Below are 69043 nucleotides of genomic sequence, written 5' to 3'. Positions count from 1 at the left end.
TACATCTAGCCCAACCTTGGTAGATATTCTTCCAAGTCCTGGAGGCATTAGTGTGATAAACCATGCCATCCTGGCTATATTTACTTTTCAGGACCTTGACCCAAAGACTACCAGGCTGTGTCATGGCTCTTAAGGCTAGACTCATTAGGAGGGAATCATTTTTTATAGAGGCTCTTTGGATGCCAAGACCACCCTCACCCTTTGGAAGAGACACAATTTTCCAGGAGATCATGTGAATTTTTCTCTTCTCAGTAGTGGACCCCCATATAAAGCTTCTTTAGATTCTGTCAATATAATTCAAGATTTGTTTGGGGATGAAGATGGACTGTATGATATGGTTGAAGATACTGTTGAGGGAAGCTTTTGCAAGAATGGTTCTACCAGCCATATTTAGAAGTTTGATTTTTCAACCTCTAAGTTTGGTATTGAGAGAGTCTATGATGAAGTGGAAATTCCTATTCCTGGGTTTGGAGTGCAAAATGGGAAAGCTCAGGTATCTGCCCAGTTTTTCCTTAGCCTTAATTTGGAGAATGTTGGCCAACTGGATCTTCAACTAGTTGTGGCAGTTATTGAAGAAATAACTTTGGATTTGAAGCTATTAACTTTTTGATCAGAATGGTGGGATAAGCTATTTAGGGTGGCAGTGATAGTCTCATAATTTTTCTCATCAACTTTGGCTATAAGGATTAGGTCATCAGCAAAAAAAGGGGAGAGAGATCTTGAGGCCTTTTCTACTGATGAAAATTAGGTCCCAATTTAGGAGGTTCACTTCATGGTCAATTCTTCTAGACATGATTTTCATGCAGAGGATGAAAATATAGGAAGAGATGGGATCCCCCGTTCTGATTCCTCTGGAGGGTTTGAAGAAAGTTGTCTTACCCTCATTTATGAGAATGGATATAGAGGAGGTAGAAATGCATGACATGATAAGCTTGATGAAGTTGTCTGGAAAGTTGAAGAAGTGCAAGGCTTGTCTTACGAAAGACCATTCAATTCTGTCAAAGGCTTTCTCAAGATCAATTTTGAGCATCATGTTGGCATTCTTTCCTCTCGTTTTGGAGAAATGGGCGATGTACTCCTGAACAATTATGGGATTGTCAGAAGCCCTTCTATTGGTGAGAAAGCTTGCTTGGGATTAGCTGATGAGGTCCCCTAAGTGGAGCCCCCTAAGTGGAGTTTTATTCTGTTGGCAATAATTTTGTACTGGGTGTTGCAAAGGCCAATGGGTTTAAAGTTTCTGAGGTTAGTAGTATTTTTGCACTTGGGAATTAGATAGAGGTAGGTTGAATTAACCTTCTCATTTATAGTACAAAATATGAAAGTTTTTTTACAGAATTATACTATAGAGGCCTCGAAGATTCCCCAATACTTCTTGTAGAAGAGGGGGTGGATGCCATCTGGCCCAAGGGCCTTATTGGGCTGAAAGGAGAAAACAACCCTTTTGATCTCCTCCTGGCTGGGGATGGCTTCTAAGATAAAGTGGACATCAGGGCTTAAGGATCCCCTGGAGGAGGGGTTCTTTTGGAAGCTGAGGGTAGAGTAGGATTGTTCACAAGAGTATAGGTGGTGGTAAAATTTGAGGATGGTGGTAGAAATGTCCTCATGAGTGTACTGCCAATTGCCAAAATCATCCTTAATGGAATTAATCCTATTGTTTCTTGTCCTATTGATGGTATAGGTGTGGAAAAACTTAATATTCTGATCTCCATCAGTGAGCCAATTTATTCTGCACTTGAGCTTTCAGAATTCCTACTCTTGTCTAAGAATATTATTATACTCCTTTGTGAGGTGTAATTCAAGGTTATACAGGAAGGAGTTATAGGGATAATTCGCGGACCTCTAGATGCCCTCAAGTCTTGCAAAGATTTTCTTCTTTTTATGGAAGAGATTTCCAAAGATCTCTCTATTCCAAGAGGTGATGATAGGCTGGAAGTTGGCAGTGACTTGAGTGAGGTCAAGGTTTCCCTGAAAACAGCTTTTGACTATGTCAGGGAAAGTAGGATGGGAACACCAGATGGTTTCCATTCTAAAAGGTTTAAAAGAAATCATATGGTGTTTAGAGATAGTGACCAACATGGGGGAATGGTCAAAATGAGTTCTTGGAAGGTGAGTTACAGAGGCCCCAGGGAAAATATTTATCCAGGAATCATTAGATAAGCACCTATCCATCCTTTCCATAATTAGGGAATCCCTGTTCCTGAATCTTTTGTTAGACCAGATGAATTTGCTGCCTTTAAAACCCAGGTCTATAAGGTTACTATGATTTATGCATTCCCAGAAAAGAATAGATTTGTTGTGATTGATGCAGTTCCCCTAAAATTTCTCTGAGGATTTAAGAATTTCATTACAGTCCCCTCCCACCAGCCAAGCATTATTGGGAGAGTCCCTTATGGAATCAGCAAAGGTCGTCAGTTATTCCCAAAGGTTCTTTCTCTCCTCAAAAGAGTTGCTAGCATAGATTGCACTAAAAATTAAGAAGAAGGGGGTTGGCTAACCTGAACAGTAACATGGATACCCTAAGAAGAGATATTGATATCATTGATGGTGATGTTGTCATCATTCCACATGGTGGCTATGCCACCTGAGTATCTAACTGCTGGGTACTAGATTTTCTTAGCAAATCAGCAAGATGATTATAGTCACCCATACGATCTTCCAAGAGAGCTAGGATGAGAGGTTTATGGAGGTCTACTATAGCTTTGCAGTGCCTTTTGAAGTCTGCACTGTTAGCTCCCTTAGTGCTCCATATTATGCAATTCATCATGAATGATTGGGGGGTTGTGGGATCCTGCAGGATCTTCTTGCCCTTTTCTTGGACTGGATTCCCCTCCTCTGGATATTTTTTCTTTTTTGATATAGGGGATATCTTTGTCTTGTAAAAGTTCCCAGTCATGAGGGATGGGGGAACAACTTCCAGGTCGAGGTTTCTTAGGTTTTGTGGTATAAGGATTATTGTCATTACGCTTATGACATCCTCGGAGGTGAGGTGAACTGTCTTTCTTAGAGGTTTTACCTCTATTCTTGGGGCTCGCAGAGATGCCAAGATGTTCTCCATTTCTAGATTGTTCTCCCTTAAGGCCTCTAATGTTAGCTCCCTTTATCTTATCTCCTAAGGAGTGGCTGGTGTCGACAGGAATTGAGAGTTCTGAAGTAGTTCCTCCTGATTTGGAGGGGCCCCAGGTACTAGCACAAAAGGAGGGCCCCTCTCCAACATTAGTGGAATTTTGGTAGGGAGGAACGAAAGAGGTTTACCTGTGAGGGTCATTTTGCATTCAACAACTTCTGGGATAGTGGAGCTACTTGGGCTTGGTTGGATAGCCTCATGAGGTTTGTCAGCCATATGTTTTGCCTGAAGTTTTGGAGGCCCTGGTTTAGCCTCTTCATCACTACTTGGGCTAAGAGCATGGGTCCTGAATTATTATTCTGAACTTGATCCCTTTCCATTCCAGATGTAGGGGGATTATTTGGTTCGCTAGGCCTATCTCGAGCCAAGATATTGGTAGATGGCTCGTTGGGAGTGGAGCTGTTGTGAAGGTGAGAGCTTTGGGGGGGCGTCTATGATTAGAAGTATTTAAGAGAATTTTAGGATGGTCGAAGTAGTGAGTAGAGGAGCATTCAATGACAGTCTTAGAAATGGAAAGGTTAGGGTGGTTTAAAGTTTGTTCCCATATTTCAGTCATATCAGAGTCAGTGATTTGACTCGCAGCCACAGTGGGGGGTAGTGGTTGTCTAGGGATGAAACAAATTTTGAGGTTATGTTGCCTCAAAAGTCTTTGACAAGATAGTTAAGACTTCTTGTGTCTCATTCCCAAAGAAGGAATATTTTGGACCTTACCTGGGGGGTTGTTGGGCCTGAGAACATCTTTTTATTATTCTTATTAAATTCCAGTTTAATAAAGCCCGATTTGCTCTCATTAGGAGAGTTTGAGTCCTTATTTGGCCTAGGAGGACTTGGGTCGATGTCGCTGTGTGGATTGAGTCCACTTGGGGAAGTATGGTAATGGGCCCTGGATATCAAAGGCCCAATTTGTCTGCCTTGGGGTAGGGTTTTGGCGCTAATTGCCTTACCTTTCTCGGCGGCGCCATTGTGGAGGGTAGGAAACTTACCTGATCTGGCTTCACTCACCTTTGCATGAGTGTTCTCCTTGGATAAGGATCTTCTTCTGGTTCTTTTGAAGCTCACTGTAGTCCATTGATTTTTTGATTCTATTTTTCCCTTATCGATTTGATGGTTGTCACCCATTTATTGCTTTGTGTTCGTCTTCGATGGTGGACAAGTACTTCTAGTGTGTCCAAACTTACCACAAGAATTGCAGAGAAAACCATCACCTTCGTAGTGAAGGGTTTGCTGGTGATTCCCTATGTTAATTGAATGTTTGACCTGGGTGTCCATCAGAATCTGCATGCATATCCTTACGTAACGACCCCGCAGAGCTGCGGATGTACATGCATCAACTTTAACTAGGGAGCCAATCTTTCGCCCAACCTTCTCTTGGATGATTCAATCGTAGAACTCAGTTGGTAGTTCTGATAACCTGACCCAAATTATCGTAGTTAGCACTTTGAAATCACTGGGGTCGAAGTTGGGAACCCAGCTTCGAACTGATAAGTGGGCACCAGCTACAAACCATGGTCCTTGTTGGAGCACCTTCCTTTGAAGATCTTCCTTGTTAAATTTTGCGGTATAGAAATCCTTGCCTAGATCTATTAGCGGGAAGGGATCATTTATTTTCCATAGATCAGCTATTTTCTTGCGTAGGTAGTGATGGTTGAACCTCTTTTCCACCGCTTTTAGGATGACAAAGTGACACCACGGGTTGTAAATCCTTTCCTTCTCCTCCGCCGTTAGAGGTATTGTGTCGCCTAAATCAGTTGATTCTACCATAGGGGTTTCCTCTTGGAGTGCTATTGGCAAGCTTGTGGCAGTGATGCTTTGGGCCATAAGGATTTCACTGTAGGTTGTCGAAATGAGGTTCTCAGTAGCATCGCGAGAAGCTCTTTTGTCTGGGGGTTCCGGTGGTATGTGAGTCTCCGAGTGCTGTTCCACCATGGTTTCATCCATGAGAGATAAATCGTTTCTTGAATAAATCATTTCTTGAATTGATCCCAACCAGTGATACTTATTACTCGTAGGTACATAACTCAAATAACTTATGTAATTTTCTTTTATTAGGGGAATAAAAATACATTTATATTGTTAATATATGAATGAGGAATTTTGTCTTTAAATAGTGCTCCTAAATTAAAAAAAGGTAAGAATAAGAAGCTCTTTTATACTGAAAGAAAAATCATATTACATAATATATATATATTTTTAAGGATAATTTCAAATATATACGATAAGATAATTGAAGAATTTAGATAGATTCAGTATCTCTAACTCATTGAACAAGAGCAATCAACCATAAAAGAGAAAAATAAGTAGTAGAGGAGAAGATCATAGAGTAAAATGAGAGAGTATTATTTTCAACTTTATTATATATATAAGAAAGGATCTTGATTTTGGTAGTCCTCACAAGGACTTTTTTGGTATTTCAATTTTTTGTGAAAGAAAATTATTACACATGGCTATTAATAGTATCTTTTTATTACATATTTTCATTTTCATCCTTATTCTTTTTGTTAAAACTATTCCACTTGAATTTTTATAATTGGCTTTTTCTTGCCACTTGTTAGATGATTATTTTAAATCAACAATCATTTTAACTCAAAAAATTACTTGTTAAACCTCCCTTCATCACTTGTTAGATGATTAGTTTAACCTCCCTTTTATTTTAAAACAACATCACTTTAACTCAAAAAATATTCAAGCTAACTTTTAATCCAAAATAAAAATTTGCAATGATTTTCAACAACAACCTCATACATAGTTCTTTTTGATATTATTCAGTTCTCAAAATATATAATTAAAATAGGACAAATAGAGTACTCTTGTAAGGGGCATGAAAAAAATAAACATGATAAGTTAATGAATCGTATTGAGTAATCTATTAATGCAGTTTAATTATCATTTAATATTCTTATAGATCATTTTTTAGTTGATTTATATAAAAGCTCTAAATTAAGGTTATAATTATTATAGTATAAACTTGAAATCATTAATTTTTTTAGATGATTTTATCAATGAAAAAATTATTTTGTAAAAATTATTGCCACTAAAATTATGAAAGAAGTTAAAACTCAATAAAAATCAAAATAAATTTATTTTTATCTATAACTAAGAAATTAAATACTAGCAAATTTATAAAAGTATCAATATTTTTTCTATTTATGATCTTCATCGAGCGTAATTATTAAATATTTTAAATCATGTCATTATATAAATATCGAGTTACTTGTAACCTTTTGATATATTCTAATTCTCTGGTAATACTTTCTTCCTCACAAATAATATTTTATTTAAAATTATGCAATTATGTGATTAACATCTTTAATAATTATGAAAACTTATCAATATGACTTATTTAACAAAGTAAAAAATGTATGTAATATAAATTATAGTTTTAAATTAAAATTATTTTTATACTTTGAGTTTAGGCCCCGGCTTAGCACGGGCCTCGTGAAACTAGTGTTTCAATAATGGAGAATACATCAAGTATATATAGTGATCGTATCTTGGTCTAAGTAACTAATTACTAGTGGGTTAAATAGTTGGTTAGGGGTGAGCTGTACAGTTAGTTATAACTAACTGTTTTACTGTTTCATTGCCTAATGACTATTAGGATTAACAATCACAATTTAGCTTTTTTAATCACCTTGATCAACACTCCCCCTCAAACTTGGAGTGGTGAAGATGTTAAGAACCCCAAGTTTTGACACAAGGTATTCGTGTTGAACTCTGTTTAGACTCTTGGTTAGAGAATCTGCTGGTTGATCAATGGTATGGATATAGTTTGTCTTGATAAGTCCTTGCTGAATTTTTTTCTTTTACAAAATGGCAGTCAATCTCTATATGTTTTATTCTTTTATAGTAGACAGGGTTGGCTGCCATTTTTAGAGCTTCTTTGTTATCACTCAACACTATAACTGGTAGTTAAAGTTGAACACCAAGATCTTTAGGTAATCTAATTAGCTAGGTTAGTTCTGCCACTGTAAAAGCTAAGCTTCTATATTCAACTTTTGCTGAGCTCCCCGAGACTATAAATTGTTTTTTGGACTTCCGGGAGATTAAGGAATCATCAAGCTTGATTGTAAAACCCGTCACTGATTTCCTTGTAACACTGTATGCAGCCTAGTCTGCATCACAGTAAGTAGTTAGAACATTTTATCTTTTTCTTGATAGTAGCAATCTTGTCTGGACATCCTTTGATATATCTGATCACTCTCAAGGTAGCATTTAAATGTGACTGCATTGGTTGTTGCATATATTGGCTCAAGTTCTGCACACTATAAGAGATATCAGGTCTAGTAACAGTAAGATAGAGTAATTTACCTATTAATCTTTGATATGAGCTAGGATGAGTAAGTAGATCATCATGAGTATTAGCTGAAGTTCTGAAGTGTTCATTATATTCCTTGGTTGTAAGCTTGGTGGTAGTATCCATATGAGTAGTAGCTGGTTTTGCAGCACTTAAATCTGTTTTAGATATGAGTTCTGAAGCATATTTTCTTTGATGCATAACAATACCTTTTTTTGATCTAGCAAATTCAATTCCTAGAAAATATTTCAATTCTCCTAAATCTTTCATTTTGGAGGCTTTATGTAGAGCAGTTTTGATTGCTATAATCTCATCTAGATTATTACCTGTAACTATAATATCATCAACATACACTAGAACCACAATTAATTCAGAGTCTATTTTTGTAAGAAATAATGAATGATTATATTCACTTTGTTTGAACTCATACCTAGTAAGAGCCTTAACCAATTTAGCATTCCATTGTCTGGGAGCTTTTTTTAGTCCATACAAAAATTTTGAGAGTCTGCACACTTGCTTACACTCCCCTTGATTCTTAAAACCATGAGAAAGATCTATGTATATTTCATCATGCAAATCACTCTGTAGAAATGCATTATAAACATTCATTTGATGGATGTACCATTTTCTAGAGGCTACTATAGCTAACATGGTTCTGAGAGTTCCCATTTTAACCATAGGACTGAAGGTTTTCTGGTAATCAACTCCTCCAGTTTGACTATAGCCTTTGGCTACTAGTCTTGCTTTACCTCTCAATGTCATACGAAGCCTTGCACTTTATTTTGTTGATCCATTTGCATCCAATGTGTTTTTCTTAAGATAGTAAAACTATTTACCATGTCTAATTACTTTCCAAAGCATCTATTTCTAACTGCATGGCCTCTACCTACCGTGGATCCTTGAGTATATCTGCATAAGTACTAGGTTCGACAATATTTTAAAAAGTAGCAAGATAAGCTTGATAAGTAGAAGAAAGAAAGTCATAGGACATATGTTTAAACAACGCAATGGAATATTATGTACATTAAGAGACATAAAGTCTTTATCCAACTTGGATGGTGTTTTGCTCTAGTGGACTTTCTTTGAGTTTGTGCTTCAATAGTATTATCAGCAGTAATATTATTAGTATTGATAGTGAGATTGTTCTCAGTATTTGAGAGAACAGATTGTTGAAATTCAGGTGACAAATCTTCCAATATAACTTGAGATAGTGCAGGAGATATAGAGAAGGATTCCTTAGAACTTTTGAAGGTAAAAATATCTTCTTTGAAACTGACATCCCTATTAATAAAGAACACCTTATTAGCATTGTCATATAAAATATAATATTTTTGAGTTTCAGAATATCCTATGTGGATTGCTTGTCTAGACCTAGGCATGAGTTTATCATTCTCATCAACAATTTTAGCATGACATGGACATCCTAATACTCTTAAGTGATTAAGAGAAGGTTTGTGAGAAAAAAGTTTTTCATATGAAGTCGAACCATTCAAAACAGTAGAGGAAACTCTATTAATAAGATACGCTGCAGATTTTACACAATGACCCTTAAGTTTTAAAGGGATATGACCTTGAAACCTAACAGCTCTAGTGATTTTTAAACTATACATGTGCTTCTTCTCAGCAATGTTATTTTTCTAAGAAGTATAAGCACAAGACTTTTGATGAATAATACCAAGGTCATTAAATAAGTCATAGCATTGTTATACTCAGTCTCATTGTCAATCCTAATCACTTTTATACTAGTATTAAACTAAGTTTTTACATAAGCGGTAAAGCATTTGATTACCAGTATAACATCATACTTTAGTTTTAATAAGAAATCCCATGTATGTCTAGAAAAACAACAACTACAGTTAAAAAAAAATTAACCATCAAATATGGAGACCTTGTATGGTCCCCAGAGATCCATGAAGTAAGTCAAGGGCATTCGAAGTAGTAGAAGAACTTATCGAAAAAGGTAATCTTGGTTGTCTAGCAAAAGGCCATATAGTACATTCATGCGTAGAATCAGTAATTTGACTTCTTTGTCCAGAAAATAAGATATGTAGAGCATTATAAAGTACATTGCCAAGTCTCATATGCCAAAGGGCGATACTAGAAGTATTCTGAGCAACTAAACTAGCTAGACTGTTATTAATGATGCATAATTCATTTTTGTTAACTCCTGATAGCTTTTTTGAGTAAGAAGGATAAGCCATATTTTTATTTACCAATCTCCTTCACTTTCCCATTATAGAGATCTTGAAACACATAAAAGTCAAGAGAAAAGGTGGCAGAATATTTTAACGGTTTAGTTGTCTGTAAAACTAATAACAAATTGAATTATAACTGAGGAACATGAAACACATTTTGATTAGAAATGTTGCTAGTGCCAGTATGTGTAACATATAAGACATCATCATTTGGAAATACCATTTTTCTAGAATGATCAGACTTAACCACTGCAAAACTATTCAGTAACTTTAAATCTGAAGGCATGTGGTTAGTAACCCCTGTATCAATGATCCATTTTTGTGGCTCTGTAGATACTAATAGGGCACTACATTTACCTGACAAGTTTACTGCATTAGTTGATGAGGAGGATCCTTGATTTGGCTCCAGCATCCTGCAGATTTGATCATACTATTTTTGTAAATTTTAAAAGGCATCACAATTGACTAATCCTGAGATCCTGCAGAATTCTGACTCAAGAATCCTTGAGAATGTGTCATCTTGGATTCAGAAGTAATTTGAACACCTTGACCTTTCAAATTCTGATCTTTCTGCTCATTCCAGTTATTCATGATAGCATTATATTCACTATTGTATGAACTGTTGTAACCACTAGAACCAACCATTTTTTGTTTTCCTTTTTTCACTTATGACATTAGTAGTTGATCCATACCCTTGATCAAGACTTCTTTTCTCATTGTGTTTAGGATGTCCTGCGGGATAACCAATCAATCTTTAACAATCTCTCATGTAATGTCCTGTGAGTTTGCAGTGAACATACACAACATTTGGATTATGTTTCTTTCTTTTTTGCATCCCACCCCCTGAGTACATGGTAATTGCATCAGACATACCAGAGGTGGCTCCAAGAAAACCAGCACCACTAAGAGACTGAGAAACTGTTTTTTGATTCTCATCACTTATGATCATTACATAAGCTTGATTTACCAAGGGTAAGGGAGGAATTAACAAGATCTGACTTCTTGCTTGACTATGGTATAATATAACCCCATCAAAAATTGGTATAATTTTAACCTTTACAAATATAGAACAAAGTCCCTAGACTTTCACATAACATGCCAGGGATGGTGCCACTGACTCAAAGTCATCCCATAATGCTTTTAACTTTGAAAAATACATAGCCACAGATTGTACTCCTTGAGTAATGGAAGCAATTTCTTGATGTAGACTGTAGGTTCTTGAACCATCAATCTTATTTAATATTTCTCTTAAATCTGTCCATACCTCACTAGCAGTTGATGTATATACAACTCCAGCCACTACACTATTTGAGACTGAATTAATGAGCTAAGATAAGACTATATCATTTACCCTCTCCCACTGATTATGCAATTCAATTGGAAAAGTATGTTTATTCAGACCACTATCTACAAATCCCAATTTGTTTCTTGCTAAGAGAGCAATTCTCATAGATTTACTCTATACCAAGTAATTTTCACTATCAGTTAATTGAGTATAGATAATAGAAGTACCACTTACATCACTAGCTGTTAGATATAGAGGATGATTGAGATCACTAGAATGTTGTGTACTAGTATTCGCTGATGAACCACTAAAGGTATGAGGAGCTATGCATTCTGCAGATCGATTGGTGTTATTGTTATTTGCAGACATTGTTGTTGAATTTTTTCAGAATTTTCAAGAACGCAACTGTCCAAATAAATCAGAAAATTTAGAGAAATCAAAGAGATGAGAATTGAATAACTGCCAATTTTACAGATAGAATCAAGAGGAGAAGATGACTGTGTAATCACGAGCTTCTAGATGATACCATGACGAATTTAGATAGATTCAGTATCTTTGAATTATTGAACAAAAGCAATCAACCATAGAAGAGAAGAAGAAGTAGTAGAGAAGAAGATCATAGAGTAAAATGAGAGAGTATTATTTTTAACTTATTTTAGTAATGAAGAATACATCAAGTATATATAGTGATCCTATCTTGGTCTAAGTAACTAATTGCTAGTGGGTTAAATAATTGGTTAGCTGTGAGTTGTCAGTTAGTTATAACTAACTATTTTACTGTTTCATTGCCTAATGATCGTTAGAATTAGTAATCACAATTTAGCTTCTTTAATCACCTTGATCAATAATAATTAGTTTTCAAAAAAATATATAGCCATATTTTTTCTTTGAAAAAAATCAAAAAATATACTAGCTACAAAAAGATATTACAAAAGAAATGTCAGGATAATGTAGTGTATAATGTGTCGATATTGTATAAAAGTTATATAATGTATTAATATTATATAAATAGTGTAAAAATGTGTATACATATTGTATAAATGATGTATATATGTGCATCTGTATTCTATAAATGGTATATAAATATGTATTGATATTATCTAAATAGTTCTATGATATATATTCAATATATCGATATTGCGTAAATTATGTATAAACATGTACATATAGGGGTGCTAGGAGCGATACAAGACAGTATTCCATAATTATTCCTATATATTTTCCAACCTGTTACATTCTTTCTCTTTTCTTTCATGTTCTTGTTATTCTTTTTCCCATTTTATTACATTTTCAAATTCAAACCGATTTCTTTGGTGACAGTTCTGTTGAGGATGAGTTTTTCTCCTTTAAGTCATTGTTGGAGAAGCAACTTATGGGTATCTGCGATTTGATGAAATGGATGTAAAGGCTTGCGTTTCACTATTGAGGTGTTGCTATTTGATTCGCCATTCTAGATTTGAAAGATCAAAAGCTGTACTCATTTTTAGAACACTTTATGAGAGATAGGGAGCAATATAAATTTGTAGTCACTATTGTTCTTTGAAATTTGCTTGATAATCAAGTTCCTAAATATCAAAAATTTATCTCAAAAAATAGAGACGGGGACTATCAATTCTCTGTCTCAATGTCTTCAACCAAAACAATTACATTCTCCATTTCAATGTGACATTACACGATATACTTTCTGCGTTGCACTGTTACTTTCAATTCTCTATTTTTATCTCAAAAAGTTATCTTGGGTCATTGATATTTTTGATGAAATTCTTCATTTTCCAGTCTCAAATTTTAGATATGATTCTCCTCTGGATGTTTCGAATCATTTGATATATAATTCGCTCAACACAATTTACGTTTGCATATTTGCAGTACGTCAAATTTTCAAATCAATCTTTGAAGCTTTAATAGTTGATCGATCATGGAAGAAGAATGAAGCAAGACTGAAAACAGTAAAGAAAGACGGAAGAAGAAGAAGCCATTAATAGCTGCATCGTAGAACAAAGAAGTTATCGGCCATTTTTTTTTATTTTTTTTTTGTAATTTTCATAAAATTAAGCTAATTTCTTTGTAAATAATATAGCCGGGTGGCTATATTTCACAATTATTCCTTTCTTTTCTATACATCTTTTGTAAACTAGAGAGATACAAAATCTAAAGCTAAATGTCTCGCATACAATCTATAAAAGACATACCCCTATATATGTTATACAAATATTATTTATGCAACATTAAATAGATTGTGTACGCATAATAAAAAAGAAATTAGTGAAGTTGCACAAATATTATGAATGCAATAATTAGACATTGTTGACGCTTATAGATGCTTCTTCAGCTAGCCCACCATCAATACGAATCAAACTCTGATACTGTTGATTTAGTTTTGAATTCCAATTATAAAAGTATAAACAACATAAATACCAACTCTTTTGGAAGTAATTACACTCTCTCATTTTTTTAATTATTTTACTCTCTCCCTATTAATATATATAACATAGCCGACATATACATAACATTCTGTGTATATGTTAGAATTTTTGTAATATGTTGAGAAAGTAGGAATTTTTTATGATATTGAAAACATAAGTTGTATATTAGTGTAATTTTTAAATTATAAAATATGTTAATTCTGATGATTGATTTGGTCTTTATTTCGAAACGAGCAAAAACGAACAGTTTGGTTCAGTTCAAAGGAAAGGTAAGCATTTAATTTAAATAGATTAGTCATTCGTTCATTCTTTACGGCGGAAGGAAAACTTAAAGCAACAATAACATTGTCCCTTATGATCATATAGGTCACGGATTCTAGTGTCAGAATCACATCCCGAACAGAAGAACCATGTGTGAACAAGTGAAGTGATACTTTATGCACGGGGCTACCCCATCCTTCGTTACTGCTGGATATTCTAACAAAATGTTAATCCATTCCTGGACTACCATCTACCAACTAACATCACAGTTCCAAAACCATAAAAGTACATGTCTAAATGAAGCTAGCTATCAGTGAAACTTGACTACCACACAAGAAATATCATCGCAACTCCCACTCTCAAGTGCTTCAGTGATCAACTCTTCTGCTGCTGTCTTCCCATTCTCTATCCCTCTTATGCATTCTGTCACTTGCTCATTCGACATCACCTGCATTATAAAGATGTCATTCTTCTCGAAACAGACTAAAAATGAAGAACGAAAAGAACTCATGTAAAATGAAACAAAAACAAAGTGTATCAATTTTTGTCTGGCCGTGGTCAAGTTATCCAACATCTAACCGAGGAAAAATATGTGCCGCCATGATTTTTACCAGATTCATCATGTTTTGAAAAAGTACTACTTGCACTGTAAATTACCTTCCACAAGCCATCACTTGCCAATATTATGCAATCAGTGTCTCTGTCTATTTTCTCAATTGTCACACTAGGTTCCACAGTGATATGGTCTTTCACTCTTGCATCTCCAAATGCCCTTGTCATTGCTAGTCGGCCATCCACCCACGGAACATTCCCTGCAGTTCAGAAAACGTTGAGGAAATAGATTATTAGTCCAAAAACAGATTTAGGCAAAAGAATATCATCTCACATACGTTTTTCTACCCGAGCTGAAGATAGATAAGCAGGTTGTTGGGTAGGCCCCCTTACGCAAGGATCAAATGGCAAAGTACAAGGAAAAATAAAACACATATCACAGAAATCTGCTGGAAATAAGTGAAGTTATACTTGGCATCTTAATGACAAAACCTCCTTTGCTCTCGACTTGGTCTTTTTCTTCCTCCTTTTCTGGTTCATGATCAACTGTTATTTGTTTGACCTTCCCTCTCCGAATTAGTACTGCACGTGAATTGCCTACATTGGCCACAACCAGATATTTCTGATCGATCAATATTGCTGTCACTGCTGTTGAGCCACCTCGTGCACCGACCACATTCTCCAAAATGTGGTCATTTGTAGATCTATATGTCATCTTAAATGCAGTGACAGGCTTCCTCCAAAATTCAGGTTCAGGATAAAGACGATTACAACTCTACAAGCTTGTTGAGACATACAAACTAGAATTAACTCGAGTGTATATTCTCCGAAGCTTTTAGATGAGATAATCGCACAATTCAACATACCTCACTCGGTATATTATCGAAAAGATGGCTTTGCAAATATTCTGCAACCTCATGCCCTGAATGACCATCAAATATTGCGTAGAGCCCAAGATTATGTCCATCCATTTTCCTATTTTCTGCCACCACAGTCTTCCATCCCATGTTTCATCTTGCCTTCAACTAAATGAAATCCATGGCTGACACATCTCTGCTGCTTCTTCTCTGCATCACTGACTTCAACATCCCCACCATCTTCTTCAGGTTCATCAACAACTTCGCCACCATCCTCACCTTCGCCTCCATGATCATCATGATCATCATTATTGTAGTTTTTGTTATCTGCATCAGCCTCATCTCGTTTTCCGGTGCTATCAACTTCTCTATCCGCACCATGCACACCATGACCCTCTCTCTCCTGAGAAGGATCACAAAATTAGAAATTTACTAACATCGCTAATGCTTATCAAAATCCACATTTCCAGATACCGAGTTATTACAGCAATTCCTAATATCTTCCCCAGGAAATACAGCAAAGTGGTTGATAGCCTAAACACCAAAAAAGCAAGTGATATTCCGAAGCCAGCGTAACCAAGGTCACGGGAATCCGAAAAATGAGTTTTTCAACTCTTGGCACCAATGTCCATTTGCTACATAAACATCAGTCCTGCTACTCGGTTCTTATAGATTTAAGTTGGGAAAAAAATTGGTTGATTAAAAGAGAGTCTGATATGCGAAAGGGGTGTACTGCTTCACTTTATCAATAGGAACAGAAGTACTAACATTTTTAACTACTCTAAATTTATGATGTGGAGGACCTTTCAAGTTACGGTAGAAAATCAGGTAACACACAGAAGGTTTTACATAGTAAAATGTCGAGGAGAAAGCCAAGTAATAGTAGAAGGTTTTATCCATTGGTAATTAACATGGACAAGCCTTGATTAGCCCAACATTGCAGAATCAAAAAGAGAGTGGTCAATTGATCACCAACAGGGAGTGTAAGAGTTACATTTTGCGTATGGTTATTAAATTTTACTCGCCATAAAACTACTTTTTTTCCCACACTAAAGTAATTGAACTTCACCACTATAACAAGTAAAGACACAATTTTAACCATTACATCACCTTGATGGACACGGTATGAAAAAAATATAATCCCTTGCAAACAAACAGCCGAAACTATAGACAGATCTAGAAAAGAAAAGAATAGAAAATTTCCAACCTTCAAAAGAACAGAAGCAACATCATCCAGGGTTGATGTCCTCTGCGAATAAAATGAAAATAATGTTAAACAATTAAGCAAAAAATAGTGTAACCTGGCTGATGCAGGATTTGATCTCTACTTTTGCAACAATTCAATCACTAAATACCACGCTCGATGATTTTACTAACTGAAATTGAACTACAAACGAAAGAAGGTATACCTTTATCTTAATGATGCCTGAATCACCTGATTTTCCCCTATGCGAGAAAGAGACGAATCTTCAACAGAGATATATGAAAAAAAATCTTCGATATTCTTGTAGAATTCAAAAAGCTACGTGTAATGCACACACTGGTGGAGCTAGAAGCCGAGGTAAACATCATTAGTGCTAATTGATAACGGAACGAAAACAAAAAGTTTTGCAACATAGGACTACATGGTCACAAGCTATAAGTTCTTTCCCAGTAACTATTGCAATTATTTAGCATTTAGTAGGATTTCATTACATCATATACTCTCTATTAATGTTCTAATTATCTATAGTTCATCAGGTAACTTGTAAAATTTTGCAGTTCTGGAGTTGAAGAGCCTTTAAGATATCATCGCCCAAGCCATCAACTTTAGTTAAATATGCACAAAAATTAAATTCAGAACCTAATTACTAAAATGATGTTGCTATCCTAAAATTTAGAAACTCAAATTCAGGTACTAAAAATTTAAACCCATAAAGTTCAATCATAGCTCCTTGTACACATATACATACATGTATCAGCATCTGAACGCACACACATATAATAGGCTCCGGGGCGGACCTACGTGGGTGTGGGGGTTCACCCAGACCCCTCGGCAACAAATTACATTGTATATAGAGGGTAGAAAATCTATATTTCGATGCATATATTAATTTTAAACCATCTGAACCAAAAATATGAGACAACTCAGTGGTACTGGGCTGCGCCGCTGCGCTACTTGGGTCGCAGGCACCACCAGTCCCACTTCGCAAGTTTGATTCTCACTGAGGTGAGCAGGCTGCCTAATTTTTGTTTTTAATTCATTTTTAAAACCCTGAGAAAAAATTCTGAATCCGCCACTGTATAGGCTTGATGCATTGACACCCCTCAAAAAAAAATTTAGTTTAGAAACTTCAACTATACGACTTGTTCTTCAATTGAGTACCTCAATTGATCTCAACTCATAATAAAGTGTTCCTACTAAACATTTATGATACAAATTTTAAAAATTCTACGCGTGATCTTAAATACACATTGCATGAATAAGTTAACTCTTTAAATATAGGCGCCTTAAATATATAATCTCCTTTAATTATACACATCATCCTCAATTAGAATATATTTGAGATTTTAAGCTTATTGAGATTAATTCGCATAATTAAAAAAACAACAAATAATGGTTAATGACAAAATATATCTAATAACAATACTTTATCCCGACTCATGCAATACTTTATCATGTGTCCATATGTTCAACTGAAATAAATTATAATTCAAATGTCTAAATGAAATTTACTTACAAGAATAAGAGATTGTTAGATGTATTAAGCCTATATTATATGCAAGAGAAGAACTGGTCTGTTTCTTCCTCTATATTCAGAAATATACTACTAAATGTTCTGATATTGGTCGAGTATATTTCATGTTTGATTAGGATTTGGGAGTACAGATGTACAGTCACATAAGCAGATTGTAAAACATAAAATTAGTAAGTACTCCTACAGAAGATAACAAAGCTAGCCAGGTAAAGCATTGAATTAATTAAGCTGCAATTAATAGAACTACTAAGACGGACTATTGGAATAAGTTTTACCATTAATTAATCCCTTACTTAACTCTAACAACATCGGTTCCTTCCATTTTTTTGCAATATAATATAAGCAATCAATTTTTCTTTATTTTCTTACTACTACTATTTTGCTACGTATAAAAGTTCGAATTATTATACCAGTGATAGAAAACCGGTGAATGTACGCGTGGCGTCGCCTGAGAAATCGATAGTTTCGGCCGTTTGCTGCCGTGTCTTGCCACCGTTATTGTCACAGCCAATCGTTAGCTTGCTGCCGCCTCCAGCCGTTATTGTCACAGCCAATCGTTAGCTTACTGCCGCCTCTTCTCTATTTGCCTTTTCTTTTCTTTCAACACATTTCGTGCACCGCCGAAAGTTTAAGTTTTGTGTACGGATATTCTACGTAAACTTGACCTGCTGTGCATATTATCCAATATTTTCTTTCCTTTTAAAAACGAATGATCAATTTTAATTTAACATAAAGGTTAAAGAAATAAAATAAATTTTTAAATTTTATAGTTTTAAATTAAAATTGTGTCAAATATATCAAAATATTTTTTAATCTTATGGCCCTAAATATATCATGTGAAAAGTTGAAATTAAAATATTATAAAAAAAATGAATCATTCTATTTTAAACGTGCTAAAAAGAAAAGTAGGTCATTTTTTTTTTAAACGGAGGAGTACATAAAAATTAAAAAAGAAAAGATTAGGTACTTGTAATAGCAAACTAAATTGATCTAATAGTGTAAATATTTTATACACTAACAATACACAAAATTTAAATTCAATTTATGTTTCATTTTCGCTTATTGAAATTAAAATAGTTTAAGTTTGATTGTAAATTTGAATACGAAATTTTTAAGTTTTTCTAAAAATAAAATTTATGTATCTAAAAAGTATTATAAGTCACAATTATTGAAAATTTAAATTTTTAAAAGTATATAAAAAAAGTAGTATAAAAAATAAGCTTATTGAATCTCAAAATTTAAAAAATAACACATAAATTGAGATGAGGAAAGAATAATAGAAACCAGATAAAATATATAAGTTCTATTAATTATGTAAGAAATATGTATATCTTTTTTATTTATATATTTTTTTCTATTATATGGAAGACATGGTTTTGATATGTCGCTTCACCGGGTTGCTTGCTCCATGATTTTGCTATACCACTCTTAATTAGTTACTATAAGTTTTTTATATATTAAAAAAATTAATAATATTTAATTAAAAATAAAATAGACATTTATGATATATCTGTTTCAGCTGCTTCAACCATAAGTTTTATTATATCATTCCTAATTTTTTATTATAATTCATTTATGTATTAAAAAATTAATAATTCATGATTTTAATCACCCTTGATTAGTGTTATAAGTCATTCATGTATTAAAAAATTAATAATATTTAATTAAAAAAGTAAAATAAACATTTATGAAATGTCTACTCCAACTGCTTCAACCGTGATTTTATTATAGCATCCCTAATTAATTATTATAAGTCATTTATATTCTAAAAAATTAATAATATTAATTAAAAAATAAATTAGACATTTATGACATGTCTACTTCGATTGCATCAATCATAGTTTTATTAAATACTACTCCTAATTAATTAGTATATTAAGTATTACAAAATTAATAATATTTAATAAAAATGTAAAATAGATATAAAAATGATAAATTAACTCCTGATATTTTAAATTAACTCAACATCTTATATAAGGTTCACTTAATTTTTTGTAAAATTTACATAAATCCCAACGTGTTTACCCATATTTATATCGGCAAAATGACCTTCTGAACCCTTGTACTATGTCAGTTTTGTAAGTTGGACACTTCTACTTACATATTTGTCATCTGGACCCTTGAACCCATCAAAAAAAATATTTTGCACCTTTTGACCGTTGACCTTGCATGTGGCAAGGTCATGGTGACTAGGACAAAGAGAGTGTAGCCACTCGCCTGGAGGTGCGAGTGGGGGTCAATTTTTGACCAATTTTATATTAAAATAATTTAAAAAATAATAAAATTTAAAAATAAAATAAAAAGGGTCTTTTTTTTCCTCCATCTTTTTAAATTTAAAATGTTTTTAAAAATTTAAAAATAATTTGAAAATATTTTTAAAAATTTAAAAATAATTTAAAAATTTTTTAAAAATAAAAAAGGTCCTTTTTTCCCCTCCATCTTTTTTAATTTAAAAATAATTTTAAAATATTTTTAAAAATTTTTAAAAAATAAAAATATATTTTTCCCTCCCCACCCCAGCCCGTCCCCACCCCCACACCCCACCCAGCCCCGTCCCACCCCACCCCCAATCTCCCCACCACACCCCAACACCCGTCCAGCCCTTCCCCACGCCCACCCTAGCCCGTCCCCATCCCTCACACCCTACCCAGCCCTATCCCACCCCACCCAGCCCCGTCCCCACCCCCTCACACCTCACTAGCCCCGTCCAGCCCCTCCCCACCCTCCCCCCCCCCCACACGTTCACTTTTTATTTTTTATTTTAATATTTCCTCTCAATTCAATTATTTTTATTTTTTTAATTAAAATTTAAATTTGAAATATTTTTATTTTTTTGGGGATTAAAATTAAAATTTACATTGAAAATGAGTGATAGTGAATATTGAAAAAATTAGTGAATTTCGCTTGAAAAAAATTAAACTTTTTGTGAATTTGTTAAAAATATTCAAATTTTTAAATAAAAAATTTATTATGTTTGTATATATGAATTTGTAGTTAAAAATTTAAATTAGTTGGAGAAAAATTTTAATTATTTGGAATGAATTTGATGTTTAATTTGTGAGAAAAAATAAAAACATGATTATTCAAATTTTTCTACAATTTATAATTTTTTCATATTTAATTAAATTAATTTTAATAGTTAATTTGTTATGTAGCATTTTAAAAATGACTTGGAATTCAATGTAATATTTTTTTATTTTATTTTTTTATTTTTTAAAATGACGTGGCAGACGTGTGGCAGCTGACATGACAGCTGATGTGGGGGAGAGTGTGTTACACTCACCCAAAAAGGGTTTAAAATGTTGCTTTTTAGTGGGTTCAGAGGTCCATATGACAAACATGTAAGTAGAAGTGTCCAACTTACAAAACCGACATAATACAGGGGTCAAGAAAGTCATTTTGCCTTTTACATTTTATCTCGAGTTTTTTCAAAATTTCATAAAATTCCTCTTTTTGTGATTTCAGATACATATTAAATAAACGAGATACATGTTAATGATACATCTTAATATTTAACTGATTAGCATAAATCAAGGAATATAACGGATAGTAAATCATTAAATGAGCAATTAACTCAGCTAATCATCTACATAACTAAAAAAAATCTCATAAAAAATAGTATTTTGTTATTGATTTCAATTTTGAACAAATTCACTTCCATAATCATTTTGCAGATGTTTTCTGCTTTTTTTTCGTGGTTCATGATTCATTTTTTCAATTATTTTCAATGAATATTTTTGTCACTCTCCATGTCGAGAAAAGTCCAAGTACAGCAAATTGAATAACGATCAAAAGTCTGAATGTACACTTTCAGAGGGACTTGAGGTTGATGGGGCATTGTGGAGTATCTTTTACAGAAGCATCACTCAGGTTTCGAACTCATGGAATGGGGGGAGGACGACGACGACGATGATGATGAAGAAATGGATGATGTGGGATTTTTATAACTTAACATTATGATTTTTTTTTTTACAAGTGATTGATGCATCTTTGTTTGTATTTTTTATAGTCCTTAATTAAGTAGTTTTACTGCAGTTCTTTGTGTAGAAGTTTGAGAGTTGCATAATACCTTGTGGATATGGTAATATTCTGTAAAGGATTTGTTGTTGATAGTTATACTGTTTTGATAGTATAGGTGCATAAATGTGTTAATAAGAGATATATAACAAGTTTGAGTAGAAAAAAAAATTATCTTTTATAAGTTAGGGCATCGTGACCTTATGTGTACTCTAACAATTAAGAGATACATATTAATATGAAAGATACATGTATCTATAACAAGAGATGCATACTACATTGTAACAATCTTATATGTATCTCTTACTGTACTAACATGCATGCCTCTTATACATGTCACATGAAGTTATCTAATGAGAGATACATAAATTAGATGTGTAATGTACATGTAGATACAAGATGACAAAACACATATGATGTACTGGAAGATATATTTGACATCTTTGGACTTGACATTTAACAATCATATAACAAGAGATACATTTTTTTAAAGTATGTAAAAGATACATAATACATTATAATAATAATAATCTTATATGTATCTCTTACATTCAGACTAATATGCATGACTCATATACATGTTACACTGAGTAATCTAACAAGAGATATATAAAGTGGATGTGAAATGTGTATGGAAATACAAGATGGCAAAACATATCTGATGTATTAAAATATGTATTTGAGACATGCGTATATTTGCAATCAACTTATATCTGATAGATATAACTATATTCTTGTACAACACTTCAATTGGAATACTTCTTATAGATAATCAATATGTACAACACTTGTAATACTTCTTAACAGAACACTTGAAATATTCAACTAGAATAGTTCAACTGAGATACATATATCTTGGACAACACACTTCAAACACTACAATGAGAACATCACAATATCACGATTTTTCAAAAATTGTAGAAATAACATTATGCCCTCCAGATAACACAACTTCAATTTTCAAGATTTGATTCATCGCAACATCTCCAGAACATCGGGCACCAATAATACAGATAATTGTCCATATAAGTAAGGAAAAAACTTTGCAATTTTCTCTACAATTAAGAAGAATCAAAAGCTTTGCAGATAGTTGAAGAAGAAAAATCGCTCCAAGAAAAAATAAAAATCAGCCTCTAGAAACTTGGCCTTCAAATCACAACATTTTAATTTTCATGATCTGATCATCGCAACATCCTCAGAAGCATCGGACACCAATGATACAAATAATTGTTCATATAAGCAAGAAAAAAGCTTTGCAATTTTCTCTGCAATCGAGAAGAATAAAAGCTTTGCAAATAGTTGAAAAAAATCACACCATATGGATATGAAAGTTGAAGAAGAAAGCTCTGCAAATAGTTGAAGAATAGGAATCGTACCAAAAAATCTTTGCAAATAGTTGAAGAAGAAAAATCAGCCTCCATCTTGATATGGATAAATACCTTAATTTAAAAATGTGAAGAATAAAAGAAAATCTTGGGATAAAACTGCAACATAAATTCCACCGTAGATGGAGAAAAAAATTGCAATTTAGTGGGTTTTTGATAAAGTAAAAATCGGTTAAAAAGGGTGTTTTAGGATGTGTCCCAACTTTTAACCTAAATTAATATAAGTTGAGATATTTATAATTTTTTAAAACTGAAGGAATATTTAGTAATTTTAAAAACTAAAGTTGTGCTTTTATGATTTTTTTTCTAATTTTTTTTCACAAGTATTTTTATAGTAATTTTGTTATGTCACTTCTAATTAATTGTTGCAAGTCATTTAAGACATTTATGCTTCGCTGCTTCGATCGTGATTTTACAATATCACCCCTAATTAATTGTTATGACCGTCTAAGCATTGTGACATTAAATTGAAATAGAAAAAATTATTATAAATCACAATAATAAAAAGTTTAAATTATTTAAAAAATATAATTGACTATTGGCGACACAAAACTCTGGACAATGAGAGTAACATATATTATTCAAAAATTACATAAAAAGTATTATAAATTACAATAGTTAATAACTTAAAATATCTAAAAATAATTTAATCTGTTATATATTTCAAAAAAAACAACGTAAAAATACTATAGAAGAAAAGCATTATAAATAACAATAATTAAAAACAACTTAAATTTTTTAAAAGATATAAAATATTTGATTGACTCTTGAAATTATATTGGTGTCACTTAAATTGGAATAGAAGAAAAGCATTATAAATAACTATAATTAAAAACTTAAATTATTTTAAAAATATAATTGACTATCAATGCCACAAAAATCTGAACAAGAAAAGTAATGTATATTATTTGAAAATAACTTAAAAAATATTTAAATTGCAATAGTTAACAACTTAAATTATCTAAATACATATTAAAAGTATGATTGATTATCTAAATTCTATTTGTATAACATAAATTGAAACAAAAAATAACATATATTGAACCCGTGCTAGATCTCGGATGAATCTTAGAATGTATATGCAATCATTTTTCTAAAAAAACTTTTGTTTAAATATATCAAGATTGAAAAGACAAGTTCTAATACAACATACCAAACTGTGTATAAGAAATAATCTTAGCATAAATAATACTAGTATTTCTAATACAATCATTATTAATGCAACCATTACTAATACATTCTATTTAAAATTATTTTTATACACTCTAACAAATGACTCCTACGATTCAATGGAAGGAACATATACAAAAGCAAAGTTCAATAAAACATCTATAAAAGTATGTTTTATCGCGTTCTCAAAGTCAAATAACTTAAATTAATATGACAGATGGTAACTTATCGTTTTCTTTTTTATATAATTTTTGAAATACTTAAAATTTAAATTTAAAACGTTAATTTAATTTAACTTCAAAGAACAAGTTGATAAATAAAAGAGAAGGAGAACTGAAAGCAAAGAATATTTATGTCTGCTTAGTAGGAGAATACAATACAATTTGGGGTTATTAATCACAACCCACATGTGATGTATTATGCAATGACTAGATAACTTTTTATCTTTTTCAATAATTAATCTCTATTTTATACAACAAATGTCAAGTCTTATGTATCAATTTTAATCTCAAATTTTATACGTAATATAGCAAATCTCAATCATATGATTAAAGATCTAAACTTCAAAATGCATTGAATTTTATTATTTGTATAAGTAAGTTATACATAGTTATCTTGTGAGATAATTTGGCTCATTGAAAAATACTTTCAAGTAGTTAATATGTTTTGTATATTCATGTTTTAGAATTTATAATTGAAATACTATCAAGCAAAAATATATATGTCGGCTTAGTAAAAAGTATTATAAATTACAATAGTTAATAATTTAAATTATTTGAAGACACATAAAAAAATTGTTGACTCAAAATCCTATTAGTGCAATATAAATTGAAATATATAATTTGAAATTTCGTAAGGAGTAATACAAATCACAATAATTATAAGATTAAAATATTTAAAAGATGTTTAAAAACTTTATTTGACTTTTCAAATTCATTAGAATAAGGGGAGTAACATCTACTAGTTGAAAATTATGTAGAAAATTGTATAAATCATACTAATTAACATCTAAAATTATATCACAGAAATCGGAACAAAAATAATAACGTATAGTATCTAAAAATTATGTAAAAATATAAATCAATAATTTAATAACGTAAAATATTTAAAAATCATACAAAAAATAATTTAATTGACTTTTTAAATTTCATCTATGTTACTTAAATTGAGATAAAAATAAAAATATAAATTGGATTCCTATTGACACGGATTTCAATATCATATATATATATATATATCACTATTTATTTCAAAATTTTTAATTTTATCATAGTTGAAGCACAATCAACAATAATTGAGTGAGTCCACCTTTTACTTTTGACATGACACAATTTAACCATCAAGGTGGTCTCAATAAAATTAGTGATGTAAAGCCAAATTTTAATACGAGGCCTTAAATATATCCTTATAATAGTAATTTAGAATTATTTTTTGATTCTTACGTACTAATTTTTTTAAGTATGATATTCTTAAAAGACATTAAGCATTTAACTTCACGTAGTAATATTATTATTTATAAAAGTAAGAACTAATTTTAATTATAAGATGTTAGTCATTTGTTTGCAATGTATTACCTTGAGTATTATTGTAAACACTTTATTTATTAATATGAAGATTTGATAAAAAAAATTTAAAATATTTTTAATAAAATGTACATAGTTCTTCTTTCTTTTTAATTTAATTTAATTTTTTTATCTTTTATATTTTACAATCTTTATATATTATTTTAAGTGAAATAAAATCATAAAATTCATTTTAAATTTTTGAGGGCCCTAAATTTTAGAGGCCTAAAATAAATGTTTTACTAGCCTTATCCTTGACCTCTGTTAACCATGACATAGTTTAATCATCTTTTTTTTTTTTTTTTTTTTGCATCATTACAATGCCATGATTTTATATTTTTAACAGTAGGTTTGTATTGCGGAGGCGGAAAAAAAAGGCAATAACAAGTGCTGAGGTTAAGTAAAGTTCTTTTTTCCTTATTAAAATTTATTTCTTCGCTAAGAACTCTTTTTGTAAATCAATTCCATAGCAATAAATAATTTCCAGAGATATAAGTGTGTAGACAGTAGAGTTCTCAATTTTTGTGCATTATCTGCTCACATAAATGTTACATGGACATGATATCATTTAATTCCAAAAGTTAGGATGTGTATGCTGTTGGGTTCAATGTGTGTAAATGAAAAATGGAGGGAATCAAGTGGAGGAAAGAATTGAATTCACACTAAAATAAAAAGTGTACTAAAAAATGAAAAGTCCTATATTTCTCTAATATTGGTGGGAGAAGGGAACTTTCAAGTGTTTATAATAAAGAACACTTACTCCACATGGTAAGTAGTAAGTGAGGCAAGAACCAAGAGGTGCCTCGCGTCGTCGTCGCTTGCTAGGCTCGGCTTCGGCTTCGGATTGGGATTAGGATTTGGATATTTGAAAATTTAAAGAACAAGTGAAATTTAATCAAAAGAATCTGATAGAATTGTTTTCCTCCATGTGCGGACGCATTTCGGACGCCATGCAAACCCTTCAAGGCAAAAGGCACATTGGGCGCAATAGCGTGACTTCTGGGCGCATATGCAGTGCAGGTAGCCACTGGAATTGGACAGTGTCACCTGCGGTCCCAGATCAGGCGCAGGTCCAGTACAGATTGGGCGCAGGTGACGTGGCTGTACTGAATAGGTGCCTTTTTGCTGAACTAATGCATCCTTTATGAAAGGACACCTAAAGGCTATAAATACCTGACGTATTCATCAGGTATTAAAATAATTTTTGACAACATAAACACTCTTTTTTTCTACAAAAACTTTTTGTGATCATTAGCCGTTGAGTGAGTTCGACAAATCCAATAATTTGAGATGCCGCTATTGTTGGATTGAAGGCCATTTTATCCTGGGAGGAAGATTCCATAACCTCGGGTACAGTGAGGGGAATTATTCCTTAAGTACGCTCCGTGAAGTCGGGGGACTCGGCCTTAAAATTTTGCTTCATCTTATTTCTGTAATAACAACATACTTCTTGGATAGATTATTTTTAATCTTGTGTTGAAGGTGTTGTGTAACTTCATAGGTATTCTTGTCTGAGACTTGAACTTGTGTTGAAGTTGTTGTTTGCCTAAATACAGATTTGTGTACCTGAATACATTAAAAATAACACTCTTAAGGAATAATTTTTCGGAATCTATATTGCTTGATTTCTGGAGATTAAGGCTTTAATCTTTCTACTCCGTTTGAACTTAGCTAGTGATTTGAAGACATAAAATCTTCATCACAAGTTAAAGATCACTCGATTGATAATTGAAAGTCATAAAAAGTTCATCGTTGAACTAGAAACAAGAGGTGTTTAAAGTTACTGCAGCTTTATTAATAGTATTTTGTCATACTAAAGGTTCTGTCTTGTTGTGACAGGAAAATGACTACGGATAGTCAAGTGCATAATATTGCAACGACTGTGGTAGCAACTAGTGTTGACACAATGAGTTGTACGAATGCTCCGCCGGCAATGGCACTAGCGGAAAAATCCAAAAAAGTTTGCGGGTATTCACTTCAAAAGGTGGCAGCAGAAAATATTTTTCTACCTTACAATTTTTTGTCTTCAAAGGTTCATATTTGAGGAAGCTCCAGAGGTGCCTGAGGGAATCTTTGAACAAGAGCGATTTGTGATTGTGGAGGCTTGGAAACACTCTGATTTCCGTTGCAGGAACTACATCTTAAGTGGTCTCCAAGATGATCTCTACAATGTGTATAGTAGAACAAAGACAACAAAAGAGTTATGGGGGGCGCTAGAACAGAAGTACAAGACAAAGGATGCCAGAACTAAAAAGTTCTTCGTTGCAAGATTCCTGAAATATAAAATGATAGACAACAAGTCTGTTGTCTCCCAAGTGCAAAAACTGCAAGTAATCATCCATGATTTCTTTGCGGAAGGTATGATTTTGACAAATACCTTTGTTGAACAGTTTGAAAATATTCTTAGTATTCACATAACCGTTATTGTAGGTTTGATCGTGAATAAAGCATTTCAAGTAGCAGCAATAATAAAGAAGCTACCCTCTATGTGGAAGGACTTTAATATTTGAAACACAAATGTAAAGAGATGTCTGTCGAAGATCTAATCGTAAGATTGCGCATTGAAAAAGACAATAAGGCTGCGGAAAGAAGGTCAAGAGAAAATTCTACAATGAATGGAGAAAATATTGTAGAAGATGACCACAACTCTAAAAAACACAAGAAAGCTGGACATGAAAGCAACCAACCCAAGAAGAAATTCTAGGGAAAATGCTTTAACTGTGGCAAGATTGGCCACAAGTCTATGGATTGTCGTGCTCCAAAGAAAGGAAAGAAGAAGGACCAAGCAAATGTTGCTGTGTCCAAGAACGAAACAGCCGATCTGTGTGCTATGTTGTCCGAATGCAACTTGGTGGGAAATCCTCGCGAATGGTGGATGGATTCCGGTGCCACCTGCCATGTTTGTGCTAATAAGGAATTATTTGTTGATTTTGCTTCGCTCAAGAAGAAGAAAAAATCATCATGGCTAACTCTGCTACTGCAAAAGTAGAAGGAACAGGAAAAGTATGCTTGAAAATGACTTCAAGAAAAGTGTTGACACTCAACAATGTCCTGTATGTACTGGAGTTAAGAAAGAACTTGATTTCTGTGTCACTTCTAGACAAGAACGAATTCAAATGTGTATTTATTTTTGAAATTTTTTTACTTAGTAAAGGAGAAGTGTATGTAGGAAAAGGCTACCTCACAGAGGGCCTATTCAAAATGAATGTAATGGATGTTGAAATCAATAAAAGTTCTGCTTCTTCTTACTTGCTTGAGTCTTATGATTTGTGGCATGAACGATTAGACCATGTTAATTACAAAACATTGCGAAAACTGATTAACTTAGAAGTTTGGCCAAACTTTGAGTGAAATAAATTAAAATGTCAAACGTATATGGAATCAAAGTATGATAAGCATCCGTATAAGTCCGCTGAAAGGAATTCCAATCCCTTAGACTTAATCCACATTGATATTTGTGGAATGAAGTCAACACCATCTCATGGTGGAAAAAAGTATTTTATAACTTTTATCGATTATTGCACTAGATATTGTTATGCCTATTTGATAAATAGTAAAGATGAAGCAATAGAGACGTTTAGGCAATATAAATCTGAAGTTGAAAATCAGTTAGAGAAAAAGATCAAAACGATAAAAAATGATAGAGGCAGAGAATATGAATCACCCTTTGTGCAAATATGTATAGAGAATGAAATTGTCCATCAAACTACAGTCTCGTATTCACCTTAATCTAATGGAATTGTGGAAATAAAAAACCGAACTTTGAATGAAATAATGAATGCCTTACTTATAAGTTCAGGTTTACCGCAAAACTTGTAGGTGAAGGCTATCCTTACTGCCAACCAAAAACTCAATAGAGTGTCCCATAGTAAGACACAATCAATTCCATATGAAAAATGAAAAGAAAGGAAATCTAACTTGAAATACTTCAAAGTGTGGGGGTGTCTAGCGACGGTCCAAGTTCCTATGCCTAAAAGAGTAAGGATTGGACCTAAGACGGTGGACTGCGTGTCCATAGGATATGCTAAAAGTAGTAAAACATGTCGGTTTTTGGTTCATAAATTCGAACATCAAGATATTAATAAAAATACTGTAATTGAATCAGATAATGCTAAATTGTTCAAACATATTTATCCGTATAAAACTAGACATGAATAGTCTAGTGGAGGGTCTAAATGACATTGAGATGAACCAAGTGAGGATATACATGATGATGCGAATCCAAGATGTAGTACACGTCAAAGAACGTCAACTTTGTTTGGATAAGATTTTGTAACATTTCTCTTAAAAAATAAGCCTAGAACATTTAAGGAAATGATGGCGTCGTCAGACTCATCCTTTTGGAAAGAGACAGTCAATAGTAAAATTGATTCAATCTTAAGCAACCATAAATGAGAGTTGGTTGATCTTCCTCCAAGAAATAAACCTTTAGGTTCTAAATGGATCTTCAAAAGAAAAATGAAAGCTGATGGTACTATTGACAAATACAAGGCAAAACTTGTTATAAAAGGCTTTAAACAAAAGAAAGGTCTTGATTACTTTGATACATACTCGCCAGTAATGAGGATAACATTAATTCGGATGTTAATTGCCTTGGTAGCAGTATATGGTCTTAAAATCCATCAAATGACTGTGAAAACAACATTCCTAAATGGAGAATTGGAGGAAGAAATTTACATGGAACAGCCTGAGGGTTTTGTGGTTCCAGGAAAAGAAAATAAGGTGTGTAAACTTGTTAAGTCGCTTTATGGACTAAAACAAGCACCTAAATAGTGTCATTCGAAGTTTGACCAAACCATGTTGGCAAATGAGTTCAAGATTAATGAATGTAATAAATGTGTTTACATTAAAGACACTCCAATTCACCAAGTCATTGTTTGTTTGTATGTGGATGATATGTTGATCATCAGTGTAGACATTTCGGACATAAATACTACGAAATGAATGCTTGAGAGCAAGTTTAATAAGAAAGACCTTGGAGTTGCGAATGTGATCTTGGGAATAAGAATTCATAAAACTCCACAAGGGTTAGCATTGTCACAGTATCATTACATAGAAAAGGTACTTGACAAATTCAAGTATTTGGAATTTGGTATTGCCAAGACTCCATTGAACATGAGCTTCGCACTTCAAAAGAATGAGGGTGAAAGTGACTCACAGTTGGAGTACGCAAGAGTATTGGGATGTTTAATGTCTATAATGAATTGGAAATGACCAGACATAGCATGCGCTATTAGAAAGTTGAGTCGGTACATGAGTAATCCCAACAAAACTCATTGGATGGCAATGAAAATAGTTTTGAGGTATCTTAAATACACTTAAGACTATGTTTTGCATTATAATAAATATCCCGTGATACTTGAAGGATATAGTGATGCAAATTGAATCACCAAATCAAACGAAGTAAAATTCACAAGTCGATATGTATTTATTATCGGTGGAGGAGCGGTCTCTTGAAAATATCCAAAAAGATATGTATTGCTCGCTCTATAATGGAATCTAAATTTATCGCATTGGATAAAGCCGGTGAAGAAGAAGAATGACTCCGAAATTTCTTGGAAGATATTCCTTATTTACCCAAACTAGTGGCACCAGTATGTACACACCCTGATAGCCAAGTGACAATAGGTAGGGCAAAGAGCATGATGTACAACGGTAAATCTCGTTATATAAGACGGAGACATAATACTATTAGAGAACTTCTCTCTTGTGGAATTATCACTGTTGACTATGTGAAGTCAAAGGATAATATGTCGGATCCACTTACAAAAGGCCTGTCTAGTGAAGGAGTTGAAAGGACATCCAAGGAAATGGGTTTAAGGCCTAGGACAAGTCAGCATAGCGGTAACTCTACCTAGCAGACTGAAGATCCCAAGAGCTAGGTTCAAGGAGATCAAACAAAGTTGTGTCTGATAGCTTCAACATTGTCAATATACCAACCCATTCTCATGATGTAGACAATATTTAGTAAACAAGGATAAGACTTAAGGTGAGAAGTCTTTTAATGATTATCTAAATTTTACAGATCTGACCAAATAGTTTAATTTACATGATTGAATGTTTAGAAATCACCTATGTGAGGGCAAAGTGAAAACCGCTCCAAGGAGAATATTAGTAAATGCCTATTCTCTAAGCTCTCATAAAATCGGGACGTGTTCATGGTTGTAAAGAACAAAACTGTAAGAACCATAAATGGTAAAAGGCTGGTTGTGTGACATGTGTTGTCTAGGTGTACATTAAAGATCGATGGTTCAAAGATATCAAATCTACCGATTGACCGAGTGCATCCGATGCATGTTCACTACGGAAAGTTGAAAGAGAAATCCACTTATGCAGATGCAATCAGTCTTTGCTAAATGATCACATATTTGTCAGTAAATTCTTCAAAGATAGCCATTCCCCATTCATGTGGGGGATTATTGGGTTCAATGTATGTGTGTGAATGAAAAATGGAGGGACCGAAGTGGAGGGAAGAATTGAGTCCACACTAAAATAGAAAGTGTACTAAAAATTGGAAAGTTTACTATTTCTCCCACATTGGTGGGAGAAGGGAACTTTCAAATATTTATAATAAGAAATACTTACTCCATATGGTAAGTGAGGCAAGAACCAAGAGGTGCCTCGCGCCGTCGTCGTCGCTCGCTTGGCTCGGCTTCGACTTTGTCTATTTTTTAGACAAATTTTATTTGAAAACTTGAAGAACAAGTGAATTTTAATCCAAAAGAATCTAATAGAATTGTTTTTCTTCATGTGCAGGTGCATTTCGGATGCCATGCAAACCCTTCAAACCAAAAGGCACACTGTTTCACATAATAACATGACCTACGGGAGCAGATGCAACGCAGGTACACGACCTGTGGGCGCAGATACAATGCAGGTAGCTACTGGAATTGGACAGTGTCACCTGCGGCCACAGATCAGGCGCCGATCCAGCACAGACTGGGCACAGGTGACGTGGCTGTACTGAATAGGTTCCTTTTTGCTGAACTAATGCATCCTTTCTGAAATGACACATAAAGGCTATAAATACCTGACATATTCCTCAGGTATTAAAATGATTTTTGACAGCATAAACACTCTTCTTTTCTACAAAAACTCTGTGTGATCATTAGCCGTTGAGCGAGTTCGACTAATCCAATAATTTGAGGTACCGTTATTGTTGGATTGAAGATCATTTTATCCTGGGAGGAAGATTCCATAACCTCGGGTACAGTGAGGAAAATTATTCCTTAAGGACACTCCGTGAAGTCGGGTGGCTTGACCTTAAAATTCGGTTTCATCTTATTTCTGAAATAACAACATACTTCTTGGATAGATTATTTTTAATTTTGTATTGAAGGTGTTGTGTAACTTCATATGTGATCTTGTCTGAGACTTGAACTTGTGTTGAAGTTGTTGTTTGCCTAAATACAGATTTGTGTACCCGAAAACATTGAAAATAACATATGCAAACTTTTTAACATTTTTATGAAAGGACAGAAATGATATATTTGTTAACTGCGGAAATAAAAAAGAAAAACAAAAACGATGTGAAAAAAAAGGCACGGCCAAGAGATGCAAATTCATTTGTTTTGTATTTTATTTTATTTTTGATCATACACGCTAGAGATGATAAATCTTTGGCCTCATAAATTCAATGAACGAAATCATCTCTCAATGATCTTGAATTGAATCCGAATCACAAATAATATATCTGAATTATTAAATAAATTTGTCATTGAGAATTGAATATTATAATATAGGAAGTTCTTTTATAACATTTATCATGGAGTCGTTCAATAGGGTATATTCATATTGGTATCGTCATAGCAAGTCTTGCAAGTCATTCATATCATACCAAGAACCATTATCATAAAAGATGTATGACTCCTTAACCCCATCATTCAAAATCATGATCATAATCATCATTAAATTGCATTAAAATATCAAAGCATCCATAATGCTCAGAACTTTCAATATTTCAAAAAGATGGGGTGTCATCTTTCTTTATCATCTCAATTCAAGGCTTTTTCAAAGGGCTTGAAAATCATGATTTCAATCATTCTTAACCTTCAATGTTTCAATATTTATATAATGCAATGTATCATTTTAAACATGTCATTCAAAAATCTAAAACCCACCATAAGTGATTATAAATTATTTATAAGAAGTGGAAAAATCAATATTTCACATTAGTGATGACAATTCTCAAACCCTAGTTTAATTTGATCGTTCAATAATATTTAAATAACAATTGAATTAATGCAATAGTAAAATATTTAAATTAGAGAGTGTCCAACATACCTGAAAATTGAAAGAATTTGGAGAGAATGCGGAGTTTAGAGACCGGAGTAGTGAATACTTGAAAAAACCTTGAGTTTCTTGACTTGGGAGTTAGAGAGGAAAGTAGTGATGTTAAAAGCTGATAACTGATATCTATGAGGGATTAAAAGGTGTTTTATATTTTTTAATGGGTCTAAGGACCAAAAATCCCTTTCCCCCAAATGAAAAAATAAAGTTGGGCAATTTGGGCCTAGTTGTGTGGCATGTCACTATCACCAAGGCTAGGCAGCGTACCACAACCTTATTGCGGAGGCTCACTAGTTTAGGGTCCCAAAATGACCTCGAACGCTTTCCAATAATTTTGAAACTCTCCCAAAACATCTTGTTAATATCTCTTATCATGATTCAAGTAAAAAATTACCATTTAGCACAAGGGAGGGTCCAAAATAAATTGGTCGCAATTTTATGGGTCTTACATTATCCCCCCTTTGGATCATTCATCCCCGAATAAGAAGTTAGGACATTCTTAGTACAATAATAAAGAAAGTTCAGTAGAATTCAAGGACAAATTCTAAATGTGACTAGAGGGGAAATAAAATTCATACCTTAAACGCTTTCATCCAACATTGAGAATAAGAATGGGTACTTGGTTTTCATATCCTCTTCTGATTCCCCGTTGCCTCTTCTACCTTTTAATTCCTCCAAAGAACCTTCACCGAAGCTATTTTCTTAGTCCTCTATTTCTAAACTTACTGATACAATATCTCAACTGGGGCTTACTCGTAAGACAATAAATCCTTAACACCAACGTCTTCAATGGTCACTACCGAGGAAGGATCACCCACACACTTTTTAAGCATAGAAACTTGTAATACGGGATTGACCGAAGCCAAACTCGCCAGTATTTCCAATTCGTAAGCAACATTACAAATCCTTCTTAAAATCTGGCACGGACCAATGTAACGAGGATTGAGCTTCCCTTTTTTTCCCAAACCTCATGACTACCTTCATAGAAGAAACTTTCAAGAATACCGAATCATCAACTTCAAATTCCAACTCCCTCATCCTCACATCCGCATAAGACTCTAGGTGACTTTGAGCAGTCTTAAGTCTTTCTCTAATCACCTTTACCTTCTCCATTTCTAAGTGAATCAGATCAAGCCCAGACAATCTATTCTCACCCACCTCAAACCATCTAATTGGAGACCTATACCCTCTACCATAAATGGCCTCAAAAGGGGCCATTTAGATGCTGGAAGAATAACTATTATTATATGCAAATTCAATAAGAGGCAAATGGTCTACCAAACTTTCTCTAAATTAAATTACACAGGCCCTTAGCATATCCTCCAAAGTCTAAATAATGCACTCCGCTTGCCCATCTGTTTGCTGGTGGAAAGCGGTGCTAAGGTTCACCTGATTACCCAACCCCTTCTGAAAAGAATGCTAGAAACAAGAAGAAAACTATGTACCTCGGTCATAAATAATTGATATTGGAGCTCTGTACAACTTAACTATCTCCTGAATGAACAACTTGGTATAATCCTCTCCTGAATAGTTGGTTCTCATAGGAAAGAAGGGAGCAGACTTGATCATTCTATCTACAATAACCCAAATAGAATCATACTGATTTTGAGACCGCAGAAGACCCATAACAAAGTCCATATTAATTATCTTCCACTTCCACATAGGTAAATCTCTCTCTTGAGATGTTCCACCTGACATCAAATACGAAGTCTTGACTTTAACAGACCATATACTTCGCAATAAAATTTGCCATATTCCTTTTCATATTATTCCACCAGTAGATTTCCTTTAAGTCATGATAAATTTTGGTCAATCCCAGATGGGCTGCATATCTAGACTCATGAGCTTCAGTCAAGATCCTTTCCCATAACCTATCTACATCAGGAACACATAACCTTTCTTGATATCTCAAGATATCATCTCCCCCAATTGAAGGCCATAACTTTTTGCTAACCCACATCACCCTTGATTTGCATAAATATGGGATCTAAAACCTGTTTCTCCTTGAGCTCAGCACTAAGAGACGATTTAACCACTTCCTAATGACTCAAGGGTACGAGTCGTATGTTGTGGTCACGAGTCACGGGGGTCTATTGACACCTAATTTTTTTCCTTCACGACTAAGTTTAACTTTGAGTTTCTTTAATTTTAAATAAAATTACAACATTTATTTTACCCGAATAAAAAGCTTTTCAAAATACTTATCTAAGTGATTTTGCCATTTTAAGTAGCGATTATATATCATCATATTTAATCATATGAAATTATATAATTTGGTTACTTAAATATTTATTCTACGGAACATCGGATTTTAATCAAAGCTTATCTTGAAAATTAATTCAAATAGTTAAAGTCTTGATTTAATTATAATTTGTTCTCAAAAATACTTTATTTGGAAAAATATGTGTTTGATTTTATTAAACTAAGAAAATCAAGATTAAATTAGGTGTTAACTTGTTTCAAATTTTGATTAAATTTAGTCAACTTATTAAATTTGACCTTAATTGAAATTGATTTGGCCACAATTGCAATGCAACTGGCCAATTGATTTTCAACTGGGTTAATATTTAATCCTATCGACTAAAACCCTAAAATTAGGTGATTTAATAAATAGCCTAAAACTAATTTACTTATTTCCTTACACCAATTTAACAACCCAAACCAACAATAATTAAAACTAAACCAGGCCCAATTTTTTTGCCTAACCCCACAGTTCAATTCCCCAATCAGCGACCCGACCCAATTTGTTCCTTCTTTTTTTATCCATTAAAAAGAAATAGCAGCACATAACACACAATAGAACAACCTTCAACAACGATAACAATAATTTCACCAGCAATAACAACAAATCATGATAGCAACAACAACGTTCACAGCAATAACTCGCACTCAACAACATCAAAACCCTATTCCAACAACAGTTTCCAACAACCCGGTGATACCCAACAAAACATCTAAAGCCCCGACCCATCAACTACGTCCATCTCATCCAAACAACACCTCATCAAGTCAAAGTACGTTCAAGAAAATCGATATAAAATTTGTTGGTTTCGTACTATCACAGTATGTATTCATCCAAATCCTATTGATTATGTTATATCCGATCCCCCCCAAATCACCCATGAATTCAACTTTTTTATCATCCGGGTTCATGAATTCAAAGATAAAAAGTAAATTCATATCCCTTTTTGTTCAAATTTTGAAAAATTTTCCTTTTTCGAAAATCTCCAAATTACCCTTGAATTCCCTTTTCTCCCACATTAATGGGGTTTCAAAATAATCCCCTTAATTCTCTTCTATATAGGCTGATTATTGAGCTAAATTTGGACAAGTCTTGGAGGTGGAAAAACTTTTGAGCCAAAAATAGTCTCTTTTTAAGTAAAAAATATTTTTCGGTGAAAGTCGTCGATTACTAAAAATACTCGAAATTGCAGCAAAGATTTCCAGTGGTGGTTGAGCTTTCGTCGTAGGCTCGAGTCCTACTTTGCTGCTCTAAAACATGTGATACTTCATCCCTTTAGTTTCGGCATTTTCTTCTGCTTCTTCCGATCATTCTGTAGTTGTAGTAGTATTTTATTCTTTTCGTGGTATTAATGTGCTGGGATTGTTCACTGTAAATAGCTATGATGGCCTTAGGATTTGTTTGTGATTATTGTTATACTATTTCGCTGAATCAGTGTTCACGTCATAATTTTTATGCGATTATGTTGAATATATTGTCTCTTAATTGATGTTGTTGGTTATCTATAAATTTGTAGTTTGTGGGTTATCTGTGAATTTATAATATGAATCGGTATATATATCGTGAAAATTCTTCCTTTCGTTTCCAGTTTGCTATCTTGATTCAATATTTCCTGTCGTTTAGGCCACTGTCCAGTCTTAACTTGGTGTGACGAGGCTCAACAAGTTGCTTTGATTTGTTATTTTTGATCTCTGGGTCAATGTCTAAATTTTGTAATTCATGTTTAGTTCTGCTTATGAAACCATTGTAGCATCAAAATTATGTCATGTTTATACTCGAATACTGTGGTCCGACGTGCTATATTTTTTAGCTAAATATCCCGTTTTAGTCTTGATGCTTTGTTTAGTATGGTGTTCTCGATTTGATTATCTATCTTCCTTTTAGTTTTGCTCTTAATGTAAGGTTATTGGTAGCTGGGTCAATAAGTCATAGGATGATTTGTCCCTCTTAGGTGATATTTCGTTAATCAAACTGATATTCCATCATATCTTGTTGTATTTATTCTTATGGTGTGTTTATTCAAGTTTAAAATTTGAATGTTCTCCCTATTTTGATAAAGTGTTAGACTGCTTCAAAATGATTCAGTGCACACTCTTATTCTAACTAGTTTGAGTTAGACCTGTAGTGCTATTCCGTGCTCGATCTTCTTCACTTATAGATCTTAAATCATTTTCACTTACTATTTTAGATGTGCTTAACTGCCTTGGGATCTTCTGATGTAATCATGCTTGTAGAATTATTTCAGATTAGGTTGAAAATCAAATGAACTATTACATAGCAGTTGTTTGCATTTGTTCCATCATTTATCTTCCAACATTTTTACTTGTTCAAATCATAAAAGTTTTCAAATTGTGTCAAACATCTCTTTAGTTAATATTATTTTCTTGGTTATTTCCTCATTTCCTATCTCCTACTTATATGATCTACATGATGCCTCTTTATCTGTGCATGATCTCTCTATAACAGTAGCTTTGGTTTCTTTTACTATCAATAGATTCTAACCCTAACACTTCTCTTTACATGTACTATTTGCTTTGAATCCTAAAATGGATTCAATTTCTTGTTGCATTTTCTTCATGGGCCATTGAGGCCCATCATCTCTATTGAGTCATCTCCGAGACCAAGTCCAAAGTCAATCATGAGGCGTACCAAGGCAAGAAAATGAAAGGAGAAAATGGGTTAAAACCTATTATTGAAGTAGCTGAGAGACATAAAAAGTTTCATTTGTTTATTATTGTTTTATTTATCTTTATTCATTTAGTTACTTATTTATTCATTTATTTGGGCCTCAAAGTCAAAGTCGTAAATTTAATACAGGTGAAGCAGATTTTGGGCCGACGGGCCTAAAAAAATAGTTTAGGATAGGTCATGGGCCAAAAGCCAATATGTAGATTACGACAGGTGAAAATGGACCAAAAGCCCAATTATATTAGGACAGGGCTGATAGATTTGTGCTTAAGATCCTAAATCACTTACCTCTTCTCCCTTTCTGTTTTTTTATGTTTATTTATTATTTGACTTTAATTTGCTTGGAACTAGTGAGATTCCCTAAAAAGTTAATAAAAACTAATTTTGCATAAAACTCTAAAATATATTCCTTAATCAATTTCTTTTCAACAATCAATTTTTCTTTTAGAAGTTAGACAAAAGAACTATTTTCAAACAGTCCGGACAACCACAAGTTAGCGGACATTTTAGGTGCCTTAAAAACCTTTCTAAGATGTTAATGAGTATCGCTTACCTAAAATTTCTAAATTCAAATGATTTTTTCTATTTTGAAATCATTTGAGTAATTTATAAAGTTTTTTCTTGATTTTCCTAAATAAATTAAGTGATGACTATAAAAGTCATATTTTCGCAAAACAGGGTCGACTCGTAACTACCTGGGACCTTTTTACAGTTTTAAGTTGGGGGCATTCTGGATATTTCCCCCTTTAAATCCCTTTGACAATGACTTAAAACACCCTTTGGGACTTCATTAACACATTATTCTCAATAAAACACTCTCAAATTCTCTCTCAAACTCTCTGTTCGAGCGAAAGCTAGGGTTTCATCAAGATAATAAATTAGGGCTTTCAAGGGTGGTTTCTCTCTGTACTTCTTGGTATCTAAGGCATGTTACTACTCCCTCATTGTTATTTTACTCAAGGCATATGTTTTAATATATGGTTTTTATGGTATTGTCATGGTTTTGAAATAAAAGTTGAGGGATTTGGATATTCATTATCGAATGATGTTCTCTCATGGTTTAATTATGGTTTTCCATATGTGGGTTCATGAGAATGGTTATTTAATCATAGGATCATAGTTGAGCCCTAAATTTGATAATTTTGGCTATGATAATGGCTTGCCCTCAACCTGTTTGTGAAACTGTTAATGAGAATGATTTTTTCATATAGTTTGACTATTCTTGAAATCTTTGCATTGCATAAATAGCTAAAGAAACATGAATTTATTTTTGTTGGTTTCATATGGTTTTGGAAAGGCCTTGGTGGTCATGGTTTGATTATAAATGGTTTTAGTTTAATTAGAAATTATGGGTCTAAATTGGTTTAATGGTTGACATGGCATAAGTGAATAGACTTGCAAGCTCTAATTTTGGTTTGACGATACCAATGGTTAATGCCGAATTAAAAGGCTCCTTGATAAATGGTTGGTAATATGTAAATGATTTTATATGGGCTTAAAGGGATTGAGTAGCAAAGCCATGGAAGGCAAAGGTCTCGAGGGGATCGATGATGAAAAGTTATGTTTGTCAATTTGAGGATGGTCTTGATGATCGTTTGCATGATGTCACACTTTATATTTTTGGGTGTACTAGTCATTTTAGGTTTTTTTCTCCAATCGTGCGGCTAACATGCACTGGGCTCTTTTAACAGGGAAAGCTGAACCCATATAGGTCGTGGATGGATTTTTTGACGGTTAAGCTACACAAACCGGGTTAAGGATTTAAATATATGCTAAACCTTGTTCCTTATCCCTACACTATATATATACACATGTGATTGCATATGGTTATTTGATTTGGTTTTTAATGATGGTATTATTTTATCTTTATCCCTTAGTACATGCTAGCATTCACTCTGCTAACCATCTTTGGGGGCTGTATCTCCACGCTATGCAGGAACCGACCCTATTACTATTCCTCCTACTCATTGACTTAGATTTAGGGACAACTTTGAGTCAGATTAAAGTGGTGAGCTTTCATACTCCAAAAGACTCCATTTTATGCTCTGGACTTCTTTTTATTATTGTTATTTCTTTGATTTTGGTCTTGAGTATGGTTGGAGGCATGTCCCAACCAGATGTTCTTTGATTCTGGTTAGAGACTTTATCGGGATACTATGGGTATGAGTGGTGTCGATATTAGTGTTAACATTGGTATTGGCATTGGGATTGGAAATGGTTAGTTAATTGGTTATGGTTTTCGAATTTGGTTTTAAGCTTACTATTATGTATTTTTATTTAATATTATCATATCTTGTTATATGTTGGAGTTAACCCAACATGGTAATGCAAGACGTGTAATGATTGGGTATTAGGGGCGGTCTCTAGTCTTGGTTGGACTTGAGGTGCCCGAGAAGACTAGGCCCTGGTTCTGGTCGTGTCAGATTGGTACCAGAGCCCTAGGTTCATAGTTAATTAGGAGTCTACAAATCCGTGTCGAGTAGAGTCTCTTTTAAGGATGTGTAGCCCGCCACACTCATAAGGGAGAGACTATGAGGTATTTAGGAATATTTCACTTTCTTGTGTTCTGTTTTTGAGTTGTATAGTCTAAGGTCCTAAAATATTCTCTAATACTCATTTGTTCACTTTTTATATCATGCCTCCCAGATGATCTAAAGTTTATGGAAACTCTTCTATCCCACCCGAGGATAATGTTGATGGGATAGGTCCTACTTATGGGGTCTAGACTCGGTCTAGGGGTCTAGTTCCTAATTGACCTTCTGGAGTTCCACTGGTACCCTTCAGTCCTTCTCGATCTCCTCAGACTAATGTGATGAACATTGAGTTTTGTCAGTCTATTCATATGTTAGCTCAAATTGTAGCTTCTCAGGCTTAGCGTGGTGTTTTTGTTACTCTATTTTCTGAGGCCAAAAGGGTTAGCCAATTTATGAGGTTGCACCCTCCAACCTTTATTAAGGTTGAGGAGGATTGTCAAGGTTTTATTGATGAATAGAAAAGATTTTCTGCGTTGTGCATTCTACTAATATAGAGGGTGTGGAATTTGATGCCTACTCACTTAAAGATTTAGTCAACCAATGGTATGAGTAATGAGAACAGTCTAGGGTGGTGATGCTAACTCGGCCCTATAGGATGATTTTTCTAGTATTTTCTTGGACCGCTTCGTTCCTCAAGAGTTGAGGAAGGCAGAGGCAGAATAGTTTGTTAACCTGAAGTAAGGCAAGATGTCAGTTAAAGAGTATGCCTTAAATTTTCACTAGTATCTCGGTATGCTCCAGGGTTGGTTACTAGAACGATGGCTAGAATAAGGAAGTTTGCTTTCGGGTTGTCTCGAGACTTGATTTTAGAGAAAACTGCTTTGTTGAAAAAGGACATGGATATCTCCAAGTTGGTTATATACATGCAGCAGGTTGAGAAAGATAAGAAGAAGCAGACGAAGATAGAGGAAAGGCAGAGCACAAAGTTTAGATTTTTTTAGCAGGGTAATGGCTAATAGCAGAGTGGTAGGGATGGTGTAACTGGTCCAAGAAAAAGTGGGGTAGTTCTGGGTCTTACTCGATGGATACTGCTCCTTACCCAAAGTCGTCGGGTGATAAGAGTTTTTATGGTGGAGAAAATTATAGGGAATATGGTATCTAAGGCTAGTGGGGCCTAATCAGCTCCATCCTATCCTCCCTACAGATTTTGTGGTCGATTGCATTAGGGTTACTGTGATGAAGGAAAGGACAAGTGCTTCAATTGTGGCTAGCCAGGGCATATGATTAAAAGTTGTCCTATTGATAAGGTTTTCTCTAGGGAAAACAAGGTTCCTGTTTCCTCTTTATCAGCTCTAGTACCAAAAGGTGCACCATCTAGCTTCGACACAGGTCAAAACTAACTCTACGCTCTTATTACCCGTCAGAAGTCTGAGGTATCGCCTGATGTTGTTACTGGTATATTAAAACTCTTTTCATATGATGTGTACTATTTACTTGATTTAGGGTCCAATCTTTCATATGTGACCCCTTTTGTGGGTGCATATTTTGGCATCGATCCCGAGTATATTTTAGACCCTTCTTGTATTTCTACCCCGATGGGTGACTCTGTGGTTGCCAGGAGAGTCTATAGGGGTTTTGTGGTATTTGTGGGTGATCAGGAGACTTTGGTGGATCTATTTGAATTATGCATGGTTAATTTTGATGTCATATTAGGGATAAATTGTTGCACTCGTGCTATGCTTTTCTAGACTATTAAACCCGTAAGGTCATCTTTAAATTCCCAAGCTAGCTGGTTATTAAATGGGAGAGTGGTTCCCTAGATCCTAAGAGAAGGCTCATATCATATCATAGAGCTCAGAGATTAATCTCCAAGGGATGTCTTTATTATCTGGTCCAAGTTAAAGATTCTAACTCGGAGGGTCCTTCTTTACATTTTGCCCTGATGGTGAATGAATTTCCTGAGGTCTTCCCTGATGAACTTCCTGGCATTGGAGATTGACTTTGGGATAGATCTTGTTCTGTACACTCGTCCTATTTCTATTCCCATATATAGAATGGCTCTAGCTGAGTTGAAGAAGCTTAAGAAGCAACTAAAAGATCTTTTAGACAAGGGTTTTATTCACCCTAGTGTGTCTCCGTTGAGTGCACATGTTTTATTCATTTGTAAGAAGAATGGTTTCTGTCGTGCCTCAAATCCTATTGGGGCGGACTGGCATCCGTAACCGAGGAGGTCCGGGAGAACCATCTCATAACCTTATACTTTCCATGCATACCTCTATGACAAACCGAAATTCGGACAGCATCATGTCGCATATAAAAGGAAATAATCACCTGTATAAGCTCGAGCACACATATATATGTATATACAATACTTGGCCGTTGGAGCCATCACGTCTATTAATAAGACACCACCTTGACTATACATTAGGTCTACAAAGCCTCTAGACAATACACAGAGTTTAACTAAGGTCGGGACACACCCCGCCATATAACTAACTTCTATACAATACCAAAAGTGACTGGATATGACACGGAAAGCCCCGAAGCAAACTGGAGCTCACCAAAAGCAGCTAGATATCCTAGCTCCTACTTGTGCGGTGTATGAGCTGAGGTACCTGTGCCTGCAGCATGAAATGCAGGTCCCCCGTGGGGGACGTCAGTACGAAATATGTACTGAGTATGTAAAGCTGTAGATAATCACATATGATATAGGAGCTCAATAGAAATCAGAAACAAGTGAATAAATCGTAATAGGAGTGGACCACACTTACTAGAACTTGTGACAACCTGTACATTGTATTTATTCAATCACTTTACCTTCGTTCTTATCATCTTTGTAATCATTACTGTACTGTACTGTGACCATTAGGCTGCCGCCAGTACATATCAACTGGGATCGACCCATGCTAGGCTTATGCCCCTGGGATACCACCCATAAACATATAACTAGGGATCGACCCATGATAGGCTTATGCCCCTGGGTTACCACCCGATAAGAGAGAACTTCCATCACTTAGTTCAATTAATCTTTGAGATTGTTATTTCGGTCGCCACCACATTTTTGATACTTTGAAACAATGATACATCAATAAGAGACATATAAATAGACCATCAATGCAATAACAATGAAGTAAGAACTCATTGGCACATCAATAAAGTGTTTTGGAGTCATCAATGCCATAACAATGAAGTAGGAACTTATTGGTATATCAATGAAACGTTTTGGAGACATTAATAGCACATGGATCTTGTTCGAGTAACCGGATACCTTCTGACATTCATTAGTGCAATAAACATGTAAGATTTGGAAAACAAGTAAGTATTGGAATGTCTTGACATCTTGTAGGATGGGAACAAGTTCATTGGTAACGTAGGACATCATACAAAACCATTATGGATCACATGTTATTGAATAACTTTGGAAACTTTCTTAATAGAACAATTGTTCACTTTCATGCCAAAGATATGGTATGGAGTATGCTTTACATAACTGACTGTCAACCTTCAATACTAGTCCCAAATGGACTTCTCGTCTTTTTGGATTACTTATCTACAATGAACATATATAGTAATCTAGTATTAGCGACCAAACGTCACAATTCAATTATTTGAATTCACCAAACTAGTGGTTAAGTAGTAAGCCTTAATTACACCATAAAGGGTGTCACTTTAACCTTCTTATACTCCAATTACATTTACATGTCATGCATATTCATACAACATCCTCCAATATCAAGTTTGGATTCATTTATCCTTCCTACCAATTCATTAAACCAAATTGAGCCATAGACATAAATAATCATCAATTCAATAGTATATCACCATATCCACCTTTCATAACTCAATTACCATATCCACCTTTCATAACCCAATTAACATATCCTCCTTCCACAATTCAATACAACCAAACCATGCAAAATAGTCCATAACCCTATTTCCATCACCTTTCAATAACAACCAATACATATAATCCTCTATCACACATATACATATGGAAGAGAACAAAGGCAAAAAATATTCATACCTTAGAATTCACCTCTTGATTATGCAATCCTGTTTGCACAAATAATAGGTGTCGTTCGAAGCTCTCAAGATGACAAACGCAGTTATCGGATTACTTTGGAATTTCTACGGTTGAATCAAAAGTAATTTAAAGGTCAAATTTGGCTAGGGTTTGTTCTTTCTCAATGATTGATGATGAAAATGAGTTTTTGAACTCATATACATGTATATGTACACATATTCCCGTCCATAATATCATAGGGAATGACCAAAGTGCCTTTAAAATTTAAATAATGTCAAATCTGTCCTTTGGTGGACTGTTTTGATAAGCTAAAGTAGATCGACCATAACTCTTTGCTCCGATATTGGATTTGGGTAAAATTGGTATTGTTGGAAACATAATTCAAAGGGCTTTCATTTCATATAAAGTAAGCCACTCAGTTCGTCCTGTACAAGGAGTTATGATCGTTTGAAGTTGACCCTAAAAATCTATTTTGAGAGGCTGAAGTAAAACGAGTATAACTCCTTACTCAAACGTTGGATTTGGATGGAACTAATTGCATTGGAAATAAGACTCAAAGATATTTCTTTTCATAGGTCGCAGCTCTCCCAGTTCATTATATTAAGGGAGTTATGATCGTTCAAAGTTGACCTAAAAAATTGGCTGGCCTCAGTAGTTTGTGTGCAGGAAATTTTCCTGCTCATTTACTATTCCCAATATCCCAGCCCCCGTTTTATAGTTTCGAACGTGCTCGATTATATCCGAAACCTATCCATTTTTGGAAATCTTTATATCGTTGGAAAGCTTATTCAATAACCTTCGTATCGAACCATCGACAGGCAAATTTCGGTATAAATAAAATAAAATATAATTAATTCCATATAAATAAGACCAATACACGTACTTGAATACGCCAATACACATACTTGAATATGGGGTGTTACAGTTTTCCTCGTATGTGTATTGATTACTGACAGTTGAATAAGGTAACGGTAAAGAATAAGTACCCTTTTCCAAGGATATATGATTTGTTTGATTAGCTTCAGGGCACTAAGTTTTTCTCCAAGATTTATCTTCGATCCGGGTATCATCAGTTAAAGATTAGGGAGGTGGATATCCCTAAGACTACCGTTCGTACTCGGTATAGGCATTTTGAGTTTCTGGTTATGTCTTTTGGGTTGAGTAAAGCCCTAATAATATTCATGGACTTGATGAATAAAGTCTTTCCTCAGCTTCTGGATTTGTTCGTCATTGTGTTCATAGATGATATTCTGGTGTACTCTAAGAGTGAGTTGGATCATGCCTATCACCTCTACATTGTATTGCAGACCTTGAAAGATCAACAGTTATATGCCAAATTTTTGAAATATGAATTCTAGTTGAAAGCTGTCACTTTTTTTGGGTCATGTCATTTTTAGTGAAGGTATAATGGTGGATTGGGAGAAGGTTGCAGTGGTTAAGAAGTGGCCTAGACCCACAACTCCAATCGATATTTAAAGCTTCTTGAGTTTAGCTGGTTACTACAGGGGGTTTATGGAAAGTTTTTTGACTATAGCTGCCCCGTTGACTAAGTTAACCTTGAAAAAGATAAAGTTTTTATGGTCTGATAATTGTGACGATAGTTTCATGAATCTAAAGGATAAGCTGACTTCGGCTCCAGTCTTGACTTTGCCTGAAGGCACTAATGGGTTGTGGTCTATTATGATGCATTCCATGTGGGGCTTGGTTGTGTCTTGATGCAATATAGAAAGGTGATAGCTTATGCCTCTAGACAGTTGAAGGTGCATGAGAAGAATTATCCAACTCATGATTAGGAATTATTTCCTGTGGTATTCATATTGAAAATCTGGCGTCACCATCTGTATGGAGTGTATGTGTACATCTTTACAGATCATAAAAGCCTGCAATATGTGTTTACTCTTAAAGAACTGAACCTCAAGCAAAGGAGATGGTTTTAGCTACACAAGGATTATGACATAAGTCTTTACTATCATCCAGGTAAAGCTGGCGTGGTTGCGGATGCTTTTAGCAAGTTATCAATGGGGAGTCTATAGATGAGGGAAAATGTTAATTGGTGAAGGATGTTCACCATTTAAAAAATCTTAGAATTTGCCTCTTAGACTCTGAGGATGGTAATGTGTTTGTTCAGGAGGCGTCAAAGTTATCCCTGGATGCTGAGGTGAAGGAGGAGCAAGTGTTACATCCTATCTTGATGAGGATCAAGGGTGATGTAGGTGTGTAAAAAGTAATGGATTTTGAGGTCAGTGATGATGATACCTTACGATACCAAGGGATATTGTGCATTCCAAATGTAGATATATTGTGAGAGAGGATCTTGGATAAGACGCATGAGTCGCATTATGTTGTTCATCCTGGTTCAACAAAAATGTATCATAAACTTAAGGAAATGTATTGGTGGAATAATATGAAACGAGATGTGGCTAGTTTTATGGCTAAGTGCATGGTGTGCCAACAAGTAAAAGCTGAGCACATGAGGCCCGAAAGATTTTATCAAGAAATTGAGCTATCTGTATGAAAGTGGGAAGTATCAATATGGATTTCATTACTAGTCTTCCTCTGTCTCTAAATCAGTTTGATTCGATTTGGGTCATCATGGATAGGATGTCTAAGTCTTCTCACTTTTTGCCAGTGAGGACTAAGTTTTTGGCAGAGAATTATATGAGGTTGTATCTCTATGAGATTGTGAAGTTACATGGGGTGCCTATTTCTATCATTTCTAATTATGGTATGCAGTTTTTCTCACACTTTTGGCGGTTATTTAAGTAAGGTTTGGGGACCAAGGTGAGTCTTAGTACTGTTTTTCACTCGCAGTCAGATGGGAAAGCAAAAATAACTATTCAGACATTGCAACATATGCTTAGGGTTTGCATGATTGACTATGGTGGTAGTTGGGTTGAGAATTTGCCTTTTATAGAGTTTGCATATAATAATAGCTACCACTATAGAATTAGGATTGCTCTGTTTGAGGCCTTGTATGGTAGGAGGTGTAGGTCTCCTAGTGGGTGGTTCAAGGTTGGTAAGGCAGAGATGTTCGGACCGAATTTCGTTCACCAAGCCATGGAGAAGGTGCAGGTGATTCATGATACGCTTAAAGCTACCCAAAGTCGCCGAAAGTCCTATGTAGATATGAGGCATAGGAAGTTAGAGTTTGAAGTTGGGGATAGGGTATTCTTGAAGGTGTCTCCCATGAAAAGAGTGATGCGGTTTGGGAGGAAGGGTAAGCTTAGTCCTCGATATGTTGGTTTGTACTTAGTTTTGAGAAGGGTTGGCAATATTACGTATGAGTTGGAGTTTTCTTCTAGTTTGAGCTTTATTCACTCGGTGTTCTATGTTTCTATGTTAAAGAAATGTGTGTCTGATCTGTCACAAATTATGCCTATCAAGGATATTTGTATTTCAGATTCCCTGTCTTATGAGGAGGTCCCTATTAAAATCTTGGATTGACAGGTTCGTTAGTTGTGGACCAAAGATGTAGCTTTCGTAAAGGTTCTATGGAAGACCCACAAGGTTGAAGAGGCTACATGAGAAGTTGAAAATGACATGAGGTCCAAGTATCCATTCTTATTTCCCATTCTGAAAAATCGTGTGTGAGGTATGTGTTGTTCTTAACACCTTTGTTTTCTGTCTTTATTAAAGGTAGAAGGTGAATTCCTTGGTAATCAATTTTTTGTATTAAAGGTAAGAGTAGAGATATTTGGGGGGTTTAATCGTGCTAGTAACTACCTTAACCCTTTATTAGAGGATGAATAATACAAGTTGGGGAGAATTGAAACACCCTGGGTTTTGGCCTTTGGAAATTTCCTGAGTTTTGAGCTCATAGTCCTGCTGATGACTTAACCATACGAGTTGTATGGTGTGGTTACGGGTCAGGTGACCCTAGTTATTAGGTGTCCAGTGGGTAGTGGTTGGGTTTTCGATCTTGGTAACAACTTGGTGGTACAAGTCGTTAAGGGTGGTGACGGGTTGTTAGGAAGATTCTTAACCAAATCAGAAACTTAGTAACTTGAGTTGGCTCTGAGTATGAGTGGCTCACTAAGAGCCGTGTGGATAAAGTACGAGTGGTAGGGTTGAGTCATATATTATCCAGTGTCTAACCTCGTAGGTTCTGTCTTGGATACGACTAAACCATGCGAGTCATATGGTTAGATCACGATTGGGGATCATGGAGTCATATGGCGGACAATGTATGGGTGTCCAACTCACTGTCTTCATGATGACTTAAGGGTACGAGACGTATGTTGTGGTCACGAGTCAGGGGGGCCGACTCGTAACCACCTGCGACCTTTTTACAGTTTTAAGTTGGGGGAATTCTGGACATTTTCCCCTTTACCTCCCTTTGATACCATGACTTAAAACCCCCTTTGATACTTAATTAATATATTTTTTCCAATAAAACACTCTCAAATTCTCTCTCAAACACTCTGCTCAAGCAAAAGCTAGGGTTTTATCAAGATAATCGATTAAGGTTTTCAAGGGTGGTGTCTTTCCGTACTTCTTGGTATCTAAGGCATGTTACTCCTCCCTCATTGTTATTTTACTCAAGGAACATGTTTTAATGTATGGTTTTCATGCTATTAGCATGGTTTTGAAATAAAGTTTGGGGTTTTTGAATGTTCATTGTTGAATGGTATTCTCTCATGGTTTAATTGTGGTTTCCATGTTTTAATTATGGTTTCCCAAATTTTATGATTTTGGATTTGATAATGGCATGCCCTCAACCTGTTTGTGAAATTGTTAATGAGAATGATTTTTTCACATAGTTTGACTATTCTTGGAATCTTTACATTGCATAAATGGTTAAAGAAACATGAATTAGTTTTGGTTGGTTTCATATGGTTTTGGAAAGGCCTTGCTGGTCATGGTTTGATTATACGTGGTTATGGTTTAGTTGGAAATGGTGGAGTCTAAATTGGTTTAATGGTTGATATGGCATAAGGTAATAGACTTGCAAGCTCTATTTTGGTATGACAATACCAATGGTTAATGTATAACTAAAAGACTCCTTGATAAATGGTTGGTAATATGTAAATGATTTTATATAGGCTTAAACGGGGTTGAGTAGCAAAGTTGTGGAAGGTGGAGGTCCTAGGAGGACTGACGCTAGAAACTCATGTTTGTTGATGTGAGGGTGATCTTGATGACCGTGTGCATAATGTCGTACTTTATATTTTTGGGATGTACTATTCATCTCATGTTCTTTTCTCTGGTCATGGGGCTAACACGTATTAGAGCCATTTTAGAGGGGGAGCTAAACCCATATAGCCCGTGGATAGATTTTATGACGATTAAGCTACACAACCTCGGTTTAGGATTTAAGTGCTTACTAAACCTTGTTCCCTATCCCAACACTAAATATATATACATGTGATTATATATGGTTATTTGATTTAGTTTTAAATGATGAAGTTATTTTATCTTTATACCTGAGTACATGTTAGCGATCACTTCGCTAACCATCTTCGAGCGATGTATCCCCACGCGATGCAGGAACCGGCCATACTATCATTCCTCCTGCTCAGTGACTTGGATTCGGGGACAACTTTGAGTCAGATCAAAAGTGGTGAGTTTCCATACTCTGTAAGACTCCATTTCATGCTATGGACTTCTTTTCATTATTGTTATTTCTTTGGCTATGGTTGGGGGCTTGTCCCAACCGGATGCTCTTTGATTCTGGTTAGATGCTTTGTCGGGCTACTATGGGCATGAGCGGTATCGGTATTAGTGTTAATATTGGTATTGGTATTGGCATTGGTATTAGAAATGATTGGTTACTTAATTAAGGTTTTCGACTTTGGTTTTAAGCTTACTATCATGTCTTTGATTTAACATTATCATATCTTGTTATATGTTGGAGTTCACCAAATATGGGGGTGTAGGGTGGGTAACGATCGGGTATTGAGGGTGGTCTCTAGTCCTGGTTGGACTTTAGGCACCCGACATGACTAGGCCCTGGTTTGGGTCATACTAGTTTAAGAGTAGTTTATGATTGTCTAAGTGATGAAAATAACCCCCTTTTGATGTTTTATGGCCATGACTTATGATTGGGAAAAGTGGAAAATAACTAAAGTACCCTCAATTAAAAGTGTAGGAAATTGATAGCCATTTGTTACGGGTTACGTCATGACTATGACGACTAGGTACGAATGGTTGCCTAGACTCATAGTCTGGGCTGTGACACAGGGCAGCCTTCACTGGTTTGGTCACGAGTCACACCCTACGACTTATGACCAGACCTTACGCTTCATAGGGTCCTTGTTGTACTCAGGACATAAACATTGGCTACTCCACTGGTCGTGTCATGAGTCCCTCCCTACCACTCGTGATCACACCTTATGACTCGTGAGGTGCCAATCGTAGCCTGGGCAGTAAGATCAAAACTCGAAAATTTCAAAGGCAAAAATTTGGGGTGTTATATATGGATTATATCATGAGTTATTGTCATATTGAGTTAATTCTAAGCTCATTTATACATGTACTGAATTGATTATGATTTTTATACTGATTGATTGTGAGCATAACATCCTTATTTCATCCATACATATTCATGAGATTAGTACCACTAAGAAATACTAATTTTAAAAGAAAAATATTCTATAAAACCATTAGCAGAGGTCATTTGTCGACAAGGATGATTGAGATATTTTGTAAAATCTTTGGCCGAAGTCATTTGCTAGCAAGGTTGATTGTGATATTTTATAAAATCTTTGACCAATGTCATCTGCCGGCATCTTGGTTGAGGTCATTATCCAACAAGGATGAGACTTTGAAAGTAAATGAATTGCAAACCCCCACTAGTCCTACCCTAAAGCATTGAGGCTTGGAAGGTTTACACAAAACAACCCGCCATCATCACTACATTACATTACTAGGTGTGGTTTGACACGATGTTTGAGTATTTGCTTTTGTATTGAATTACCGCAATTGAATCTTGTTTGTGATATTATGTATTATGCATTTATTTTACTACATTACATTATATTCTACTTCTCTAGGTTGAGTTTGGGAGTTGAGATATTTATGAGAGGTAGGATTTGACTATGGCTTGATCAGTTAGGCATGTAATATCACACCTATTGGTGGCATGATATACACATAATTATATTCTCTCACTACTTTATCTTGGATTATTGGTTGGACATGATAATTGAGCATAACACATTGTGTTTTTAAATCTCTCTTATAAATGATTTTTTTACTTGATGATCACAAAAATGACTAGTGATGAATCATACGGATTAATTTGCCTATCCTGTATATAAACATTCCTATGAGTATTGTTTTAGGTTTCCCTGTTAGGATAAAGTTATGTATATGTTGGTTGTAGATCATTTGGGTGATTTAAATAGTTGATGGTGGTGGTTCTCGTCATCTCTTTGAATTGGAATTGGTAATTGACGACACTTGCTGAGTACACATGTTTCCTACTAACCCTAGCTCTTTCTTTCTTTTTTCTTTTCTTCTGTGTCTCATGCAGGTATTAGTTCGAGTAGCAGATCATAAATTATGTTTCCTCAGTGTTGACAACGCGGAGATTGAGATAGATGCTAACGAATCTCAGAGCTTACTCGGATATCTTTTTTTATATTGTGATTTATTCACATTTATGATATTTTAGACTAATCTATATTATTCTGTATCGAAGGCTTGTACTAGTGACAACCAAACCTGGATGTATCTTGAGTTATTATTTCATTTTAACTACTTTTGGATTACTTTTATTTTCTTTTTCACTTCTGATTTGCTTTGAGTATTGAGTTTAGGTTGGGATATCTTTACTTGTATCGAAGGGTGTGACAGGTACCATCACATACTCTATTTTAGATTATGACAAATTAGTATTAGAGACCCAAGCTCATTGATTTCATTAGTACAAGCCGAGTCTAGTAGAGTCTTACGAATTAGTGGAGAGACGTTCATTATCTATCTTCGAGAGGCTAGAGGACTTTAAAAAATCCACTTCTTCACTTTGTTTCATGTATTCATAGCTTAATGTTATTCAAAAATTTCTTATCCACTCTTTCACTGATGGTTAGGACCCGTTCTTCTTTGACTAGAGATTCAGAACTTATGTCTTTGGTATGCCATAGGAACGGATATTGATGTTCAGACCGGATTAAAATATTCTAACCAGTTAAAGGTCAGGTTGGGATTGGATGCTCATGTTCTTGAGATATTCATAATGATGGGCTTATTGAGATAAAGGGGTTGAGATCATCACAATCACCACATGCAATCGTGTCTATTCTTGTGCTTGAGGATGTACGGTATGGGTATTGAATTTCCTCAAGAGGATGGCTCCTACTTCATTCAGTGTACTACTCAGGGGCTTCAAACTGCAGATACATAGTTGGCTACTGCTATAGATCCTTCCGTTGTTGATAAGATATTATCAGGCATTGGTTGACACCTAGCGAGGTTACTGCTACATCTGTAGAGGGACAAAACAGATTCATGGAATTCATGAGGATGAATCTCCCATAGTCAATATGGATCTCATCATTCATACTTATGAGTGTTTGATATTGGTTCAACATTCTCCTATGCTCTTACTTATTTTGTATTGTGTTTTAATGTAACTCGTGAGTTTCTTGTTGCATCTATTTATATTTCCACTCCAATAAATGATTCTTTAGTAGTGAATTGGGTGTGTAGGTCCTCTGTTATGACTCCTTTAGATTATATCACTAGGTTAGATGGAACTTTTTTAGATATTGTAGATTTTAATATGATTTGAGTATAATATTCTCAAAGGCTATATTGTGGGATAAAGGTGGATTGATGGTAGGTATTGATATATTAAGATTATAGGGGGTATTTTAAAGGTTTACTTGAGGGTTGAGATATCAGTTGGGATTGAGGAAGTAATTCAATTATTGGAATGTTGAGTTGTGAATAAAAAAAACTTACAACTGGTATACTTGTGTGGAATTATTTGCAAGTGTCAACTGTAGTATGTGTGGATAAGTTAGTTTACTTATAGGATCACATCGGTATATCTATGGTTCAAGTTAGCTCGTTGATGACAAGATCAACTTAGTATGATGACTAATGGTACTAATTAGATTAGGAAATAAAACCTTTGTGATGGATCAGACTTATGATATGACTAACTAAGAAAAATTGCTATTAAAAGATTCTAGTTGGAAAAGGAAAGATTTCCATATATTTGGGTCGTGCGATATATTAATTACTTAGTGATTAGCTTTGTTTGTGTAGAGACTTATGGGTGTTTAAACACTCTTCAGTTATACTTGAAGCAATTCAACTTATAATGATACTTGCTTTTGATTTGGAAGGGTTTTTGAATAGAAAGGCGCCTAGTTTGTATCATTTTGTTACTTTGGAATTTCAATAGCTTAATGAAACATTTTGGTTATAAGTTTTGATTTAAGTTATGTGTTATTATTCCATGGTTCTTGTGTTAGAGTATACTGAATGAGAATTAAGTTGGGCAAAAAAATAAGAAACTTGTACATAAGGAATTTGGATATATTCAGAATTGATCTATGGATACGAATTAGAAATTTAACGTCCTGACAGTATGAATCAACGACTCATGAGGATATTAATGGTGGCTTTCCTTAGATTCGATTTGTGATTTGGACGTCCATCATTGATATAGTAATTTTTCATTTCCTCTGTGGGTTGAAGTACTTTTGATATAAAGGATTGCTTACGTGTGTATGGAAGGAGAGGTTTTTCATTCTACTAATTTTTTTAGGATTTTTGGGTTGATTGATTTCTTCTATGGGTTAAAGTACTTCTGATATGAAGGGTTGCTTACGTATGTATGATCGGAGGGGCTCTTAATTCTATTAATTTTTGAGGATTTGGGGTTAATTGACACTATATAGGCATAGACAACTACATGAATTATTGTGATGGGTTGCATAAAAATTTGGTGGCATTTAGAGCGTTCATATCTATGGTATGTAGAGTTTATAATGATTCTTAATTTCCTCAAAGGGTTGAGCATACGGATATGACTATTTGAATAGTGATCTAAGCATACTAAGTGTGGCTTTTAAGATTTTGTGTGTCACTGAGATCGATTTCTGGCGTAGTTGCTTCAGCTTGAGAATATAGTGCTATTTGATTCAATTGTTATGGTATCAACCTTGAGTAGGTTCATTTAGTATTTTGGTGTCTGGCCATGTGGTTTCATAGGTTTCTTGACATTTTGTGGGTTTGAGAATGTTTTTCATTTAGTGGTACAGTTAGTGACTTGTGGTGTCCTCGATAAATTTGGGCTATTTGGGTATGTTTGATCTTCTTTTATGATTGACTCGGTTTTGGGTTTAGAAGAAGTTTGAAAATAGATGAACTTGGCTTCATTGAGAATTTGACATTTGATGCTAGTGTTGTGACCTTGTATCACTGTGTAGAGAATTTTTTATTACTATAGTGAGGTTGGTAATTCTATAGAATGTGAATTTGCTTGAGAGTGCTTATATGAGGTTTACGGTGGTATTTTCAGCTATCTGTCAATTTTTTGTACCTTTATTATATTTACGATCGAGGACAAATATGTGTTTTAGTTGTGGATAATGTAACAACTCGTGTTGATTTTTAGCTTTTGTTGCATTTTAACTATTTTAACCTCTTTGTAGTTTCTTCATGTCATTTATAAGTTGTAGAGATGGTTTACATGGTATATGAAGTATTTGAGAGTGATTTATGTGAGTTTGTGATTTTGAGTAGCCTTTAAAATAATTTAGTTGACTTTGATAGATATTTTATGATTTGAGTAACGGATGAGAGATTTGTTAGTTTCATTAGATCCGTAATATCTATTGTGAGTTAGTAGCATGCTTTGTTTGGGTTCCGAGGCTTTCAATTTGATTTTGACTATTTGGACGAGAAGTTAGTTTTAAGTTGGCTAGAGTTGATTTCGGAGGTAATTTGTTGATAACGACTTTGTTGAAAATTCTGACTGCATTGTTGAGTCTGTCATGTTGTTTTCAAACTATTAACATATTTGGTTTGTGTTCGGGAGATTCTGAATGAGTTTTTGAACATTTTGGATGTTTTTGCGCTATTTATAAGTATAATCGGCCGATAAAAGGTTTATTATTAATTTTAAAGATCGAATATTTTTTTGAAACTTTCGAAATATCATGCATGAATTATAGGATTGATCTGAGAAGTCTTGTGTAATTTTGATAAGTCGAGATCGAGTTTTTATTATGGAACATGAAATAATTCTTTAAAAAATAAAAATAATATGTGACCGGACAAAAGAGTAGGAAATTGAGTTCTTACTGAACAAGTAGATTCGTATCATTATTTAAAAATTATTAGTGCATTTTGCTATCACATGAGGGATTTATGACATTTTTAGTGAAAATAAAAGTTGTTGGTACACACCTTTAACGACAGAAAAATATACTTTTAACACGGAAATGACACCTGAACATACTATAAATTTCAGACTTCATTCTTTCACTAAATTTTAATTTTTGGGAGCTAAAAAGCTTCATTTGAGGCGATTCTCGATGCGTCTTTATCGTATAATCATGGGTATGTAATTCTACCATTATTTTATTTATTTTCCAAGATTATTCTTCTTGTTGTTCATAATTTTAATTTATAATATTGAGATTTGAAATCCAAAATTATGAAATCAAAAGTTTTTTATTTTAAGGTCGATTTAGGAAGAGTTTTCTTTAAATTTTAAGATTTAAGATCCTTGTATCATGGGTAAATTGATTTAACAAAAGTTTTCCAAAAATTTCTCATTTTAAACCGCATTTGATGATAAAGATTTGAGTTTTTACTGGTAAAGTGAAATATTGATATTCTGGTGGTTTTCAATTTGCTTTTTACGCAATTCCATTGATATTTTAGATTTAGAATCTTAAAGTATGAAAAACATGATTCTTAAATAAAATTTTGAGTTTACCTTTTTATTTTTGAAATCAATTTTCAAAGTAATTTTAGACACGGAATCAATATATATATCGATACAGGTATTGATGAACTTCTTTTGACTTGTAGATGTCCTATTTGATTAGTCCTAACATGTTTGGTGATTATCAGAGGGAATAGAGCTTTCGATTGATGCTTCAAATTATGTTTTGACTTGCAGATCTTCTTTAAAGGCAAGTTGAGATGTATCTCGACTATGTGTCGTATGCTTATTTACTTGTATTTTGTGAATCGCTTAGAAATTAAGTATTCAGTTTAGATGAAATAACGAGCATCTCTGCTAATACCATAATCTTTTATAAGTTGTAGTATATTAACAGTTTATATCTTGTAATCTTGTTACTCGTGAATATGCTTAAAGTAGATTGTAGATAGACGACTTGTTTATCTTGGGTAAGTTGATAGTTGATACCCATTTCAGTGGTTGAACCGTGGTGAGCGAATAGTTGATGTAATTAATAAGGTTTAGCATCTCTAAGGATATGAACAAAGACAATATAGATAAGCACTTTAGGATATGAGTGAGCGAATGAAGACGAACCCTGAAAAATCAAAGGAGTCTCAGTAAAATTAATGACGTAAAATAAATTTTAATCAAAGGTCTTAAGTGTATACAAATACACATAAAAAAAATTATATTTGTATTTTTAGTTTTGGTCAAACCCATCAATAGCCCCTTAAACTTGTTCCTAAAATTCACTTAGACTCCTAAACTAAGGTCTGTACCTATCAAACCCCTAACCCCCCCCCCCCCCCCAAATTTGGTTTCAATTGAGCATTTTTTGCTCAATCAGCTAAAAGCTAAAGTATGTGTTGCACACACGCGCTGATGTGGCAAAAATTAACCAATAAAAAAAAGAAACGTGGCCAAAAAAAAATTATAAGTGGAATTTTTTATTTTTCCCTTTTTTTCTATTTAATTATCTATTTAATAACAATTTCTTAATTAAAAAAAAAAAACCCCACCCCCCATAGTCGTCTTCTTCACCATACCCCCATGTCGTCACCCACCCACCCACAAATGACAATTGATCTACCCCCATCCCCACGTCCACCCTCACCCCGCCCCTCCCTCCTCCATCAACTTCCCTTCGTCATCCTAAATCGCCATTAAAGACGAAATCAGTGACAACCAGAATTTGATACTTATAATGAGAGATGAAAATTGGGGCATGAAGAAAACGTGACTTGTATCTTGGCGGGGCAAACAAGGAGCTCTGTGAGATATGGGAAATCTATTGGTTTTTGTCGCACTGGACTTCTCAAATTATGACTTCACATTCCCCTCTCGATTGGCCTATGATTCTCCGACTGGCCTAAGCAAACAACCCTCCATTGGTATATCTTGCTACAAATACACACTCCATTTCAAACTTTTCTGGAAACTGTCCACTCTGAAAAAGATTCCATCTTTCCAAAGAGGCAGTGATGATATTGCTAAAGTTTCACTGGTTAATTGAAAAAGATTCCATCTTTCCTAATCGGTTCAATTCCACTGCTAAAGTTTATGGCTTCCATTATTTTTCTATTCTTTTATTAATTAAAAATTATTAATTGTATTAACAAATTGTTAAGAATTTAAATAAAAAAATAGAGATGAAGAAGATGGCTGGGGGCTAGGGGATGGTGGGGCGGGGGCGATGGAGGGCTGGGTTGGGGGTGGGGTGCAGTGAATATGATAACGCGGGGGAGGGGCTGTGAAAACGATGAATTGAAGGAGGGGGGTTTTTTTTTTTTTTTTTAAATTAAAAAATTATAATAATTAAAAATTTTATTAATAAAATAATTAAAATATAAGTTTTTAATTAAAAAAAATATAAAATATTATTTTTTGTTCAACTCACTCTCCCAAGGAGAGTGTAACACACTCTCCTTGCCAAGTCAACATTTTGTGCTTGATAGGTATCAATTTAAGCAGTTGAGGTGTCTGATAGATACAAGCCTTAATTTAGGGGTCTAAGTGAATTTTCGAGACAAGTTTGAGAGGCTATCGATGGATTTGGCGTTTAGTTTTACACACTTACTGTTTAATATATTGTTTTTAAATGACATAATGATTTTAGTTAAAACTCACATCTATATCTTCATCTACATTTATATCTATATCTATATCTATGATCCATAATCTATAATCTATATTTATATCTATAATCTATAATCTATATCTATATGTATATCTATAATTTACATCTATATTTACATCTATAATCTATAATCTATAATCTATAATCTATATCTATAATATATTAAAAGTGAGAAGATCTTAGAAAAGCTATTTGAACTTTTTACCCTTTATTAAAAGACTCCACAATAGACAAAATCGTCTTTTACCATTTTTTCTATAATTCTTATTAATATATAAAAAGGGTCTTAAGTTATAAAACATTAAGTTTGTTTTTCGTCTACAAGTTTTGTTTGGTTTAGAATTCTTTCCGCAACCAATTTAACTTTTAAAATTTATTAAATTTGTTTGTCGTCTACGAGTTTTATTTGGTTTAGGATTCTTTCCACAACTGATTAATTAATATTTACTTCCATTAGTTGTCAAATTGTTTACTTCTTATATTGTCGTAGGTAGGAGGAAAAATTAGGTTTCGCTCAAAATTGTTTTACCAATTGAAAAATCTTGATAGTATTTATGATTAAAGAGATAATTTATTTGGGATTTGAGGTATGTTTTCTAAAATATTAGTATGTTCTTGAAGCTAATTTAGGTTTAGAATTATTTTTTTTTATAAATTGAAATCTTGATAGTATCTATATTTGAAGAGATAAAATTATTTGTGATTGACGTTTCTTGAAGCTAATTTGAGTTTGAATTTTTTTTTACGATTTGAGATAAGTTTTCTTAAATTTTAGTGTATTCTTCAAGTTTGATAATAAGTTATAGTATATTCTCGAAGACAATTGATAATTGAGAATTTTCTTATTATCTCATATGCAATAAATAATTTGAAATTTACTTATATATAATTTTGTACAAATATTTCAATCATTATCAATTGGTTAAATAATTTAAACTAATCATTATGTGTGGAGCAAATAATGCTCTTTGGATCTCCACTCTCATGTTATGGACCAATTAGGTGAAGGGAAAAAGACCCTAATACCCTTAAATGACGAGGAACAAAAGCTGGACAAAAAAGGGAGGGGGCGATGCGAGCTCTGGAGCACCGTACTGGAGGGGCGACGCGGGCTTGGACCGGTGAACTGGAGGGGGTGACGGCCTCCTTAGAGCGGTGCATTGGAGGGCGCGGTGCGGGCTAATCCCGGTGTTGCTACTGTTTTAGTGATTCAAACACGCCTCTACACTCGTCTGAAAATTTCAAAACTCACCCGAGACACACTTTGAACAACTCCGATCATGAATCAACTTAAAAATTGATGTTCTGAGGACGAAAAAGTCAAAAATAAAATTATCGCAAGTTTAGGGGTCTTGAAAATGACTAAGTCTCAACACTTAGTAAAATTTTCAAGTCTTGGACCCCTTAAACATATAACTGAGAGCTGAGATGAGCTAAGACTTTTACGGGGTATTACATGAAAAGATGAATGTAATGGACTGCAACCATAGGTTTTGCAATAACTGTTAGCAAAAGACATTGTCAAAACTGTGAAGAAGAGGTTGCACCACAAGAACCCAAAAGTTCACTACTTTCTTTCACAGTACGTTTGTTGGAATCTCTTCTTTATTTACATAATTTACAGTCAGTTAAAATTCATTAGCCATTTGGGCCATCACACAGTGTGTCAGAGTCTCGTTTGAGGTACACTTAAGCCTTGAAGCTCAGAGAAAGCACTTCCCCTCACTTAGATTGCGCCTCAGTGTAGACAAGGCATATGGCTTTTGCTGCATTGGCTACAAGCTCTATCTTGAACAGAGAGATACTAACAATATGTGTTGTACTTGTAGGTACAATGCCAAATTGTGATAGAGGGGGTTGAAACCATGGAGCCATGGAATTTTAATATCTCATATAATAAATTAGACATTGCATCAGGAGCAAAAGCTTTGACATTTGGAATTAAGGGTGTAAACGATCATGCTTCTTTTCTTGGTGAAGTTTACCATGCTCAGAAAATTCAAAGGAAACTACTCCTAAAGGTCATGTTGTCTGATGTCCAACGGAAGATTTTAACTGACTCGGAATCCGCCACGGGCTGGTGTTCTTTCCGATCTTGCGATGAGCTTTAGCCGTTCTTTGTTGCGGTTGGAAGCGAGGCAGCAGTCTTTCTATGTTTTTCCACTCTAACGAAGTTTCTCGATGACCCGAAGCAATGACCAACTCAATTCTCTCCGGGACCGTGGTCGTCCGTCTCCGGTTTGCCGGCCGGTACCCGCTACCTGCTTTCTTTTTGATCTTGCGCCCACGGCTGGGGCTCAGAGTCTCGGACTTTATCGCCCGAATCTTTCTATCAGTTTCTTTCTGTCTGTGGGACTGCCCGCCAGCAGCAGAGGCGGTTCGATTCCCCACCACTAAAAAGAGCGATTGAAAATCTCGAGAACCTAAACAAAAATGCAGATCACTGAACTTCACCTACTATCATATTAAACTCATAAAAACTCATTGCCAAATCCTCATGTGGCAAGTAACATTGTGTTTGTATTCCTTGAGAAATTCACACATAGTTTGATTACTTTACCGTAACAAAAAGTAATTTTGTGACTTTATTGTTATATCGGCTAAAAATGATTAGATGTGACAAGTAATTCTAACAATGTGATATTTGAAGTATATTCTTGACTGTTTCTCACTTTCACTTGCCACATGAAGATTTGCATTAGTAAATTCCAATAATTTATATTTCCTGAGCAAATGAAACACAATTTGGCTACTTCACTATGACAAAAAGATTTTGAGGCTTTAGTATTGTTATATCGGATAAAGTTAAATGATGTGATGTGAAAATAATATGAACAATGTGATATCTAAAGTGTATTATGGGCTGATTTCTTCTCACTTTTGGTCATGGAGGTAGTCCGACAGGAGTTGAGTTCAGTGGCAAACTTAGTTACTTTATCTGTAAGGATGTTCATAAAAGATATTCTCATGTCAAAGACTATATTCGTGTCATATTGATTTAGGCAAGCTTGCATTTGGTTTGGTTCTTTACTGATAACTCTCCATGAATTGATAGGATTGGAATTGATGAATAGTTACGCATCCCATCAGTACAAGATGTATATTCAATTAGTGATTGCAGTGGTTTTCTTGAAAGTACCGACAGACAAGTTCTTCCAGCACCGGCTCAAGTAAGTTACAATGGTGATTGTAGTGTTTTTCTTTTCTAATTTTATTTTATAAAACTCACATATTTGTGTCCTTTTTTTCAAAAAAAAAAAGATTTTAGTTGTAGTATATAACAATTAGTTTGTATATTCTCTATTCTCACGTCTAGTTGTATAGTATATAATTTGTCTTTCATAACTCATATATTCTTAGCACCATATTCATATTTCACATCCCCTTCCCCTAGTAATCAAAAGAACAATAATATAATTAAGGATATAAGTACGGACTTTACTATTTGAGCAGTGAATTTTCTGAATTTGAGAAAGCTGTCCAAGGAATTCTATACTGAAGTCATAAGAAAACAATCAAAATCAAGCGAATGTAGGCTTGTTTGATTTCAATTCTCAGTAACACTATGATTCAAAATTTATTCTTTTTTTTATTAAATATCTTCCAAAGTGCAAGTGTATTCCTATCAATCACTATGTATCTTCTGAACCTGCAAACATGAATATTTGATGTGAGTCAGTCATAGTATAGTTGGAAGTCTATAAAAAATTTCATATTATGTACTTTCATGTAATGTAACTAACCTAATATCTCTTTATAGACGACGTTTTTGGTGTATGTTCCCTTTTTTCTCTTAGGATACTCCGTCATGAACAAAACCTTTGTTGTTGTCATTGATATTCCCCTTGAAAGTGTAACATATAACTGTCCACGTGAAAAAATGTGTTGCGGCAAGTACAATCCAACAATTAGTATGGTTTGCCCTTGTGCTTTTTTTATCATTATTGAAAAGCATAGTCGCACTCAAAACCTCTGTCTATCATTCTTGTGCCATTTCACAAGCCATTGGAAACATCTAAATTTCTCAGTAACATAATAGACACATTTTTTTTCAACACCAGTCTGCATATAAGTGAAAGATACTTTAGTAAGAAATTTTAGTTAAGAAAAATATTCAATGATGATTGAAGGTTTATAATCACAATAACATTACAGGTTGTGGGAGATGGTGGCATTGATGAAGGTAACACTATAACCAACTCAAACAGTTTATTTAGCATTCACATGCTTGCATACTATGACTCAAATAGAAAGTGTTCCGTAAAAAGCTACCAGAGGTACTTCCTTCTCCCCATAGATTTTTACTTCCACAGATTTCCTTTTGATGTTGTCAAATGTTCTAATTCTCGTTCATGGTTCCACCCATGTTTACATACTTGTGGTCTACCTATTAACTTTAGATGTCAAGCAAATGAGCTACAAATTATGACACGTTCTTTGCTTTTATAGGAATCTTAGTGGATTGAATTTTTCTCAACAACATATAGACATTACATAGTACTTTCAACTAAATTATATACATTGTCTACCTTAGGCTCTTACCAATATAGTTTAAAGTTTTAAAAATTTGAGTCATCTTCTTTATGTTGTTCCTAGATAGAACTTAGGCACTGTAGTGATGGGGCAAATCTTGTCAGATGATGTTATACTACGGTAAATTGAGTATTATTAATAGTCAACCACTATGGCTTAAATAATCACATCCACAATACTGAAGAAGATTTGTTGAATGAGTCCATGCTTGGCAAAACAAATTGATAGCCAGGTAAAGAATATTACTTTAGTTTCCCCACCAATCTTTTAGTACGTTGGTTTTATTATTATTGCTCGGGAATTGAAATATGTCTAATTGTTATTATTAGACAGAATTTTGATTCTAAAATACAATTGTATATTACTACATATGAAAGAAGATACTTGTGTAGAGGCAAACTATTTGGTGTTAGAGTATTTAAGTAATCTTCCTGATAGTAGTTGTTGGTATCATCCTCTGCAAAGTCGAACTATGAAATGTTCTGCTTTCACCAAAAAATATGAAAATTAACATTTCATTTAGCTGATCAACGTATTCATTTCTGCTAGCTTGGATAGCACGTTCAGTCATGTATTATGCAGAATCTGCACTTTTATCCAGCGCTGGGAATGTTTACTCTATTAAGACATCTGTTCCACTACCGTCAGTCATAGTTTCAATAACCAATTATTTTGGAATTAGTACCAAATCATCTCTTATTATAGGCTCCTCCCCGTTACCTATGTGTAGTAAGAACTAACGGAATGATGAATCTGTTCTCGCCCTCATATTTCTTGTTAACTTAATCTTTTTCATCTGATGCCATAAGTACGACTTTACCAAACTTGTATTTACCATTTCAGCCCTTGTAGATTTTGAAATTACTGGTAGTACCTGATGAAAATCACCTCCAAAACCATTACTTTTCCATCAAAGGGTTCATCAACGTCCAATATATCTCTGGATCTTCTATCAACTTATTCAATTATCCAACGGCTGGCCATAGGCGCTTCATCCTAGATAATTAATTTGGCTTTTTTAATCAATTTATCTCCGCCACTTTACTTTGACATACGTGTGACCGTTGTATCATTTGTCTGAAGATGTATCTCTAATCTAGAATGTGTTGTACGACCTCCCGATAAAAGAGCTAATGTTGTACCACTTATTTCCATCGCTAATGCTATCATTCCCTTCAATATGATATTTGGAAGTGATGCATGATATAGGAATGTTTTTCCGGTCCCTCCAGATCCATCGACAAAGAATAATCCCGATTGGCCAGATTCTAATATTTATAATGTAATCTTGAATGATTGCTTTTGTTCAGGATTTAACTTTGTTTGTGCATTCAAATCTTCGGAAGGCACTATTATAGACTTCTCTTCTATTATTTCTCTGCATTCTGATATAATTCCATCATCCATACTCTGTTCAAATCTAGGTATGCCATAATTTTTAGTTCTCTTACCCATGCTCTCTAAGAAATAGTTTATGCTTTTCAGTGTGCATTGAAGTTGGGCCGTAGGAGAATTTTTGTGTATTCTCTTAAAATCTTCTGATGTGTCATCATAATATGTATCCCAGAGCTTTCTAACATCCGTAGGATTACAATGAACCAATATTATTGCAAATAAATTTCTAACAGCCGATGGCATTTTGAAGACGACCGCTTCACGTAAGCATTCAGAAATATTGTTATCTGACTTGAGTAAACGTCTTTCTTTTGCAGCTTCTTTGAATATATCACACAACCGTCCATTAACAGTTAGCAAGTATTGAAACGAAGTTGGTCCTCGTACGTGATTCAATAATAATCTCAAATAATACCTTTCACAGCTGGATTAGCTGTGAATTAAAGAAGAAGGAGTAAATAAATGATATTTGAACGTTTATAAATAGTAAGAGTGGTCGTGTTGAATTTCTTACTAACATCAATTCGACCAATTACTGATCTTATTTTTCGTTGCGTCCAAAGCTTACCCTGAGCGTTCTAAACATAGTACTCTGGTAATTCCTTGTATATGTATTTACGCGCTTCATTATCTATTGAACATTTGTGAAAATATTCGGTAAGCATGGTTTTTGAGGCGTATTCCCACGCAATAATATTTTTTAAATTTTGATGGCTCCAATAGCACACTACAATGTGAACAGAAAATATTAAAAAGATTAACAAAATATTCCGTACAACATAATTTTATGTATTTACTTTCATGATATTCATAGCTAAAAATAGTTTATTACAATCTGAATTTTGTGACTATTTTATCAAAAGAGTAAAGCTGTAGAATTCAGATAGCTTAAGGAAGCCTTATTGTTTACCTGTTTGTTTATTTGAAAGATGTAATTGAAGGTTAATTACCGGGGAATGCATTTCACTAAGATCAAATTCATAAATTCTCCATAGCTCTTCTGGTGCAGCAACCCAACGTGCATCTTGAAAACTCTTAATTTCATCTACGACTTTTTCTCCATCATCTGATTTGATATAAACAGTGCACCTATCATGTCCTTTGTATATATACTTGTAAATATACTTTATTTCTTTTACCCTTGCAAAAGACTCAACATTGATATGACAATTATATCTACTCAGTAAATAAAAATTATATGAAACAACTCATTGGTTATTCATTGTCGTGCCTCTAACCTTTTCTTTCTTTCCATCATTTTGCCTCTTTTAAATAGGATAGCTATCCTTTCTTTGTATTAATTTATTACTAAATGGTCGAGGGTAATGACTCTTGCACTGACCATCCCTCATGCATGAATTTATTGGATATTTTTTTCCACATGGGCCTTGCATCATTTGTTTGATAACCAAGTCATGCAAAATTGAAAATTCTTTTTTGTCGGGAAGTTCAGTAAAAATAAACTTTTCATAATCATCTGGTGATGTTATCTTGTATCCTTGTTCCAGTATTAACAAAAGATGAATGTGTAGTACGCCTCTTTTTTAAATTCAATCACATAAATATATGCTGCAACAGACCCAACTATTTTTTTCTCAAAAATTTGATCTTTTAAATCATTTAACTTTGATCTAAAAACTCTAGTTGCCAAGTCAGGTTTGTCTTGATCAAGTTGTCCTTCTATCAAATTTTTTTGGATCTCTGGCCAATCGAGATTACATGTCATTGTGATAAATAAATTTGGTTTTTCAAAACGTTGAATCAAAGTCATTGCATCGATATATCTATGAGGCATGTCCCTAGGACCTCTGATAAATAATGCAGGAAGTATTATTCTTTGACCAACTTTTGATACTCTACTTTCTCCAACCATAATACTATCAACTATGCCTTGCAATATTTTTCTTCTAAAATTTGATTGCTCAAACCTAAAATATTCAAGTCGAGTAGTTTCTAGTTTTATGTACATGTCAACAACAAATTGTTGAAATAATCGTCCACATAATAGTATTATCGTATTTTCTCCACTGCGTATTTGCAACTTATAGCAATAGTACTCTCTACAAGAGACACAATTTTAAGCTCCACGTCGTACACCTGCAAAATATTTTTAATTATACTAATATGGGAGTTGTAAGTACACAATTATAAGAGATTTTGTTTTAAAACTTTGTCTTGCTGCTCGTTGTTAAACACCTCATCAACGGAGAGAAATGTAGGGTTGTTTTGTTTGAGGCCTACAACTTCAATTTCACGCTTACCTTTACTTGTTTTATGTTGTTTTCATATTCCTTCGTGCTGGCCTAGTTCACCACTTGAAAAAAGCAAAGGATACTGGAGTGGGTCATAACATCCGTAATAATGTTTAACTCTATGAATATTAACTAAATGTTCATGAACAATAATATCTCAATCAAATGGTACATTGGGGTTATTTCAGTCTATCCAAATTATAGCAACTTGATCTACTGATGATTTATTGTAGACACATTGATTTAGTTTAGCAGTGGAAGCAATTCGAATTTCTAAATCCTTAAAGTTTAAATGATCTTTTAGCTGGCAAAACAATTCTGCATAAGGATTGCCATCCATTATTTGTTTAATTATTGCGACAACTTCCTCGGATAAATTGACTTCTTTGACTTTTAAAATTCTATTCCGTGACTCATTTTTTGTGTCAAAAAAGTACATCTAAAATTAGTATGGATTAATATCATAGGGTAGTAATGAGGGGAGATCATGATATATTTGACCCTTTACTCGAAATGTATAAACTCCTTTTCGCGAATATGCAAGATCATTGTTAAGTTTAACACCAAAAGACGTAAATCCAACTATGTTGTTATATGCTCTAATGTGTCTGCAAAATTCTTCTGCTACTTTTGATTTAGAGAGGAATAAATCATATAATTGAGTTAGAACTACAGTATTTGCAAGTTTTATTGATTCACTGTCGCAACAAAATATTGGAGTCTTATGTTGAAATCTCATAGCATGACAATCAGTGCATTCAGGAATATTTTCCAACTTTTAAATACACGATATTGATGGTATCTAGTCAATTTCACTGAAATTTATTGTGTAAATATTAGAAATGTTAATAAATAATAAAGCTAGCACAAATAGAATGTAAGTAACTTTAATTAATAAAATAGTATTGCATTACCTTTAATTTCACACCTTTGCGATAGAGCCTTTAGGAACCAATATATTTTGTGTCTTTTTGTTGGTCTTGTTTCTTCAATATCAACATCTTGTATGGACTCAATCCTTTTATTACCTTTAAAAAGAAGTAAACACTACATTCAATTTGATTCAGAATTGGAGGAGTCTAATAAATATGTTATCATTTTGCATTTTGAAGATGTGCAATGACAAGATTGAAGCGAAGATTTGGATTGTCAGACCAAAAAATTTAATTTCAACTAGCCAAGTTCATAGTAGACGTACTGTAACACCCCAAATTTTGAACTCCAGATGCTGCACGATGCTCATGGCCCCAAAGGACCACAAGTTAATCCTT

General features: G+C 34.1%; 1 pseudogene; it reads right to left on the bottom strand.

Annotated features, from left to right (window-relative positions):
• Positions 1 to 13796: 13796 nt before the first annotated feature.
• Positions 13797 to 18240, bottom strand: LOC107856187 (annotated as a pseudogene).
• Between the last annotated feature and the right edge of the window lie 50803 nt (positions 18241 to 69043).

This window comes from Capsicum annuum, chromosome 1 (genome assembly GCF_002878395.1).
Source record: "Capsicum annuum cultivar UCD-10X-F1 chromosome 1, UCD10Xv1.1, whole genome shotgun sequence".
NCBI classification, from domain to species: domain Eukaryota; kingdom Viridiplantae; phylum Streptophyta; class Magnoliopsida; order Solanales; family Solanaceae; genus Capsicum; species Capsicum annuum.
Note: the sequence above shows the minus strand (reverse complement) of the source record. Positions and strands in the feature narration are given on the sequence as shown.